At 36.6% G+C, this 72089-nt stretch overlaps 1 long non-coding RNA gene across 1 annotated transcript; it reads right to left on the reverse strand.

The window, feature by feature from the left end:
• Nucleotides 1–8685: 8685 nt before the first annotated feature.
• On the reverse strand, nucleotides 8686–34312 carry LOC139600611 (uncharacterized). Its single transcript, XR_011682617.1, has 3 exons — nucleotides 33736–34312; nucleotides 15418–15746; nucleotides 8686–9134 (listed from the first exon to the last, which is right to left on the reverse strand). It is a non-coding gene; the product is annotated as an uncharacterized lncRNA (long non-coding RNA).
• Nucleotides 34313–72089: the final 37777 nt, after the last annotated feature.

Consider the following 72089-nt stretch of genomic DNA (forward strand, 5'->3'; position numbering starts at 1 on the left):
GAGTTTCTCACTCCTACATGGCCAGAGATAGAGTGGATGATACCTACAATGATGCCTTCCTCTTTTATTGCAAAAATACTGATCTTTTTGTCAGTTACCCACAGAGATCCACTGGCACAATTTTATCATTACAGTGTTTGTCGTGAGACAGAGAAGGGACGGGTTACTGCTGCTTTCTGAAACACTGATCATAGAGACTGGATTGAGACCAAATGCTGAGAGTTTTCTGAAGCTGATTGCCAGACTTCCACACCTAATGCAAGCCATGAAGGTTTTGTCTTCAAAGTATCCCTAAATCTCCTCTGTTTGGAAGGAGCAATAGCTTTCCAGGGAAGTGGAAATCAACACCAAAAATTATTGGCAGTTTCCATTGCTAGGGATCCCCTTGGCTACAGTTACAATGAAAGAGAATTATTTTGGCTTCCCTTGCCAAATACAGGAAAATCCATAACTGAAATCTATGCCAGCAAATTAAATATAAGGCATGTAAGCAAACCCAATGAAACATAAGAGAAAATCAGAGCTATTTGGACAGTAAATAGTTTAAGATTACCATGGAACAAGGCAAACTGGCTCTTCAAAGCCTTTCTCAATAGCTCTCCTGCTTCTGTTGAGTAGGCACTGCATTAAACTTGATCATCATTTGAACTACTTATGAATAATTGATTTAGGAATAACTTCACTGACAAATATCTCACAGTTCAATTTGCTACGGTTTGTGGAACATATTTATATTCATTTATAACAATGCTAATCGACAGCAATCCAGACTTCAGAACCCTTAAAAAATTAACTGAACGTTACAAACTCAAATACTGTCGATCAACATAATTTAATAGAGTATCTTCCATAGATTACCTAACAAAGATCAATCATAATCACAGGACCCTCAACCATTTCTATTCTCTTGTGGTTATTAAAATAGATGGGATTTTCCAGTACGTCTAAAAGATTAATGAATCAGATTTCTGGCAGATCAGAGTGAGATACTAAATTAGGAACAAATAATTCTCCAGAAGAACCCTCACTAGTTGCACGTGCCCCCACATCATCTTTGCCAATAGAGTTCCATTTGGAATATCTTTGTTAATCACAATAACAGAAGCATCTTTCCAGGTAATACTGTTTAACTTTTTGTTGGCTTGATGTGTGTGCATGTGTGTCCCATAGGAAATAATAAAAAATTGGGTTTTTTGTGTGAGAATGCATATGCCTTGTTCTGTTGGACACAATGACACTGAAAATTATAACTCACATGCAAATCCAGAATAAAAAAAGATAAGTAGGAGAAGGGTAACCAATACAAGAAGTGGTAACAGAACATTACATTCTACAGAGTCAAAGGCATAGCTTAGGGTACCTGAACGGACGAAATATAGGTCACTGAATCTTCTTTTCCCACTCGAGTAAGAGATGCAATGTTCAGTTATAGCAAGACTCTTCCTCCTCGCAGACCCTTCCCATGATGATGAAAGTCAATCAGGCAGCTGATATAGAAGGCCTCTAGCACTGAGCATAAATTTTTGCTGCAAAAATATGACTGTGAAATTTCTTTCAATCAAAGAAGCAAATCCCCAAAATTAACTTAATATAAAAAAATCGACTTTGTTTCCACTTCTCTATTTCTATCAAGTCTGCTTTCCTAGATAATTTTTTATGTTTCCTACAGGCCTCTATCACAAAAATCAAAGTGTCAGACCAGAGTAAGCATTAATTTTTGATATAAAGGTGCCAATAAAATATCAGAATTACGTTCTTCATGTCCCTTTTAAGATATTACAAATCCTCTTGGGCTGAGAAAACTAGTCCTGAAACAATCATAACACTGATTTAAGAGGATCATCTTGAAAATGCCAGATTTATACTGATGGTGTGTTCTCTTCCTGTGAAGAGTTTCACCATTTCCTTTGGTGATGTTTGAAATTCTCTAGCTTCCACAGCCTCCAGTAAAGACATGGCATGAAGCTGTCTAAGTATTTATAGAAGTTTTTATCACATTTTCTACACACACAAAGAATGCCCACCATGGCACCTACCTATTCCCTTTCTTACTGCATCCTATTGGCACTCTCATGACCTGGCAGATGGATCCAATTTGGAGATGCTGTCCCAGGAAACCTTCCAAGTGTCTGTGGATGGCTGTAAGAACAGTGCAGCACCAGTGTTGTCCGTACCTGACACCCTCCAGAGAAGAATCTTGGGGTGAGAATGAAAACAGGAGCTGCTCAAATGTGGCCCAAGCAGAAGGGAGGACAAACTCACTGGCAGGCAAGATGTCCTAGGGCAGGCCTGAAGATACCACATAAAGAACACGAGCTCAAATTTTGCAGCCTCTCTCAACAGACCCATTCTTTACACATGAGACTGAAGAAGCAAACCAGAATTGATACACACTGCAGATGACAGGGAAACAAATTTTGTTCATCCATTTGCAGTTGTCCCTCAAAATATTTGCACATTTACTTTGCCTCATGGTCACCAGAGGTTTAGTGTTTGCCGTGATATGCAAAATTGTAGGAGTTTCATACTCCTTTTGAGAAGGTGGGAAAAGTAGAAATGAACAATTCAAGAAGTTATAAGACTTTTGATCAGGAAGTAATATGCACTGGCATGGAACACCAGAAGAAGACTTAGATTGTAGGTTTATCTGTCCCCTTTTATGGTGACCTTGAAAATGCTTAGAGAAAGCTGGAGAGAAAAGCAATTACATTTTTGAAATTACACACCACTATTCTCATTCATCTTGATAACCACTTTTAAGGAATCCAAAAAAGGCTAGAATATTGCTTTTATAAAAGTTGTAAAGACCTTGGTTCTGTAGAGTCAGTTTTAAAATAAATTTAGATGTACAAAGATGAATTTTTATTTCCTTTGTGTTGCTAAATTGCTACTTTGTAATTAAAAAGAAAAAAAAAACAGCAGTCCTCTACTGAGGACCTTGGCAAAAAAAAAAAAAAGAACATGATCTTTTTTTCCTGGTTCTGGAAAGAGATGCAGCAGCTCAACCTGTGTTGTGCAGCCATCCCTACTGTGTCACAAGCATCTGCATTCATCCTTTTCTGTGCATTTATAAGTGTGATTGAAGTGTTGATAAGAAGCTGCATTTATAAAAACAGGATGTTACGCAAACAGTAGGCACAAGATCTTAGTTATTCTTCTTCCTGCTGGTTAAGCTCCCCTGTGTTCATTTAGGCATGATCTGTCTTCGTATCTCTTTTACTCTCATTATTATCTTGCCTTACCAATTAGGTAAGGCACTGAACAGCCTGTTATTCCAGCCTGGGAGGGCTGGGGGTCAGAAGGAGTCATGCTTAATGTTAAGTGGCTGTGAAACATTAAAGCCTGTAAATTCATCAGGACAGTTGGCCTGGCCCACTGCAGGGCAAGGGGTGTAAGTACTTTTCTGCTTGAATTACGCATGGAGCAGCGCTGGCTTTGAAATGCCAGGATCCACGCTGAGCTCGGTGAACGCTCCCCAAGTGCATAGCTCCAGCCTCAGCTCTAATAGCAGGAGCAATAGGGGTTATTTTTGGAAGCTCTTGGCAGACAGATATAGAAAAAGAAACTTCAAAAATCATTCTGCCTTTTTACTGAGGACCCCCTTAGGAGTACTACTGGGAAAAAGTCTGTCGACCTGCCACAGCTAATAGTCACTCAGCAACCTGGCGCAACCAGCGCTCCAGAATCAATGCGTTGCAGCTATTCAGCAGTACCACATCTGATGCTTGAAAGGATGGAAAATATGACATGTGACAGCTGCTTATGAGTGATAGTGGTGGTGAACAAAAAGCCTAACGGGTACTGGAATGTCCCCGCCCCGCACACAGAAAGGACGCAGACGGGAATGATGGTTTTTCCTAGCATGGCTGCACTCTGCAGCAGGCACCTTCCTGTGTGCCAGATTGGCAACTCCAACAGCTCAACAGCAATTATTCACATGCCACCTCTGAAGCAGTGGCTTGCTACCCACAGTACCCCTGGTACATCATGTACCAGACTGCTGACTGCACATCGAGATGTTTTTCACTTCTTGGATGAGAGAATAAGAGACCTACAGACAGAAAAGAGAAAAGGGTCAGAACTCTTGGTCTAGAATTTGTACGAGGAAAGCAAGTAACTATTTATAACCAATATGGACAAGGTTAAAATCTAAGCAAGGCTAGTTAACTTTGGAAAGAAGGATTTTCTGATGCACCAAAAAAACTGGCCGGTGTTTGTTACTAGGGTGTTTTACTACTGGCTTCATTGGGAATTCGGTTGCATATTCTCTTGATCTGCTTGAAATTTAGCCATATTTAAATATTTCTGGAATTACAGGTTATTTCTTGAAATACAATAGTGTCTCATTTTGATACATAGTAAGACATTTCTTTGGCAAAGTCAACTTTGCTTCTGTCTACTATGTGGCTTAGCACCTCAAACTTTTGTCTCCAAATCTGAATAAATACTTATAGTTACACCTCATCTCCATGATCTTCAATCTTCATTGTGGAAGCATAACTAAGATTGGTATTTACAGAAAAAAATATTCACTCGTTCTGAAAGAAAAGCTCCTTTTTAAACATAGCTGAAACTTTTAAAATATATCTCAAAATAATTCTCATAAACTAATAATTTTGGCAAGTTTATATAGAAAAAGGGTCTTCAAAATAAATCAATAATGTTATTACTACTGTGCAGAATGATAGAACACCTCCCTAAAATAAAAAAGAAAAGAAGAAATTTCATCAGGAGAGAACCTAGTTATTAAAGACATTGTAAAAGCAAAGATGACTCTGAATTTGGTATACAAAGATGAGTTTGATCAAAGGTTAGTTTAATCATTTGTCTATACAAGAAGGTGCTGCCCTGAGTTGTCAGTAGCTCTTCTTGACCTATTAAAAGTCCTAAGTGAATATTATTTTGTAGATCTCAATTGGAAAGACTCCCTTAATAACTCATGTATGAGAGCAACTTGTTAATATATATTTTTACTAGTTATTTTTTCCCACAAATAAATATTTTCTGTCATGTTCAATATTTTTAATACTGGAAGATTTTTTATCTTGCTTTAAGATATATAAACTCCCTTTCAAATATTTATATACCACCAAGAAATATTTTCAAGACTGCCTCTGCTTGTGATTTTATCTTCATGCTAAGGGATTCCAAAGGTTAAGATTTTAATCCACTGCAAGGGATTTGCTGAATAAATATCTTGTTTGCAAGACCTGGATTAGGACAACACATTAAACCTACTCCATCTAACTACAACACAGTGAATCTTGTCAAGAAAATAAACTCTTCTGTTTATCCTCACTTATGCACAGAGCTATGAATAACTCTTATAACCAGCTAGTGATCCTGCCTACATTATCTTGTCTGTAAACATGCCCTGCATGCTGAAACAGCTGAAAGGAACATACAGGATTAGGAAAAATCACAGAAGCTGAAAACATGTTTTGACGCAACTATGGGAGAAAAAAATCCTCTGCTCCAGGTGAAAAGCTTTATAGTCTGTCTCATCTCCCCTTATCCTCACATTGCCCAGAATTGCCTTATTTTGTCAAAGAGAAGCTATGATGAAAAGCTCCTTAGGGTGACCCAACTTGAAGGAATGCCTCCCTCTTTAATTTCCCTGAGAGATAAAACAGTATATAGGTTTCTGCTTTCAAATCATTGTTTTTCAAAAGGTACACTTGGAAAGGTTAGGAAAAAAAGTTTGAACTGAGCAAAAACATACACCTCAAAAGATTTGTTGATTGTAAACCACTGCTTAAACTTTGAGTTTCAACATTTGATTTTTAACCTAGGAGATCCCAAACATGTTACAAACCTTATCAGAGACCCTATTTCTCATTAACACATAAATCACTGGGCTGCTTGGTTAAGGACAGCATCTACCATTACCCTGCAGAGGAACAGCTCTTTCCTGACATATAGGAATGCTTCACCATAATTGACCCAGGTGGCCAAGAAGGCCAATGGCATCCTATCAGCAGCAGTGTGGCCAGCAGGACCAGGAAAGTGATTCTCCCCCTGTACTCAGCACTGGTGGGGCCACACTGGAGTGCTGTGTCCAGTTCTGGGCTCCTCAATTCAGGAAGCACGCTGAGAAGGGTCCATAGAAGGGTGGCAAAACTGGCCAAGGGTCTGGAGCACTAATCCTTTGAGGAGCAGCTGATGGAGCTGGTGGTGCTTATCCTGGAGAAAAGGAGACTGGGGAGACCCTATCATCCTCTCCCTGCAAAGAGGTTGTAGCCAGATGAAGGTCGGCCTCTTCTCGCAGGCCGCCAGCAACAGGATGGAAGGACATAGTCTTAGGTTGCAGCAGGAGAGGAAAACATATAAGTAGCTACCTGGAAAGCACGGACTTCAAAAATCGAAAAAATCAGTCTAGAGTTTTTTTCATGTTTTCTCATTCATGTTTTCATGATTGAAATGAATCGAGCTGAGAAGTCCATAGAAAGCTAGAATTACAGCAACAAGAAAATATTTCAGATGAGTCTGCACAATTTAATAACATACCTGTTCAGAAATTTTCTACCTAAGTGTGTAGAGAATTATTTCCTCTAATAGCTTTAAAACTTTGAAAAGTGAACTCTATATTTTTCTATTTCCACCTTTGCACCTGAATTTTAAGGTTTTTTTTTATTATGAAGACAACATACATGGCAGCTATCACCAGTTCTCTTCCCTAACCAAGTATATTTTGTAAGTAGGCTTTTTTAGAATCAAATTCAAAGAAAAAATGTTTTTACAATTGTTTTTCAATTTATAAGTACAAAACAAACCTCACAGCTCTTGTTGCTAATAAAGGCAGCAGCCTCACCCTGCCTTAGGAATTTCATAAGACACTGCATGATACTAAATAAGTTTTTAAGCATTCCTTTTGCAATATACAGTTAGAGGTATGCAGATTTGTCTGGTAACCCAGTATATTTTACTATTTACATTTTATTTCCACAATAGAATGAAAAAGAATGTGTGACCAGCAGAACTAGGTAAAAGGACAATAAAATGATAATTTGATGTAAAAGTTGGGGCATTCCAGTCAGTTAATTTGCTTTTCTACAGAAGGCGTAGCTATCTGAATTTCCATAATATAAAACCGTTTACTCTTCCACTGAGTAGGAATTTATGAAAAAAACATCCCTGTGGCATGGTTTAAGGTCAACTATTACAGTAAAATATTCATTATCATGATACATATGAAATAAACATTTAAATATAAAGCACTTCCATTTCTTTCATCAGCAGTAGTAAAAGCAGCAAATAATTGGTTCAGCAAAGAAGCTTTTACAATTATTTGACAGGATTTTTCATTGTCTCTTCAGAAACATCAACCACTTCTCGATGAGTAAAGATATAAAGAAGTGAACACTGCTTAGTATTCATGGATGCTTCTATAACTAAAATTATAGCATGGATTTATACATAAAATAAAGAACACATTCACTCAAGATATGTCTTTGTTTTATTCTCTCAAATAGTTTCATAGGATCAGCAGCCTCTTCTCATAAAAAAAAAGAATGACCACTCTTAATAAAATGGGGAAAAAATTATATTGATGATGAAAGACACCCAGAGCTCATAAAAATGAATCACTGCATATACTGGTTAACAATGTCTCAATTTAAAACAATATAATTCCTGAAAGTTGTGAGGCAAAATTTCTTTCATGTGAGCAGTATTTATATGGATTTGTCAGTATTACCAGGAGAAAACAAACAAATTTTAATATGCAGTCCTCAAACTCATACGTTAGCATGTGCTATCCAAAAACTGGAATCGTTGCTAACAGCGACAAAAATGTTAATTTATTTCTAATCCTGTACAAGTCTATTTTCTCTAATAGTTACGGAAATGGAAATGAAGTGGTGTCTAAAATGAGCACACTGTACTTTACTTCTTCAAAGACCAAGAATTTCAACTGGGTACTTTTGGATAAGTTGTCCAACATGTTTTGTGCAAGATGTATTTGGGTCATAAAAAATTAACATCCTGAAAGGTATACAATAATACACTGGCTTAGGCCTTATAAATCAAAGTGTTTTAGACTTTTTAAGAACTGAAGAAGTGGGATTCCTTCCCATGGACCACATGATCTTTTGCATGTGTTTATATACGTATTGTGCTTGTTTTTCTATATTCAGTGTATCTGCACTGGCAAATAATCCATCTGATGTTGACAAAAGAGATTTGGAGAAGTCTTTAGAGTGATGTCCTACAACCTCTGTCTTCAGGAGAGATAGGATTTTTCCTCATGCTTCTCATCTATAATGAAAATATATGAATCTGTGGACAGAAATACTACAAATGTATTTCAGCTGTTATATATCTGTGTACATATGCCCATAATTTAAAATGGGGACTATTTTCCTTACATGTATAACTTTTTCCTCTCTCTACAAATTCTACTGCTCAGAGTAGTGAGTCTGAGCAGTACTGTCTGAGTCAGTGAGTCCAATATTCATACTCAATATCAAAACAGAGGAGGGCCACTTTCAATCTAAATGATAGAGGAATGAAATAACAGAATTGAAACAAAAAATTAAATGCATTACAAAGAAAAAATAAATATTCCCAAAATTCCCACAAAGTTTGCTGCCTAAAAGTTTATTGAACAGATAAACAGATTTCTGAATTACTTATATTCTTCTACAGGTACATATACATGCTTTAAATAGTATATATAATGACTATATTCATTTATAATATGTCCATTGTGTCAAAATTTCCAGCTCCCTGAAATAAAGCCACATTTTACTCTTAGATTGTTTCTTCTGGTGGCATTCATTAAAAATAATTCATAAAACACAGATGGAAATGTTCTGATTTAAGGCAGGCCAAGGCAGAAGGTTTCATGTTGTCACTCTGAGAAAACAGGGTAAGAAACTTAGAACACTTGGATGCACAAAATCATTCTTTTGGATCCCTTCACCTATTCTGTCTTCAGTGTCAGCCCAAGAGATGAAATGCATGTTACTGAGCAGCCTTGTAATTCTAGCACCAGTAAGATGACTGCCTTCTTTTCTCTCTTCCAGTTCTCCTGACACTTGTTTTTAGTCTGCATTTTCTGATGGAGCCCAGAGTCTGAAGGCCTTCCTCAAAGATCATCCTTACCATGAGGAAAGATAGACTTTCCCAAGGGGCTGGAAAAAGAAGATGTGTAAGAAATGAGGACACAGATGAAAAGCCACATTTTTGAAGGTTTCTGTTATCTGAACAGGATTGCATTTTACTTGTGACCTTCACTCACAACATCTCTGTGCTGCACCTTCCAGCCATGGCAGTGCCTCAGCAGGCTTTTGCATTGTTCTGACCCAGCTGCCTACACCCTCACAAGACTGCAGTGCTGAATAAAGTCTAATATCTGTGTTCCATTTGTGTGCAAAAACTTCAAAGGCACAAATAAATTCCACTGCTTATTTATGAAACACTTTGGAGCTGTGGCAATGGACAGGAATTGATGCACAACCACAGCATTACTAGTTTGAACTGAAGTGCCAGTGCCAACTTTGTAGAAAAACTGACATGAAGGCAATGAACTGAGAGAGCGAACCTCACCCTAACTTTAAAACATGCCACAATGCTGTTGTTTCTGGCAATCTGAAACAAGTCTCTTGAAGTTGTTTTCCTAGGACCCACATCTGTTCTGTAGTGTTGGAAAGTCACAGTGGGGAGGAGGGGTGGAGAAACAAACATCAGGCAAGGGGGTGTTTTTTTGAAAGGCGCCAATTCCCTCCCTATTTCCATGGCCTTCTATTTCAGACTTTGAAAGTACAAAATGCTCCAGTAATTTGGAAATATTACTGCCTACCTCAAGCCCAAATTGTTGCTTCAAAATGTGGAATTTCTGAATTTCCCCACAGCTTACATCCTTGCGTAAAACTGTTCTGCAACGCTCATTAATTTACTGGTTTCTTTGTCAAGGCAGACGCTTCTAAAGACAACCTGAACTGCCTTATGCCAGAGGATGGAGATATATTAGCATTTCAGGGCCAAAACAATCAATTAATTGGTAATAACTACTAGAATTAATCAGCCTTGTCTATCTGGTTTTGTTACTCAGAAATAAAACACCAGCATGACTTTCCTGCTGTCACTTCTGTTCATTTTTTCTATATATTTTGCTTAATCTTAGACAGCATCATATCTGAATTTATTTAAAAGTCATGCCTCATATTATTTTTCAGTATCTCTGCTATTCCCTGTATCATGACAGCTTATGGAAATTAGGTGTTCTGCTTGCTGGGTGTATTTTCAGGAGGGGAAATTGGAGGTGGGAGTGCTTATTAGGAACACCGGAAGGATCCAGTGATGGTATGGCTTCTACCTTTGCATCTGCAGGAATGCTAAATGTGTGACTATAGACTCTTAACATGCATTTGAAGTAGGACTAAAACAAGGTGGCAAAAGTCACCAATCCTTGCCAGCCCAAAAGCAAATACATTTTTGCTTAGGCCATCAGCAGCCAGTCAGAGGCTTGGTAATAATAACAAAAATTCTCAGGTGAAACCTTGTGAGGGTTTAGGAGAAAATATTATATCTCCGCCTCAAGAACAGAAATATCCTTCAGACAGCTAGAGCAGATACCGGGCTTATACAGTTTCAGCTTTGCTATTGTTACGTACTGCTGATTGTTTATCCACTTCCAGGATGGAAATGCAAGTATCATATCCACAAACACAGACCTGTTGGTGACATTTCACAAATATTCTCAGCCAAAAGGGTCTTCTTTTATAAATAAACTCCAGGCATCCATGTTGAACTTAAACCTAGTTGGCCAAATTCAACTGTCCAGTCCTGACCTTCTATTTCATGAATTTCATTCTTCTAGATATTACTGTTTGAAGATTTTCCATAATTTATAGCATGTTACTCCACACTTTCTTTAGTTTTCAAAGCCAGGTCCTAAATAAAGACCGAAAAACACTTCAAACAACTTAATCCTTCCTAGAAAAGGCTGTTAGCATTCAAAGATGACATTATATCAAAAGCAAAGGTTAAACTCCAGAATGCATTCTTTGAATAAAGTAACAAAAGCTCCATTATAGCCTTTGATCACTTGAGCTCACCTGTAGGAAATGTTACACCTTTTTATTAAACTGTTGAATTGTCTTTGCTGTACAAGCTGGAGACATTCTTGACAGGCTTAAAGTCATTAACACCTCTGAGGAATGCTCAGCAGAGCCTATAATACTCTCTCGTGTCTATGCATGTTAGTATAGTAACTCTGTACTTTCCTAACAGCCCAGGCACTCTTTCCTTTTCTTAGTTCTTTAACAGATATATTGAAATGAGTATATTGGCAAAAAATAGTACATTGGCAAATTATCTGTGACACAAATGTGCACAGCAAAATATCTGACACTATCAAGAAATAAAGACCCTATCACTAAATTAGAAAATTTTTTATTTACCATGAGAGGTTTTTTAAACAAATCACCACTTAATTACTGTAAAGAAAACCAAACAAGTCTGCCTTTCTAATTGGCAGCTGGGCAGTACATTTAGCATTGTCCATTACCAACTGCAGTACACAGTCAATTAAGTTTTCATTCAGAGAACCTGCACTCACATTCTCTACACAAACTGACACACACATACCTGCCATGCTTTTCCTCCCTCTCTGGAGCATTAACTACTTGTATATAAATGTATATGCATGAAAATATGGACTATTAAAATAAAAAAATAAAGATCAACATTATATCTTTAGTTTCTCTTCCTTTAAAGACTGCTGCATTTTTTTTTAGTTTTAGAAGTGCTGCCAAATATAAACGTGTTTTCTCTTAAAAGTAAGTAAATAAACTAGCTTATAAGGATTTTCTAACAATCCAGACTGTTATTTAGTTCTAATATCTTTACCAATGAACAGCTGAAAGCTATTTCCCCCCAGTCTCTGTGGATGCTTTTTTTTCTCCTTTTATTTCTTCAGTTCTTTTGCACAGCTCATCTCTTTATGCTTAAAGATTATTTTTATGAAGAGTAGCAGTCCTACATGGATACACTCTCAAACACACAGAGAACTAGGAGCTCATTCTTTTCTTCCCAAGTTATGCTCCATATACATTATGCCTTACATGTCACAAAGCTGTTGAATATTTCTAATAACACTTTACACTTCAAGTTCTGAGACATCTTCTGCTGAATAAGCACTCACATACATGAAAGCTAACTTCAAGACCATCCCTGTATGCGCATACAAAAAGAATTCTTACATAGAAACAAATGCTATGAAACAGGTGAGGGCAAACAACTACCAAATATAAATTATGACAGATTTTTAAAAAGAGCATGTGTATGTCCTTTAAAAAAGGAAATGCACCTGCTGTCTGTACTGTAGCTGAAGCCTCCCACACAGCCTCATGCAATCAGCAAAAACTAACTTTACATCCTTCTTTCCCACTAGATCTATGATTTTCTTAGAGAACTTCTGACTTACTCTCGCTTCTATTATTGGCCTATTTAGAGATAACTATTCAGTGGAGGCTTACAGTGAGCTTCTGGATCTTAATCCTGCTGTCTCGATTAGTCTCTCTAATGATTACACAGTTTGATTGCCTCAGAGGGAGGTGGAGAAGAATGGGGTAGAGTGAAGGGAGCAGTTTGTGTAGTCCCCATTAGCTCCTGATTACAGGAAAAACAAGATAGTGTCATGTTGTCTGAGTTCAGTGGGGAGGAAGGTAACATGCCTCAGAATAATTCTGTACAATCAAGAGATTAGATGGATTAAATGTAACCAAACCTTTCCTAAAACAGAAGCGATGAGCAATATGTTTTTAAATGGTAAACACTGACTAATTTGTTGACTCATTTGTGAGTGTCTACTAACACAGCAAGAGCACTGGTGAGAATAAAGCAGCTGCCCATACCTGTTTCCATGCTGAATCACATGGAATGGATTTAAGATTCCTGCGCCAATATGACTTCATTCACTGAAGATTTCTGTCCTGCTCCCTTTTCTGACTCAACTGGTCAATAAAAATTCAGTATTTTCTAAAACTATGAATTTTTCTGTACCTTTGGGTGACCAGAACAAATGAGTGAAAACTAGCTCACTTGGAAGAAATTTTCATCAGCAGTTTCTTCTTAGATATGAGCGATTTAGACTTTGTATTTTTCATAATTTGAAAATGGTTTTCATAAAAATTAAATCAGAAAAACAACAACATAAATTTATTTGCTAATTCCCTTTGAAAAATTATACAAAAATAAGCCTAATGCACCTTTCATTTTTCTACTTTTGATGATTTCTTAAATTAACAAATAATGATTTCCTTATTTCATTTTATGAAAATACCTCATTATTTGACGTAATGTGTGGAAATGCTTTATCAAATGTCTTCAGTCTCTGGAGAACAATTTAATCTTTTCTGCAATCATGGTGCTGTCAGATGCAGAAAGCAATATTCACTCTGCACAGAAAAGTCCTTTTTAGTCCTCATAAGAGCCCTACTGTGTGATAATATTCACAGCAGTGAAAACACAGGAGCATATCTATTCTCTCTTAAAAGCTTATAGTGATGGCTTAAACTGAGAACAGCAGCTCCTCCAAATCCAAAAAAAAACCATACCACCCTTATCAAGCAAACTTCATCTGTGCCGCTTATTAATTTTTAAAAGTCATATATCCCGAATGTTAGCCTGCTCCTCCCTTCAAGGCACAACATTCAGAAGAGAGGAGTAACTGCAGTGAAGTATGCAAGCTACACGTCCCAAAATTATTTGGAAAGCAAGTGCAACTCCTTCCTATACGTACAGTAACACCAGAAGAGTGGAGGAGCTGTGGTATGTCCCTTGCTTTCCTCACAACAGCAAAAAAAAGATAAGTATATAAAGTTAATGTTAAATAAGTCTTTATAAGGAATTTATGTAATTGGTTTAAAATTATGTATCATCAAGAGAAATTAGCAAGGCAATCTCTGTAAGGAGAGAAAGACTATATTTTATGAGGTTAGGCAGCATAACTGGAAAATAGAGATTTCTGAAGTCCTTTATCAGATGAAATGCAGGAGCTCTTTGTTTCCAAAAATGTTTTAGTGCATGTAACTCCACTTAGAACCAACTCAAGGATCTAAAAATTAAAGTAACAGCATAGGAAAACTGAAAGTTTACAGCTCATGTAGACACATGGCCTAAAGCTGACAACAAACTCAGACAAAGCCTGGAAAAACTTTTTAATTGCTCTTGGCTTCAGATCCCTGGCCTTCAGTCACCAGGATGTATCTCAGATTAGCATTCCCAAACCTGTTTAATTCATAAATGCTTATCACAGAATCGTAGAACAGCCTGGGTTGGAAGTGACCTGTATAGGTCACCTGGTTCCAACCCTCCTGCCATGGCCAGGGACACCTTTCACAAGACCAGGTTGCTCAAAGCCCCATCCAATCTGGCCTTGAACATTCACACGGATGGGGCATCCATGTCTCCAAGCAACTTACTCCAGTGTTCCATCGCCCTCACAGTAAAGAAACTCTTCATTATGTCAAATCTAAATCCACCATTTTCAGTTTAAAACCAATACCCCTTCTCCTTTTGCTACAGGCCTTACTACATAGCTTGTCTGCTTCTCTCTTCTAAGCCCCTTTAAGTAATGAAAGACCACAATCAGGTCTTTCCTGAGCCTTCTTTTCTCCAGGTCGAGCAACCACAACTCTCTCAGCCTTTCTCTATGAAGTAAGGACAGTTACCTACACAGACTTTCCACCAATGCCTAAACTGGACAGTTCTCAGAACCACTCTTTTCTCATTTGGAGTCAGAATCTGATGTTTACTCACCTTGTAATAGGACAAAAAATGAGTAATGGTGGGGAAAGAGATTTACTGACAATCAGAGAAAAACTCACAGGACTGAGTTTTTCAAATACAGGCACCCTTCTTGCTGGAAGCTCAGCCTCAATCAGAAAAGTATAGGCAGTAGCTGACTTACAGATCTGAAAGGACAGGTTAACATGGGTGTTTTAACAAAAAAAAATTAGTGATTTTCAAATAGTCATCCCAAAATTGCACTTTTTTCAGATCATTTGTTGAGTAACCTTAGTAATCATTAAAGGAATTTAGGGATTCTTTTGACACATTATGCATCACAAGCAGAAGCTAGAAAGTCACAACACTAAAAAAAGAAGTTGGTTGCCCTAGGCATGTTTCAGCTTACTGTCAGCTCAGTCTGTTCTAGTGTTTCACTTGTAATAGCTCCCTTGCTGCACTTATGACTAATAACAATAAAATATTAACAAAATAGTTTTCCTTGGTGGTGACTCTAGAGACAGGAATGAAAGACCTTGTTGTGTCCTCTGCTTTGTTTCTAGCCTGACAAGTAGTTTTGCTCCATTGCTACTGTAACATTTTGATGCCAAAGGGATCAGCAACAGCAGTACTGCTGTATTCACCTCTGGTCTAAGAATAAACAGCCTGCTATGCTCTCCTCACCTTAGAGGGAATTTTTATTCTGTCGTGCCTCTTCCTTCTCAGCTAGAACTTCCTAATACTCTCCAACTTCCTTGAGCATTTCCCACTACTCCCAGATGTTGCTAAAAGACACGATGATGTTTTCCGTCCTTGGGCTGTCTTGCTGCCCATGTTGAACTCCCTTTCATCTCTTCCAGCTCCTTCTGCACTCATTCAGCCCTCAGCTGCAGATCTGAGAGCTCCTCCAATTCCCAGAGCCTCCAGAGTGATGCTTTCTTCAAAAACCAACTCTCTTCCCCCTGTACTGCAGCTATGGATGTGAAATGTTTGCCAGTTCTCAGAAGTCTCTCCTGTAAAATCACCCCAAAACACCCAACAGATTAAATTTGAAATTTATAACAATATATTTTTATTTCACTGTAATTACTTCTTGTTTGTAAACATGCCTACACGTCCCAGGTGAAATTGGGCACTACCCATAGGAATAAACAGCCCTTGAGAATTTGCCATATAAATTTAAATAGACCAAAGATAAGGGAAGCAGATACTATAATTCTGATTATCTCATTTCACTCCAAAGTACAGCTGAATTTGTGCAAAACATGTGGCAATTGCAGCAAAAGGGTTCAGGCTGTACTATGAACTTGATACTTTGTATACTGAATTTTTATTGTTTTCTAGGTTTTTTGTGAAAGCTTCGTGTGCTTCTAGGACTTACAGAATTATGATCTATTTGTTTCAGCACTAGGGCCTTATGAACAAGGGGTCTGTTAAGGGTTTCTCAAACATCTCATTCAAGCTAAACTGTGAAGAAAATTTAGTTTCTTTAAACCAATTAAGGTCTATGTTTTTAATCCCTTTGGTGATGTCACATGAATGTACAATTGTATGTGCAAGTTAGGATGGATTTTTAGAATAAGAGCAAATAAAATTTAAGTGAAAAAACCAAACCAAACTAAACTAAACTAAAATAAATAAATAAAATAATTTGAAAAAGTCAGGCACTAACCAATAATACCAAGGTTGACTTTTGCATTGTCTGCATTGTTTGTAGCCTGTCATTCAAACCAAATGATGCCTTTAAAATGTGTTTTGCAAATGGTGTGACAAGATTGGCAAATACTTGTGGTGTCACAGAGGTTTGCCCTTTGTCCTCATGCTGTGATTCTAACCTCTTTGTGGTAGATCCACAGTTTGTCCTCTCAGACTCTTTCATTCTGGTGCCTTTTTAATGCTCACACCAGTCAACTCCAATTGCAACATCCCTTGGCATTGTAGTGGTGATGCGATTCACATTACCACTGGCACTTCATCTCCTGATAATTGCCTAATTAATTTACTGTGTAATCACCATTGTTTCCAGCAACTTTGTTACATGATTGCTGCCTCATTTCCACAAAGCAGCACATCTTGGTTTTGACAGGGTCGAACCATGTGATGTTTGAAGACTTGTGAACTTCATGACATCTGGAGGCTTGAAAACCCTTTTGTCATAGCTCAGATGTGAAAGCTGAGTCCACTTGAGGTGTGCCATCATCCTTATATGGGCAAAAAAAATCTCTCTCTAACCTCCAAACCAGAATATTTCTGCGATTAATTTACACATTCACAAAAATAAATACATTCTAGATACATAGAAACTTCTATCGGTTAGGAAAATTTCAACAAAAATAGATATGGTAAGTGCTGCATATGTCACAGTATGCTGGGGATTTTATTTTTCTAAGTGTCTCTTTTATACACTGCAGTCTCCATACTTTTCCACATTTTCTGTTCTTTGCTTCTGTTTTCAACCAAATTACTTTTTTCCTAAGGTTTTTGTTCCATTTCTCTAAGCTCTTGCGTTTCATTCACTCATTGAGAAGAATTTTTAAACAAGACTTTCAAGGCATTTCAAGAAGAGTGAAATGTGGTCTTCTCATCCCACAGTCATAGAAAAAACAGGGAAAAAAGCATCCCCAGTGATTCACTACAAACATGGTATCTTATAAATGCTAATTTTTATCTTCATTTTTCTCATGCACAGGAGAATTGCTCATTTTTGTGGCAGCTCTGTTCAGTTTTAGAAAATAGTTAAAGGAATCAGAAACTCGTTGCAGTTCAAACTGATAAATTTTCCCAAATTCTTGGATTGTATAAGCATTTAATAGCCTACAACCTGAACAAACATTGACATAAATGAGGACTATGCCTGCAGATCAGTAGCAGAAGCAGAGTTGGACGGAGTTTTTGGACAATCTGGGAACTAATCAGTTGGAATTAATCCAGCATGACACACTCTTTGCTTCAATTTTTTGGGCTGGAGGCCAGGGACACCTATTTTAAATGAGACTTTTGAACCTCCCTGAGAATGCTGAGCACATTTCACTGGGTACAACTACATATACAAATAGAACGGAGTCTGGACTCGATGAAACCAAAACCACTTTTTCTATTGAAGACTTCTCCAGTGAAACAGGCCAGAAGGGTGATGTTCACTATTGTTTAAATATCTGCCAAACTGCAGCTTTAATATTAATGGCTTATTCAGGTCATGCCATTTCTTAACGGGTTTTTTTGTATCATCCTCTATGATATTTATGCTAATGGCCAAATACTTTCAATGAACCTAATTTCGAGCTTCAGTGAAATAACTTCTACACATCTAATTTAAAAAGTAGAACACTTAATTTAAACAGAATATACATAAAAGGTTTTTTTTTTTTTCTCTTTTGCCTTATACTGCTATTGTTAAGCATGAATCAGATATGAAATCTAAGCTTGTTACTGGGAAAAAATCCATTCACATTCAAAGTTTAATGTTACTCAGCTCTCCATACAATCACTGCAATAACACTTTATCTGCCTATTATGAGTGTCCTTGACAGAATGTTCGCAGAGCTAATCATTTCCAGAAAAAAAAATAGACATGAGGGCAAGAGGATATGTACATATTTTTATATATGTGTGTGTATACAAGTATATATGCTCGTGGAGCTGATTTTTTTCTGCTCTGGACATTTGCAACTTCTTACTTAAGTTATAAGTCTTCCTATAAGTCACTATAACCCAAGCAAGGAAATCAAGGCTTCAGGATTCAGTCAGGTTTATAAATTCTTTCAATTACATAAATAGTTTTGAAATTCTTAAAATAATAACAATTGTATATTAATTCATACAATCAATTGTATATTTATTCATTCACCTTATTGAAGAAAATGTTATCAACTATGATCCCACTCAGTGGTTATTATGGTGAAATCACACACCCAAACAACAAAGTACTTCGGAAAGGTATGGCATGATTCCATTCAACTATTTACAGTTGCTGGCCTAATACACATTCTGGTGCAACTTCTTTTTTAACCTCCTAATGAAACCTAATACTGCGGATTGGAGTCTATCTCCTCAAAACTGCAGCTTACAGGATACCTCTGCGGTGCATTAATCTTTTAACCCCTTGAGGCATACTGAACATCAATTACACAGTGCTGCTGCCCAGAGGTGAGATATGTGAGCTGGAGCTAAAGACAGACTACAGCAGCGGCATCTTACACACAGATCATGAGCAATCCATCTTCTTCAGGGTGTGGGGGCAGGACAACTTTGGAAAGCCATCAAGGCGTAATGCTGTATTTGAGTGTATTTGCGGCTAAAACTAACTTGTCACACAAGGAAGAGCTCGCAAATCATCCTGACCTTCCTGACCCCGTGCAATCTGCGGCTGAGGAGCACAGGCTGTTAAAGAGCCTCACAAGGTCCACACAAAAGAAGCAAAAAAGGACTCTCACAACTACCCTGGATTTCTCAGAGCATCCAGTTTAGGAAGAGGATGGAAAGTAAACACCACAAGCAAAATTGAGAGTTATCATTGGTATTGCTTAAAGACATGACAAAATCCACTTTGATAAAAAATGGGGCTAATCAGCTCAAAAAACACTATATGAGCCCCCTGCTACTGAGATTTCCTAGCAGCTGAAACTACTAAAAAGTGAGTTTTTCCTACATAATAAAGTTCCCATAGAAATTGCAATAACTGTATGCCTGCTCTGTATTTCCTTTTAGGCACTAAGTTTATTCTTAATGCATTTGTCACATTAAGACAGTAAGAGTTTTTATGGCTTTAGGAAGTACAAATCTAAAATATACAAAGTGGTTATGAACTTCAGCTTGCTTTAGGTTACACAGAACTTGTCAGGGCAACCAGTACTTGCTGTTATAGGACTAGATGCGTGTGTCATAAATACATGAATACCTTTTATGAGTAGCTACCTACAGTTTCATCAAGGCTTGCCTGGGTGCTCTGACACATTGCTCTCTACTCAAAAACTCACAAAAGTAGCTGGTTCAAGAAACTTCTAAAACACTGATTAAAGCATGCATTGACTGACTAACTGACTGATAAATTTATACTGAATAATTGATGTTTAAGAGAATAATAGATGCATTTTCCAAAGATTTTTTAATGAGTCATCCTGCAGCTGAAGAAAGGGAATGAGGAGCCAGGAACCAACAGTGGGGTCAGGCTGCAAAACTAAGACCTTATTACTGGCTTTTTATTGTTCTTTTATTTCTGTTTGAGAGAATAGCATGGAAATAGAAGAAGTCTGCATTTGTGTGTGTTCAAAACTGTACATATCTTGATACCTATTGCATAGCTAATGAACTATCAAATCAGTGCACATTACTGGATAATTTCTTTCTTTGGAAATAGTGGGAGTACCTCTTCCTGTGGCAATTTTTTCTTGAGGTTGGTATTTACTGCCTGCTCAATAACATCTCTGAATTTAATCTCTAAACTTCTAATTATTATCTAATTAATTAATTAATGTTTCATCCAACATTGCTATTTACTGTGTTTTAAGAATATTTCCCATTTTAGAGATATCTGTTAATATAAGAAGTGATCTACACTGGCTAAATGTGTAAAGGCATAAATATTTCTCTAGAAATCAGATAGAGAAGCCACTACTGTAGAAGTCAGTCCTGCTGTTTGTCCAGCCATTGTCTGTGACATCCATAAGTCAGTCAAGACTGTCTGCTCCTGCTCACCAACACCCTTCACAGATATAGATTTTTAGAATGCAAAGCAGTTTCCATGGGCCTGTGGACCTGCCCAAAGTTCCTCAGTAGCCCAGGCACAACTAAATTTGTCAGCTTTAAGATAAGGAACAAATAATTTTTTTCATACTTTTTTTCATAGGGTGGTAACATTAATTTTTTTTTACTGCAGCAGAGCAGGTGCCATCTTCTACTCAAGCCCAGTCTCTGCCTAAAGATAGCTGAAGTAATCCCTATTTACCTCTTGTTTCTACTCTTGCCTTCATTTGAAATAATATCAGTATTTTAAATACCTGAACAAGGCATGAAATATTAAGGAATTTGCTTGAACTGTATAACCAAAGAATTAAATGCAGTAAGTAAACACTTACTTTAGGAAAGTCAAACATTACATAGATTATAGCTCTTCCTAGAATTAGCATGTTGCAGCTGCAGAAGCTTGCTGTGATGGTAAATACCTTTGTACAATCACAGCCTTTATACAAGGGGGAAAAAGACTAGATTGAAGTTGAGTATTTTGCACACCCATAAACAGACTTGAACCTGGCAGCAGAAGTGCTGGGCTTGCTGAAGTTTGTGGAGTCACTGATTTTAGTAGGGTTAGGGTCTCATTCCCTCTTTTTTATTTTTAATTATTGGTGGGGTTGGCAGCATCTTTCATTAGTGGAGCAGTTCTTAGCTCTCTTAGATCTTTAACTTCTACATAGATAAAGCTAATCTAAAATAGGCTCCCTCTAGGGTTAATGGATGCAGATAGACATCTCCAGAGGGTGTATCATCCCACCTAGTTTTGATGTATACCAATGAAGAACTGCCCTCAGGAGATGCATGTTTCTCTCTGCTGATTATAGAGAAAATATAAATGACTGGTGCATTTAGGTGTCTAGCTTTCAGATAGCTAACTTTACATTAAACAAATACCACTCTGAATAGAGATATAGATGTAGGTATTTTATAAATTCTTGTGATCTCACTTCCAAAATGAAAATAAAAATTCAGAATAAAGAAATGATGCACGAAAACTGCTTTATAAACGCATGAAAATAAGTTAATGGGTCTCTCCCAACACCATTAAACTTTCTATAACATTCTAGATAATCCTTATTTCTTTGATTGGTCTGAGTAAAGCAGTTTTATGTTATATTATTAGCCACACAACTAGAGTAATAGTCATTGCTTTCATACATGGACACTTAGATACCAGGTTCTGTGTGTGGCTCTCAGAATGTCTCACAAACATTAATGAATTTAACTTCCCTGTGAGCAAAATAGTTCTATTGTGTTTCCTATACAGCTGTTGAAACCACAACAGCACACATGGGATAGATTCTAATGCTTCAGAACTACAAAGTTTCATTTAATGCCCAACTTATGAAACAAAGACTTTTGAAAGTTGCTTTCTGGAGGAAATTATTCTTGGCAGCAGTGCCAAAATTACAACCATCCTTCATTTTTGTGCAACCTGTGATTGGCAATTTTCATATGAGAGAAGATTAAAATCAGACATGCTGAGATACTCGAAAATCTTGTTGAATAAATAAATATTTTTCTATAGCATTTTGGATGAAGATTTACAGATTAATATATGACATAGTCCTATCTATCACAATACACTATACATAGGTATGTTGAGTGTATATCATAGAACTAGTTGGGAAAAAGTTATCACCATCATTTTTGAAATGCTTACCCTTTAAGCACAGAGTTTATTCTGAATTAGAATAAAAATATTTTAAATAATTATTAAATTTATTATTGGAATATTTTTTAAAGTATTGTACCTGTACTTATGGAAAAAAATGCATTTAATTTCATATGTCAAAAAACACCTTAGACCTGTATGCTAATAGGTAATCATGTATTCCATATATTGTATAATCTGCATGTTTACACATATATATGCCAGAGAGGTTCAGAGGTAAAAAGTCAGTAACACTGGAGACTACGTTAAAAATTTCAGAAGATTGTGGTTTATTATTTTGATCATTGAGAAATGTTTTTAATACATTTTTACAAGCATATAACTCACTGTGGGTAGAACATTTCCATATGCTATTTAAAGTTGTTCATAAACTTGTTCCTTGACATATCACTAGTTCCTTGACAAACCACTAGCATTTTGAAAAAGAAAATTAATCATAATAATATTGACTAGGCTAGACTGCTTTATTTATTGAATGAAAACATCATATCATTCTGTCACTTATTAGTGCAATACTTTAGCATTTTTGATCATAAAAAGGATCATTCTCTAATTTATGAAAATAGGAGACTAGGACTTCTCATATATAATCTTTATATATAGATAAATGCACATCTATATGTACATCTATGTACCTGTATGAACACAGAAATTGCAAGGACTTTGCAGTATAATTTATACTTTTAATTATTGGTAAAGAGTACACAACATCTCTTTCATTATTTACTCTGTCAGAACATTCCCATCATTAGGAACAAACTAGCTGTCCCCTGTCCTTAAACAAGCATTACAGGACTTGCTTCTAAAGGCCCCCTGTAGTCCAGAGAGAAATCCATGGGCCTCCAGAGATCACTACACACTGGAGCCATCCAGCTCAGTAGCAAATTCACTGATCCACTAGCTTCTGCCATAATAAAACTGGTGAGCTTTCTTGTTTGTGCACCCAGTTCCCATTTCCAAGAAGAAATTTGAAGAATTTATTTCTGGATAATTTTGCTCAGCATCTCTGCTGCCTCACCTCGCTCAGCCCAAAATACCTCACTCAGGTTTTTTAAGGTGAGCTTTCTCCCCTGTGAGAGAAGGGGGCTGCTCTTTGTATGTGACTGTTCTTGCCTTTCAGTTTATGGGAGAAGAATAGATGACACTGGCTGAAGACTCACAACAAAGAACACTGGGTGTCTGAAGCATGCAAGTAATACAATACAGGACATTTCTCCCTCTCAAGTTTGCAGTCTGTTGCAGCCACAGGGCTTTTCTCAGCAGATGAGCTTACCTGCCTTAGCACTGCTTTTGGATCTTGGTGCCAGAAATACACAGAAAAGCATCTACTAATTATCTGATAAATGTGTTTGTTCATGTCTGAAGTGCAGCTTATCTAATTGCCAGTGCCCTTCCTATCTTCCTCTAAGGGGTGGGTTTAGCTGAGAATTCTCCCAAAGAGCTTGCTTTTCATGTGAGTAATTATGTGCTTTGCTTGCTTCGAAGGGATATTAGCTCATCTGCCAATGACAGCAAAGGAAAAAAAATCTCAAGGAGATTCAGATCTAAAATAATACCGAAGCAAAGAATTTTGGATTTGTGGCTTTAGACTTCATTAAAATTAAAATAAAGTTATCAGTAAGCCTTGCTAGAAACTACTAGAAGATCTGTGTTACTGGAAATGCTGTCTTCAGGGCATAAACTTGTAAGGCCAGGTCACTAATCAGTTTCATACTTGGGAGCCAGGAGATTGGAAAAGTAATAAAAATAATCAAATGAACAAGAAAAAAATAGAGGTTATTAAAAGTGTAAATTCTTGCAAGCTCTTGCAAACTTTGCAAATCTCTTCACAACCACTTACTCATCTGAAACTCCCATGACTTTCTGGGTACTAGCAACTTCAAGGCCCAGATGTCCCTTCCTTTATGTTTTGCAAATCTTTAGGAGCTACTACCAACCTGCAAAAGCTAGAAAATGGTTTAGCTTCTTGCTATGTCTACTGCACTTAGAACAAGAGGAGAAGGACTCAGTCCATTTCATAGGATATATAAGCATTGACTTGCCTGGAATATGGCTGAGCTTATTTAATACAGTAGAAAGTATTAATCTGGATAACAATGATAACTTGTAATATATTTTACATATGATTTAAAATAATGTTTGCATTTCTCATTAGAACAATCCACAATGTGGCTGAAGGAGAATGTTAATACAGTTAGACAGTTATGTAGGTTCATTTGAACATAACCTTCCATCTTGAATATTATTCTGATACAGGCAGATACTACCCCTTCTGCCAGTACATATAATACAGCCTCATCTCAGCAAAACACATTACAATTCAGCATAATTTCACTGAAGGAAAAAAACCAAACCCAAGATTTGGAACATTCACAGAAGACAAGCAATTATAGGAGATCAATGCATCTTTATTTTATTTATCAGGTCACTGTAAGTTTTCTCACACATCCAGAGCGAAAAATGGATGAAATATAAGTGAAACAAAAGTATGGCAGTATCCAGCACATCTTAGTAACAAAGACACAAATTTCTGTTTCTCAGCAGACTAGACTTGTGTAAACTCTCAGATACCCTACTCTGACTATAAATTTACCCTTCTTATACATTATCATCCTCCTTTTGACTCTTTCTTCTGAATATGTTGTGACTGACATGGTTGTCTGTAAACCCCACCGAAGTGGGAAAATCAATTAAATAATTGTCCATTGTTAGAAGTAATGCAAGGAGCTGCTACTCCTATGGGAATACATTTTCAGCAGGACAGCGCAATTTGATGTGGCATTCTTATTTAGAAGATGTTCAAATTAACCATGGAAGTACAGTACTCCTGGCTGAGTGGAAATACCTACAGAGATATTATTTTAACACCTTATCTGTACCACAGCAGATGTCTCACAGCAGCGCTCCATGCAAGCACTGTCTTGTAAGAGGGAAGCCCAATACTGAAACACAGAGAGGTTCTATCTCACAGAGTCTTCAAGCTTTTGAAGAAAAAAAAAAGGGAGACTAAGATACACTAAGTAAAATATTAGTAAAATAGACTACTGGACTGTTACAGCTAATAGCTTTTGTCCCACTTGCACACTCCATTCCAAAACAACATAGGAAGAAACCCAGATGATTTCTGGCAGAAGCACTATGGAGAAAAGTAAAAGCATTGCTGCAGCCATTTCTTTGATGCTCCCACAAACAACTATAAGGAAGTATGAGGATTCAATGGCAAGATGGCGGAGAGAGACATTCAAAGTTCCCTGATACTGTTATGAAACAAGCAAACTCCTGCAAAATACCTTACTCTTTAGAACGAATTTGAAAAAAAAAAAACCCTAAACCAAAGATTGCCAAGTAGCCTGGAGGAAAATTATATAAAAGATTCCTTCCCTCTTCTCTTCTAACCTACTCCACCTCCTGCCTCCTTTATCACTCTAGTTCTTTCCCTTCAGCTAATCATCCCTGAAAAACAAAACAAAAGAAAATAAGGCTTTTTCATCGAGGAGATGGAATGACCCTCAAATACTACCACCAAGTGGTAGTATTCTGTGGTATCCTTCTTGACATTATTTATCTTATTTTCTGTACTAAGGTCATGCCTTATTTAGATAGGGAATTACATTTATTCCACAGTATCTAGAACAGCCTCAGGTTTGCCTGGTTCCTCTTACTATATCAAACAACATATAGCAACTAGAAATGACACTGAACTGTATGACAAAGAAAATTGTGAAACAACACACTTAATTTCTTTCAGCTGAAAGGTTTGTCTTCAACCAGTACAGTTTGGGAGGAACATTGAAGAGAAGGTGAAATACCTGGTATGATTCCCTCTCACTCCTAAGTGCAGTTATTTACTGTATAGTTACACTATTTAAATGAATTGAAGCAAGACCAACTGCACATGGTCAAGAATTTTGACCCTCTATCGAGATCATCTAAATAAGAACAATTTTATTAAGAAAAAAATGGGATTCAAGAAACAGATAAATCCATGAATTTATTTTACCCCAAATCCTGTAATAACTGACATCCTAATTTCCTCTCAAAATTTCAGCACTTAAGTGAAAGAATAACCCAAAAGGTAAGCTTTTTATATATATAAAGTATTTGCAGATTCTTGTTGATGTTATTTTGTGAGTTGTGAAGCAGTACAGAATTTGAGTCAGTGATGTCTGAGCCTTGGTTCAACAGGGCTGACATTTTGGACTTATTTACCAAGATTTTCTTTATTTACATTAGAAGATTTTTTCATGTATAAATTCAATATGTCACTTATTTTGTAAGTCAGTGACTTTGTTGATTATCTGTTTCAGACATTCATTAACCATTAAACAGCTGAAGTAAACACTCATTGCCATGACATTTTGGGTGGGATTCCTTTGTTGGTTTAAATTTAGCAGTCTATATTTAGTGAATGGGCATATAAACTTTTGTCAGTGGAGACAGATGTCTCAAATCAGATGTCTAAACGCAGGCATCTAGAGCTGTTTGGGCTATTTGGGATGTTTGTAAGGCAGATATGACACAGGTCCTATGGGAAAGTTAAATCTTTCTGTGATGGCAGCAAAAAGCAGGTTGGGATACCTTAGCTTGTCTGCAATGACAAGAGAGGCCTTTTTTAGGCAAATGAATCAAACCTCAAATCAGTGCACTGAAGAACCCTTCAGTACTTTTGGCCAACTGACTTGACTCAGTCAATTGAATCAAGGACTTTCTAGTCCTCAGTCCACCCTTAGTGGTGGAGAGCCTTCCAAATTAGAGAGAATTTACAGCAAGTTCACATCATGGTCCACTACAAAAGACATAAATTTTGTGACAAGACCCACTGGGTAAAAATGCAAGATTCCAGGAGCGATTATTCATAACAATTCTCTCCCTTTCAGAAATTGCTGAAATTTTGAAAGCAAAGTAAGATGTCACATGATATTCAATTTCTAGATTATTTGAAGATTTTTAATAATACTTATAACAATGCCAAGTAGTCAGAAAAAGGATGAAATTTTTCCTGCTTCTTTCTGAGAAGTTGGAACATAAATTGAGACTTCATATGTAGCTTACGTGATACTCTGATTGACTTCTCATTCAGATTTTCATAACCCACCATCATGAATGCAAAAAAGAATGATACTTTGGCTGAACAACAATGGCCACCTAAGTTGCAGGTATTTAGAAAAAAAAAATTTAAATCCTTTTGCACATAAGAATCCAAACTTGATTGAATTCTAATAACATTTGGATGTCTAAATACCTTAAACGCCTTCAAAAATCCATGTATAAGAGTGTATTTCTCCTGCAGATGCACTCATTACTGAAGAAAATTGCAAGTATACATTGCACTATCTAGCACCAAAACCAGAACCAGCCTAAACACAGCCTCCTAAAGGTTGTTTGCAATTGATTTCCTGAGTTTCTCAGGAACACTTTGATCCTGCAATGCTCAAGACAACTGAAGTTATGTTACCTAGGCTAATTTACTGAGTCAATGGCACAGTTAGTCTAACATATGTATAGTAAACTCTTAAATTTCAGTAGGTTTCAACTCATAAACTTTAGCATTTTAAAATCACTAAGTACAAGACAGGAAAATACAGTCAATTAAATTATTTCACCCTAGCAACACAAAAAAACTTAGAGTATCCATGCTTTAAAGCAGCTTGAAGCCAGAGGCTTTTTCCTATGATGGTAATTTACAATGTCATATGAATCTGTCAGCTTCTCTAGATTTAAGTTTATATTTGTGAGTTTTAATTTAAGAATTCTCTGGTTTGACATAGATTTAGATTTGACAACACCTAGCACACCTTTTATATATCCTCAAAAATATGTTATAAGGCTGTTTTGAATATTAAAGGTAACTAAGTTTTTCACCACTGAATTCAATAAAAACCTTGTTATTCAAATAAAGGAAGTCAGAATTAGATACTCAGTGAATACCTAATGGATGGTACTAAACCATAGCACTAATGAATGGCATCAATAGGGGTAGTTGTGAACAAATACTTCTTGGGAAAAGACTTTTCAAGTCAGTTAAATGAGTATTCAGTTAAATTATAGTTTCGGATTTCTGAGTTACATTCATTATTCTCATTCAGCCCATAGAAGATACAGTTTCCATTATCCCTTCCAGTTTGACTGGCAAAGTAATAAAGAGCTCAGAAAAGCAGCCATGGTTCATTCTGATATATGTTTGCCTTTTAAGAGTAATTTTGACTCTATTACTTTATTATTGCTTGTTACATCCTGTCTTGAAATTATTGCTACAGACACTGTAAACATGAGCATATGACAACTTTGTTATAAATTCTGTTCTGATTAACAGTCATCAAGCCTGTATTTCATTGAAATGATCTGCATTTGTGAGAAATACACTAAAGGCCAAGCGATTCTTAGCTGCAGTTATTTTTACCAGCACTTTTTACCAGTACTTTGTTGTTTTCAATGCAAGGAAGAAAATTAGGTTATCACCTTGTAATGTTCATATCTACTTTTATAGCAGAATCTGAAGCTGGATCTCAGTCTATTGTGATATATATGGACTGATTTCCGAACACTTTGATAAACTTACCAAGAATATGCATGTGCTGCAATACAAGTTTAGCTCCTTCCAAAGGCTGGACCTAAAAGTTTAATTCTGTACACAACACTGAACTGTACATGCAATACTTTCATTATCTTTTTCTTTTCTGCTGCCTTCAAAGTAAATCTTCCTTACCACTGCAAAAGACACTTCCATATTCACACAGACAAACAGAGACACACATAGCTACCCTTTCTCTTTTCCCTATACTTTCTTTTTCCTTGAACCCCTCTTCCCATCTCTATAACTAGTGCTCCCTTCTAAGGAAAAGTTCAAAGACTGAGAGGTTTGGTACTATTTGGATAAGCATGAAATCTTGTTGCTTATCCCAATTACACAAAACCTCTAAGTCTTTTGAACTTTTTCCTTAGAAGGGAGCACACAAAATTTTATGCTTATTCAGGACACCTGGATTTCAAACCTGAGCTGGAATTTTATGAGGACAGTCTCTCTCTTATGGTTTAGTACACATACTAGAGTGAATAAAGAAATAAGAAGAGAAAAAAAAAGTTTGCCAATCATCCTCCTGTCTCATCTCTTTCTGTAAGATGAAACAGATTAAATTACTTATCCATCACAAGAAAGCTGTCAGGGTTTTTAATTCACAACCTATTGCATATGCATTACTTTTCAGCATGAACATGATATGTTGCTACCTCCTGATGTATTTCAGCACCAAAAGTTTCAGACTCAACAATGCAGAAAAAAAGTAACACAGTGTAAGAAGACTTTTTAAAAATCTTATGATAACAGTAGTAAAACTGTACCTAAATTTGTCAGCATACAGGTTTGCATGTACTTCATATATTTCATTTTTCATATTATTTAAGTTCTGGCATCAAAAACTTACACTCAAATTTCCCCTTTGTCACTTTGCAGGTTGAATAAAATCCTTGAGATTATGATTTGCCTTTTAGTCTTGAACCTGGTCTCCTGCTCCTCTAGCAATAACATCTATAGAGTAGCTGAGCACTTCAGCTTAAGCTTTATTTTCTGTAGTTACCACTGTTGATAAAAGTATGATTTTGAGTTAGAGAACATTATTACAATGCAAGTTCAAATGGTTGGAGTATTGCCCCATAAGAAGGGAGTGACAGAGACAGCAAAGTGTCTGCCCTTCTGGTGGTTCCTGTAACAGGCTTCTTAGCTGAGTTTCTTCCCATGTCCCTGGTTATGACAGTACCATCAGAAACATTTATGTTTCATACCAGTGGTTCTTCCAGAGTGCAGTAGACCCATAGTAAAATAATGAAAGTGGCATTATTTAACATTAAATGTCATAACACTTGACAGGTTCATGTAAATGAGGACCTTACTAGGCAAAAAAAAAAAAAAAAAAAGCTTCATTTTCTTTAAAGTGAATTCAGGACTAAAATAACAACTGATCCAGGCTGGAATCCAGGAACACAGTGTCTGAGACACACATAGACACAAATTAGCTTCTCTTAGTCTCACTGCTTTTTCAGTCAGGAAAGTGTAATTCTCCTATTTTGGTATGAATTGCATAATCCTCAGAAAAACCTTCTCTATTTTACCCTTTCTTCAGCTGTTACAAAGACAGAAGAGACAGAGGGGAAGGAATGGGAGGGAGGGAGAGTGACGAGGGCTTGGCTGAGTGGCAGCACAGAAGAGGACCAGCAGTTCGGGTCCCCACCTTCTCTCCCTCTCTGTCAGAAACACAGCAGAGGTGCTTTCAGACCTAAATAGAGAAAGTCAATGTGTTCCTCCCCTGTTGTCACAGCAAACATAGCAGGTCCTCCTGATATGGCTTCCACCTTTCTCATCTTCTTGCCTTGTCAGAAGGTTGCCGTCATTTAGAAAGGTACACTGCATTTTGAAAGGATTAGGGTATAAAATACAATTCAGTCCTTTACGAAAGAGAGAAGGGGAAGGGGAAGGGGAAAAGCAAAGTGTCAGGTGCTAGAGAGTGACTGGACGAGGACAATGTGCACAAGTAAATATAGCAGATTGACTGAACCCCTATTCCTGTGAAGTAGGGGTATAAAAAAATGATGCATGACAAATACTGCCAGGGCAAAGCAGAAGGAGAAAAATGTAGTTTATGACAGTGTGCAAAGGCAAAGGATTAGGTGACACCAGCAAGGGGAAGGTCACACCCTCAAAAAAGCACTAGTTCTACAATTTAATACAGACATGGAAAGCTTTGTCTTTACTATTAACTGCACTTTAGCTACATACTTTTACAGTAATGGCAACAAAGGTTGCTTATCATTGTACTACTGAAGCCTGACAAGGTGGAGCTTCTCCCTTTTTAGCTTTTCCCTTAAAGTTCATGCCAGAAAATCCCCCCAAATAATCAGATTGCCCACATCTTTCCCCCAATAAATATATGTCCCTGCACGTAGGATTTGCAGCTTTTCTTCTATTCGATTCCAAGACAGGTTTCATCCTCAACATTTATTATTTTTATGTGTGCTTTGTTGTTTTTTCAGTTTTAAGCTTTTTTGTTGTTGTTGTTTGATACATTTAATTAACAAAACAAAGAAAAAACAATTTTTCTTAACACTTTCTAATTTTTGCTCCTTCTGGATGACAGCAAACACCATTATAATTCTTAAAAACATGACTGTAAAGCCTGGCACTACCAAAACCACTCAATTTGTTAATTGCTGAGAGAAACTTTACTTAATGTCATAATTGCTGCCCTCAATCAAGAGTTTCAAAAGATTTTTTGTTCCTAAATGTCTGTTATGGAAAGGATATTACCTGACTCAGAAATTACAGCAGGATGTTGGCAAGCTCTAAGTTCTCTGGCCAGGACTTCAGCAGTCCAGCTAAATTCTTTTCTACACTGTCAGCATCTACTTGGCCACAGCCCAATCCCATTTATCCTGGAACAGCCATGACCAGTCTGGACAAAAGGGTATAAAGTAGTGAGGTAACAACTCCAAGTTCATGTTGCTCCCTAAATTGCTGTAGTCTGTCCTGAACATGATTTGAATCGATTATGTGAAGCATGTGGATAAAAGCTCACGGTACTGAGCAAGTGTATAACACTCCACAGTTCTAAGAATTAAAGAAGTCATAGTATAGGCATCCAAATTCATGGCTATTTAACTATTGAAGTTGAAATAACTACTAAATTTAATTCATGGCTATTTAACTATTGAAGTTGAAATAACTACTAAATTTAAAAGATACTATGAGATGGCAGTATTAATTAAGAAAACTATAACTGTTATCATAGAAATTGTTTATGATAAAAAATATGTGATATTATTACCTAAAAATGTTAGTAGGAGAACATGAATACAATCCATCATACAGGGATACCTAAATCTGAAAGCAGATTTCATAATACTCATTGGAAAGTTACAGGTATTCCATCCTTTTTACCCATTTTATGTAACTCATGACATAAGACAGAGAAAGTTACTACTCATTATAATGGAAGTACAGAATCTTAATCTGCATAATCAAACTTAATTAAAGACTAAGAAGTAATGCATATGAACAGACCTGTAATTTTGGCCTTCCCTGATCTCCAAGTTAGACAGGACACTTCTATTCATCTCCAGAATGTGTATTTTCATCAAGGTTTTATAAGGCTAGCTGGCTTTCAAAGGAGAAGTTTTAATAAAAAAGATTATTCAAATAACAACAATTGCGCACAATCTGGATTAGTAATTTTTTTATCCTGGTTAAGTATGCCCCACACTTGGTTTTGGCACTTTGGAATAAGATTACACACCAACTGAGTTTTCTTGGTTCAGTTGCTCTTATTTTTTGTCATGTTTTCATTCCTCTCCATGATTCAAAGGCCAATAATATACAAGCAGGTACTACAGTGATAGACCATTTTCTATTAAGTAGCTGTAGAAATCTTTAGACAAAGATTTTTGCCAAAATCTTCTTACATTGAAACTCTTAGCTATTAGATATATTAAACCTTACACTTTGGATAATTTTATATCACATTCTTCATCATTACCTATGAGCTATCTGTTACCTCTCCCTACCAAAACCATTAAGTTGTGCTTTAAACAAAATCAGCTCCTTCAAGCTGAGAATGACAGCCAGTCAGTGCATAACACGTTTCATGATAAGTCAAGAAAACTTTGTCAAAGGCACCCAGACTCCACTTTTTTACAAAATGAGGTTTATAATGAGGTTGTAATCCTCAAGCAGAGCTGTGCAGTATCTCAGTCTATGAGGCTTTATCCTAAAACTCGTACTGAGAATTTCAAAACAAATTTGAAAAGTCTGCAGAATTAAAGGTCTGTAAACTGACATGCAATGGATATGCTTAGCATACATCAAATATATGTCAGCAATAAGGACTGCCATTCAAGAAAGAAATTTTGCTGGACGTTGCAGGTTGTCATCTTTAGGGCTGCAGTTCTGATGCAGACAGCTCATCTATTATGCTCCACAAGTCTTCAGTTTGTGGATATCTTAGTACAGAACTATCCAATTAATTGCTTGGAGCTGTAGTAATGTTATGCATGACAAGCAGGAAAATTGCTCTGATTAGGCAAAAGTGCAGAGTCAGACCTCAGAACAATGCAGTTGTATTTCCTTGTGAATACACAGGACAGAAAAAGTACGACAGCTCTTCTTTTTGAGTGGATGTGAAATAAGTACTTGATGCTTTCATTAAAAATCAAATAAATAGCATTTTTATATCATTGCTGTCACAGAGGGCCACCAGACCCCTTTTACTGAAGGAGAAACATCTGTCTTTGAATGGCATGCTTGGAACAACACTTTCTCTTTCTATTGGAACATCAACAGAAATTCTCTCTACTGGAAGTACATGAAGAGACGCAAGCATACCTCATCTAGAATCACTGCAAATATATTGCCATTTCTTTCTCTCCTACTCCTGAGCAAATTTTATCTTTTCCTAGGAATCCTTCCGAATATGTTTGTGGCAGAGACACCACATCCTGACCACTTCAGGAGAACACAAATTTCAGTCTATCTGTAAAAAGGGGATTAAAACTGAGACAAGTGAATAATTAAATATAATAGAGAAATTAAATTAAATCAGAAAAGTGTTTACCTTAAGACAAAAAAGCAGAGGAAGATCAGACATTCCATAAGCCAAAAAAACCAGAGAAAAACAAGATATCTTGTGTTCTAGTTTTACAAGCAACAGGTTCTAGCAGCAAGGCAGATGTCAACCTGGAACTGAAAAAAAGTTAAAATAAAAAATTAGTAAACAGAATACAAGAGAAATATCATTACTAACTGGTGAATCTCAGAAAGCATTAGGAAAAAATAACACACAAGTAATTAAATGCAATTCCCTACATTTTGTAAATCCTTTGAGGTAAAGGACATTGACCTCAGGCCACGAAATGAGCAGGGAAATTGCCTAAATAAGCTGAAAAGTCTTAGTCAAAGCAGTAACATCCAGGATTATTGTAATCATTTTTCACAGTCTGAGTAAACCAATAATTTATTTATATTATATTAAATTATATTTTATAGTTTCATGCACCATGGTTTGATAGGTGTGTCAATATATGCATGTACATTAGAAATGTATGGCTGCATTCTTATGTCTTTCTGGAACAGACCTGTGTGATAAACAATATATATATATGTAAAACACTATGCATATAAACTGTATATATAATCAAGAAATATGAAGAACATGAGAAGTAACATGAGCTAACCTTGAAGTTATATACACCCTGAGCAGGATGTTACACCAGGCAATTTCCAAAGTTCCCTGCAACCTTAACTATTCCCTGGTTTTAAGGTGGGCTGGTTTTGTTTGTTTGTTTGTTTTAATAATCTACAAGCAAATATCTTGCCTTGTGAAGCACCTTATGGTTCTCCAGTAGCGATCAGTTCTGAGAACCAGTAGCTGAGGGAAGTTGGTGTGACAGGGTCCCATGTGATCATACAGTTGTGGGGCTGATGGCAGCAATGATTTTCCCAACACCCAGAGACCAAAGCTTGAACCCAAAAGCCTGCTCTCTTATGCCCTAATACAGATTTCTTAGATATAATTTTTTATAGAATATTAACTTTTGCAATCGCTGTAGGACAAAATAGTCTGAAAGGATAGAAAAAAAAAGGTTAAATTGCAGACATGAGGTTTCTTAAGAAATATAATACAAATATTATAAAGTTCATGTGCAGAGTATTGGGGTTACAAAATAGTTTACAGATATGTGGAAGAGGCAAGAGTGTTTTTCTGGAAAATCTTGAAAAAAGCAGGAGAAATCAGAGTACAGACGGAAATAATAATAGCTATAGTACTTATAGAGAGTTACAAAAATTAAAGATAATAAATGGAAAGAACTGGAAACCGATCTCCAAAAACTGCCCTTCAGTTATTTGAGTTTCAAATAATTGTTCAGATAAGAGTTTATTATAAAGTGCTGAAAATTATGGAGACTATGCACCAGGGTTTTCAAAGAAGTGGCAACAGGAGCTAAATAATACATCGATGCTCATTTGTGCCATAAACAGCCACACAACTCTATTCATGCTGAGATAAACTAAGTGAAGTGCTGGGTTTGCATTAAATATTTGGTCTGTAACTATATCTGAACCCTGTATTGATCACTTTCCCCTTTCCCTGTGATAAGCAACACTCCAGGTGGACACAGAAGAACTGTCAGAAGTAGCATGCAAAGAGCAGGCACATCTTTTGCTAGAGGCCTCTGTTAGGACCAAAGGCAGCTCAGAAACACTGAAGAGAGCCGACAGCAGGTAATCCTGACCCTCTGCTGAAGTCACATTAACTACTTTTGGGTTTGCAAGACAGAGGATGAGAAAGCACCAAGACAGGTAGCCTGGGGACAGGCTTCAGGTTATTAAGACAGCTACGGGGTTAGCCAGGAGGGATACAAACTTCGGTGAATTTTCCTGAGGGGAAGGGGGAAAATGGGAGTTCAGACCAACCAAGTAGCGTGCCCGGTAGCTCAGTTATACGATGGCAGCCTTCAGCTAGCCAGAGGCGTCCATGAAAACTGCACAGAATCAGTTCTGAAATCCAACAGTAATGTCCATTTGTTGTAGAAATTAATTCCCCAAAGAAGAGAGCAAAGGAAAAAAATCAAACATAGCAAATTTTTCTGACATTACAAAATGAAGTGCAAGTCTATAACCTTCTCAATATGCTATCTCTGTTACAGTAAGAACTTCATTTCTGATGACAGCCAAATCCCCAAATATTAGTACCATGAAGCATTATTAGATATTGAGCCACTGAAGAAATACTGTAGCAGAATAAATAGCAATGCTGTTCTATTTCTTTGAACTTGATTTTTGAAACAAAGCGTGAGTCTTTCTGTAAGCTACACAGGTGTGACAGAGAAGCAGTATGACTGAACAACAGAATAAAATGTTTCTCTATCAAATACATTAAACCACTTAATGCAGATGAATATGTACTGCTTGCCTGCTTCCCAGTAGCATTGGCTTGCAAATTATTTGCAAGAGGATGTTAAATTCTCTTTTTGGTATAGATCCAGCAAAACCACTGCCAGATCACACCTCCTGGGAAATGTGGGACTTGGCATGGAATTTGGCACAAGACTTTACAAATGTCAGCTTCCCTGTAAAAACAACAGGTCTGTTGTCATGAAAACATCAGTTTTGGGTTATTTCTTTTCTTAATATTACTAGCCAATACAAATAGAGAAGGGATGAGATGTCAGCCATGTGCAGGCATGTACTCAGAACTGGATTTTTGTAACTGAATTCCCCAGAATAGAAATATGAATTTTGGATTTTGAAATGCATGTCCAACATCTTGTTGATCAGTACATTTTGTACTTAAAAGTATCTCTGCTCTGTACTTCAGAATGCCTATCATTATGATGCCTATCATTAACTGACAATTAGCAAACAGCATGAGCTAGGTATTCATGTGTAACCCAGAACTTCTGAGATACCACACCACTTATAGAATTTCTTTACAGAAATTTGTACCAAGGTTATGGGATTTTATTAATTAATGTTTCCCAAGAATATAAATCACTAGAGAAAAGGATGAATTTTATCAAGATTATCATGGCAATAAATTCAGTAGTCTTTGATGTTATTTTACCAGCCTGGCATGCAATGAGTTGCATTATAGTTTTACTGAACCAATACAGCTAAGCTCCTGGCACTACCAAAACTTTAAATGGTTAATTAGTAAATGATTTTAATATAGTACCTAATCTGGGGGAAAGGAGGGAATACCTGCTCCAGGAAAATGCAAGCCATCTTTTGGAAGATGGCTATTAAATTTGAGGAGCCAGAACAAACTTTTGGGCTGAATGGACTTCATAATCCATGCAGCACTTCAACAGATCTTGGTCACTTCTGTATCTATCAACCTGCCAAGACATAAACATTCAGCCCTCTGAGTCACACATTATATTAGCAATCTCCTCTTGACATTGACAGCAATTATACCTGTACCTTAAAAAAAAAACACTGCTAAAGATCATAAAATTAGAATTTTCCCAAGACATCATATTTTCTAAAATTCCCTTTTTTGAAATAAAATTTATTTGAATGTATGTTTTTATGTCTAGCCTTTGTCTAGAACAGTTACCCAGGAAGAAGGACACAGAACAAACCTCAGAAGTAAGAGCTTCAGTATGGGATCGGTGTCAAAGTAGGTCAATTTTTAGGACTAACAGCCTTGACAGTGTCCCTTTAATATGTTGATCTGTTTCTGTAAAGCACATTAAGAAAAGTTTAGCGTGAAAGAGGCTACAAATGTGTTTGATATGATATGGCAATAAGTGTACATTTTGAGCATACTAAAGCTGCCAAAGTACATTTTAAACTGCTTTTCTTTACTAGCTAAGGGTCCAGTTCATTGAAAAATAAAATCCAGACTTCTGTACACTAGAAGCTGTAGAAAATCTGGTTTTCTGTAACATCTATAACTCACTGTATATATTTTCAAGGTGGAATCTACATCTTTCTTTGAGAGATTATGGATATTTTTTGTCACTTTGAACCCCTGAGAAACCTTGAGACTGTGAAGTTGTCCATACAGAGGCAGGCAAAATCGCTTGCCTTGAGACTTTAAAAGTTCTGAGTATTTTGTTTTCAAGAACACTTCTCAATCACTTCATTTATGGATTTATGTTACTTCTGATTCACTTGTTATTCACTTTTTACACATGTGAATCTACTTGATGAAAATTTGATGTCGTAATATATATGTAGATATATATATATATATATATGCATCATATTTTCAGATTTAAGGGAATTGATGAGGAAAACACACTTGATAAGGAAGAGTGAGAACTTATATCCAAAGAGAACTCACTAGTTATTCTTGTCTGTTTTGATTAAAAGATGTTAATTCAGTGGCTAATGCATATAGAAAATGGCATGTACAGATAGTCCAGGAGGCCATTCTTTGTAAAAAAGGGTAAAGTCTCAAACTTTATAATGAACTTAGTAAGGAAAACCCCTTAATGTTTGGCTCTATAACAGAAGCAATTGCTGATGTTTTATGTTTACATCATTCTGACTTCTTCATTGTTCTCACTGTTGCCCACTATGAAAATAAGCTTGAACTATATTCAGTAGTTTTGCTTTATTGCTTTGTTTTTAAGTACATTACTCTGTAGTTTTCACCACTTTCGTATCATTTGCAGTAAAGGATACCATCACCCCAAGCTGTGTGGCAGCATCGTTTATTACATGGCCTGATGCATTTGAAAAAGCCGACTGGTTTTCAAGCACACAAACCTTTCTTCAGGCCTGCAAATGAAAGCAGCCAAAGTTTAACAAGCAACAAAGTTTAACAATACCTTTTATACACACATACAAGCCTGTAATGAACACAAAGAAATAAATGTATTTGAATAGCACTGTGTTCTAACCATTTTCTAGGAAGATATCTGGAGTTGCTTCCAAATTATTTTTAGAAGAGGAAACATTTAAGGAAAGGCATTAAAACATGTAAAGTAAAGCAAAGTAATCCACTCTTAGAAGAGGCTTAAAACTAAAATTCCATCACAAAGCAACTACTAAGGCTAAATAAAATGAAGAGTGACATTCAACAAAATATCAAAGAATGAAAAGACATAAAATATACATTAATACAAAAATATATTTTCAAGGAATATACGCACAACTGTTAATTAATGGCAAATGAGGATCAAATAATTTTCTTGTGCTGAGCCACAACTACCAAAGTGTAAAACATGACTCATTGTGCAATATCAATATAAAAAAAGTCAGATCAACGAGTAGGCACTCGTTATTTTCAAGCAAATGAACTCTGAAGACTTCATCTTCCACCATAATTTACTTATACCAGCTTTGATTCATGGTAACATAGTGTTCTCTTTGAAATGGAGTGGGGGAGGGGGAGGGGGAGATTTTCCCATTTTATAGTTTTATGGTAGCATTTCATCTCTTTGTATTCAGCACAACTGGGTAGGAAGCAGACAACAATATTTTAGCTGTCAACAACAAATATTTAAGTTAATTTTTCTTCCTAAAATTATAACCATTAGAAACACATCCCTGGACTGTTTTTTTTTTTCCCTGAAACATGCCTCCTACATTTGGTGTTACACTTACATTGCTGATGGAATCTAAAAAAACCCATATTTTTGAAGAAAAAAAAAAAATTAAAAGCTAGTTCTTATGCTAGCTTCCTAACCAATCTACAGAGCAACCCTCTGAAATTCTTCTTATCTGCAGAAACAATGGTGGCTGGGCTAGTTGTCACAAATTCTTATTTCACAATACAACATTTTACAGTTTCTCATTTACCTCTCCTTCTTTTTAAGATTCTTTTCTCTTGGAAAAGTAAGTTTTACCGAGCCTTTTTTCCTTTATATACTTTTCTTGGTTTTCCACATTTGTTTCAGATGGCATACCCACTATTTCATTGCTCCTTTCTGCAAATACAATGTATATAAAGAAACTTTTCATTTAGAATGGTCAACTGGGAATATAAATTATTAAAGAGAGTTATTTCTCTAGAATTTCTTCAGCAACATCTTAATTAGCAACAAAGGTGAAGAATGGGTAAGTCAAGATTTTGTCCTGCAGGACATCTGAAAACAGCTGCCTGATCACCTGATACTTTTTTCATATCAGACACCAGAACACAAAAATATTATTAGACAAAGTTCTTCACTACTCTGATTCAATGCAGATAAGCAGAAAAACATGTGCCTCATCCTTGAAACAAAAAAATCCTTCTGCATTTAAACAAAAATCTTTCTGTGTTGAATAGATAATATATGATAAGAAACATTTATAAGCAACAAGCCCTTAAGTTTGGGGTCTTTTTGTTAAATGTTGCCTAGATGCCTTTCACAAAATAAAACAAAACAAAACAGAACAAAATGCTCTGAAGCAAAATGATGAAGTAGTCTCTCAGCCACTGCTGGCATGTAAGAGGCAGTCCTGCAGCAGAGAGTGCAGAGAAAGAAATTACAAAGCTACAGCAACAGCCTGCTGCATGCACCTCTTCCCTACAGCTTTGCCAAAATCATCCATCAGCCCTGCCTACCCAGAGAGCCCGGCTGTGCACATGGCTGTGTCCAAGGACTGGCAAACTGCAATCACAACAGAGTCAGAGGAGTGGGAGAGACAGTTTGGCTGGACACTGTGTCACAACAATACACCTGCCAAAGCTGAAACACAGCCACTGTTCCTGCAATGCTGACAGGCAGTGCTGACAGCCTTTGAGTCAACTGGGAGGAAGAAGCCACAGCCAAGTGTTGTTTCATTAGCAATGCCAAGGAGGTATCTGAAGTACCTCTACTTTCCTTTTCTTTGGTAGCAACCACATAATGAGGGAAGTAAAGTTTTGTGCAGACATAGTAAAAGAGTTACAGAGATGCAAATTGCTGAGGTATACTCAGGGAGGCTTCAGCTCATATCAGGGCAGCCTTGTTCTAGGGACCACAGACCTCATCCCCTCACACAGGAAATTCTATGTTCACACTTTGAAGATTAAGTGCAAAACAAACAAGTCTTGTTGGATAAACCCTTTGTGATGAAACCCTGTCAATTGGTGCAAAACCAGCTTTGCATCTTTAGCAGCCACAAGTGAGAATCACAAAGTGCATCTAGCCAAATATTGCCAATTAAGTGACAATCACCAGAACTTTAAAAGAACTTTTTTCTTCTGTTTCTGTAAATCATCTTATATCATTTAGTATAAAGGTAACCCATTCAGATTATTTACAGTTAATAGCAAATAGCAGGTTGGAGCAGATTGGAGAGACTATGTACACTATGTACACATTTGCTACCTGCCAGTCCCATACAAAATATGGGAAATAAATGTAGTTTTTTGTAGAATATTGCATGTTCTCCACTAAAAGCATACCACTGAGCCTGGGCAAACAAGACAAACAATCCATTCTTAAGGGTGCAGCACTGCAGAATTTCAAGTGCAGAAAGAACAGCATAATGTGAAAAGCAAGTTTCTAAAAGGTACTACTATCTCAGAACACAATATTTGTGCACAAAGAACTACAAATAGAAAAGAACAGGGTGGTCATGTAACAATCTTCAATGAAATTAAAAAAAAAAATCACAGTGAATGACAGCAGCAGCAAAGGAGTGGAATATTCAAGACTAAGAATGAAAGAAATCTCTTTACCAAATTTATATGAAGACAAAGTATTTAGGATTAGACAAGATAAGAGATCAAAAAGCTGAAATTATGTTTGTTTAACTGGGTTTATGAAAGGGCATATTAAGAAGTGAGCTGCACAAACAAATTAAGTTTATGTAGTTTTGACATATCCAACAAATAGTAGTGAAAACCACAACTACAATCAGGAAACAGCAGCAGGTAACCAGCTCCAGCAAGGGAGTGGTTCAGGAGATGAGAAAGATGATACAGATTGCTTGACAAAAAGGGATTGGAAAGAGCAAAGCCTTGAAGTATTGTACCTTTTGATAATTCAGATTTCAGCCTTGTCATGGTACACTATAATCAAAATGCAGGTATCAACATGACACAGAAACAGAAAGCAAGCTTGAAGTTATTTTCATGTAAGACAGGGAGTTGCCATGTAAATTGCTGAGAACTATTTGGCCTCCAGAACTTACCTGGCCTCCTTTCACTCCAGGAGTGAACAAGACAAATCAGGCTCCCACCAGGTGTCTGGAGTCAAGGCTGCAAATATTTGGTAATTTCTTGTTTTCACAACACTCTTACTACTTGAACCCCTCTCCACCCCACCCTGGCATTCCACACTGACCCACTCTGCAGATGATGCTCTACTTATCTGAAAAATGAGATTTTTTTTCTAGGATAAAAATCAGCCTATCTCCCCAGTTACTGTTCAAAAGTATTGCTGAAGAGACCCCAGTGTGTGCAAATTCTACACTTACTCCCACTACTTCGTGCACTATGGTTTTAAGAACAGCTCTGTATTGCCCTATAATAGTACAAAACATTATAGTTAAAGTTTACATATATTTTCAAGTGCAGATTCATTCAGTTGGCAATTCCTAATATTTTTTGTGATCTCAGATGAAATTATTCTAGCTGTTAAGTGATCTTTTTGCATGGTTTTACAACAATCTCTTTCAATTTATTTTTACACACATATTTAGGAGAATATTCATCTAGCTGCTTTGAGGTTCAAAATGCTAATTTTGAGTTTCATTCTTTAATTGAGATTTCCAAAAACTTATAACTGCTTAGCTTCCAGGCAAAGCCAAATTAAGAATTATTTTATTGCATAATATAATATATACCATTCAGTTCAAATATTTTAATCTGAGTAACAGAAGAAGAACTAAAATAATTTTTAAAATATGTAAAAAATAATGCTGCCATTTATATAGCTGATTTAGTAAAAAACATTCTGGAATAATTTCATAGCTTTAAGTGCATGCACTTCAATTTTCTTCCATTTTGTTTATTTTGTAGGTACAATCAAGGCTCATGAATGTTAGCATTGAACAAAAAGTCTTCCTTACAATATTTTTATAGGCTAACAGTAATTTAAGGACTGCAAGTAGCTAAGTTTATGGTCTTGCTTTAATTTATGCTTTTAATTACAATCAACACAATCTCAGTCCGAAGTATAAAACCTAAACTAAGACTTGAAAAAGCTGCAGATGGTAAGGACAGAAAAGAAAAGGATAAAACAAAGATTTTCATTATTCTTTTCACCAAAATCTAATTATTGAAATGGTTTGGGGTTTTATCTGGCCCATCTCTTTTCTCCAGATGTGAATTCTTCTATTTCAAAGATACTTTTTCAATTTGTGTTGTAGGAAAACAAAAGCAGTTGAGTTTTCTCCTATGTGGTGTTTTTGGAATTTTCATTTCAAGGAAGAGATCAAGTGGTCTAACTTTTAACTTATGCCTAAATCAAGATTCTTCATCCCCAAAAATTCAATATATTCTCAGTCTGAATTTTGCTTATAAGAGGCAAAAAAGACCCAGCTTGGTCTGACAAAAATTAGAAGCGCAAAGCACAAATTGAAACAAACAAACAAAAGCAGGGTTACAAAGTTATCCTATAAGATTGGAAGGGATAGCACCTGTAACCTACTAATGTTTATGATATTTTGAGTCATCTAACAGCTCACCCTCTGTTTTGTTTTGGTTTTCTTTCCTGTTGAACACAACATGTAATTGGCCAGAATTGTGTCTGGACCAATTTTATGATGCCTTTAAATTTTGCAACCATTTTTCTTTTTCTACATTTGGTATGTAATAAAAATTTTGTCCATCTGTCCCACAGTTCAACATAACAATGCTTCAGGATTGCTACAGAAAACACTTTTATAAGCTGAGATCATGGAGATGTCTGCAACACTACTGTCTGTGCTATCATTAAGCCATTAATTATTAAAAATGCCCTGAAAACTATAACCCTGCTTTGAGCTTCTGGATATTTTATTAATACTTTCAGCAGAAATTAGACAATTATCTTTATTACTTTAATATCAGAATTTGCAACTGATATTTTCTAATAAAAGCACATACTTAAGCTTTGGAAAAAGGAGGCTAGAGGCAGGGGTGAAGGGAGATACAATGATAAGCGTTTACTGCATTCCTTCCATAAGACAAGACATAAAATTTCTTATAAATTAGCAGCACTTCATATGAAAATGAAAAAGACACAAATAAATAAAACTGAGAATCAAAAAACTGTTTCTTTCCGCTTCACACATGATACACGAGTTATCTATCAGCAGCATTATCTGATGTTTTAAGATCTCTGATTTATTTTATATTTATGTAAAGAGATTTCAACTTTCCCCTTGGAAATGGTTTACTCTTTTAAAAATTAAATACAATTTAAAATAATTTTGTTTCACAATAGCCTCTGGGGGTTAAAATTAATCCTGGAATTGCAGAAGCAGGTGGAAACAGGTATGGAAGAACTATTAATTATCAGTGATACAGTTTCACTGCTCAAGAGAACTGCAAGAAATCACACTAAAAGTTCTAGAGGAGAGTTGTAGGATTTTTTTCTCTTCTGATATTTGTTTGACTCTTAATTATTTTGATTATTTTTTTCTTCTCAGATCTCCTACAGTTGTTTGCTACATGACCAAGATCACTAAATAGTAAATTATTTTTTCATCAGCCATATGGTCACCTCAGAGATTTAGGAATCTAGTTTAGGCCCCTTGTGTGCCAGTAAGAGTTTACTGGTAATGTCAAGAACTCCACTCTGAACAGAAGTGGACACGTAGCAGAGGAAATCTAAATCTGAGGTGACGCGATGCCACAGACAGTTTGTGTATGGATCCCATCTCAGGTGCTCAAATTCTGCCCTGGGTCATATATATAAGGTCTGACATATCATGGAAAAATGGAAATTCACTACTTGGCTGATGTAATGTCGGGTTCGGCTGTCTATCTCTGCCCTGACATGGGTAGGGTGGTTCTTGGGTGGCACGCGTTTCAAAGGATGAGTCTGGACTCTTCAGCTTTTCGGTCTTCAGATTGTTTATTGTTTCTTATCTACAAAATTTTCCCAACAGAGGTCTGATCTGCAAGGCAGCCAAGGGCACTCTGACCACCCACGAGGCGGTCTTGTCTTTTTATACTAAAATCTACGTACATGATATTTACCTTTATTTTCCAATACTTTTCACCCATGTTAGCAAGTGCACCTTCACCATAAACCAATCCCCAAGTGCCAACATCACCACAGGAGATGGAAGACAAGAAGAAGAAAGAAGAAGGACGAGACACGCCCTGATCCCTCCATCTTGTCTCCATAATCCCCCTGTACCAAAAACCTTGAAGTTTATATTTCACCCTATAAATGTGTCCCTTTTACACCCTTCACTCTAAAGTGATTCTCATGTCCTCAAACTGCTGTCACTTCTGTGGATGGATCAAAATCAAGCCACCAAACACTCTTGGCAACATTCCAGGATTTCCGAGACCCCCAAGGGTTCTCCTGGCATCTCTGGACATCGGGAACGATATGCTGAGTTCCCACAATGTAAGGAAAGGAGGGAACTTCGAAATCATATTAAAATTTACATCAATGTAAAATGGTGAGCAGAAAAAAAAAAGCCTTTCCCATAGGTAAGCTTCCATGTCTTGGTATAAAGAAGTTAATCATATAACACTACCTGTGAAAAGGGGAATTGACTTCAACAGTCTTTGAGGCGGCAAAGTTGAAATCAGAGCTCACCAATTTTCAGCATCTTGGGACTAATCACAAAAACTTTCCTCTAAAATCAGGACCCAGCTATGACAAACTATACTGCAGGCGAGTTTGAAGTCAAAAGGTTGGGTGATTACCTGAAATCACTAAGCTAGAAATTAACTGAAAGGTTGGATTTCTGTCTGAATCTGACATGGAAGGAAGTGGTTAGGAATGACCTCTGGAAAAAAAAAATCTCATCACTACCTTTTCTCTATCTGATCAGGTTTGCAAATAAGGATGTAGAGTTTATATAAACCTGTTCATTTTGAAAAATTCACCACTTATGTTGCTCTCTATTAGAAGCCAGAGGACAAACAATTTTTAGACTGCTCATGATTGCTCTCACTGATTCTCAGCTAGACTGAAAATATGAAGTTAACAAATGAAATAAGGTTTTGCTCTACTAAAGTCAATAAGAAAATAGGCTTTAGTTTATTCCAAGTGGTTCATAAATGTGCAAAAAGATGTCTCTAAAAAAACCATAAAACAAAGAGAAACAAACAAGCAAAGAAAAAATTTTAAATGTCACCATTTCTCCATTTTATTTCACTGAGACACTGGGAAAAGTGTACACTTCTTTTTTTTTTTAAATTTTAGAAATTCAGGAAATAATTTGTATAAAAAACACTTTCTCATTTTAGATAGCATTCATAAGTTTAAATGAAATACCCATTACACTCAGTTAATGACACCCCACAAAGAAATGTATCAGGCAAGACAGTAATGTCAAAATTAAAACTGATGAGAATTTTCAGTTGTACAATTTAGAGCACTAAGTATGAGAAAGAGACCTTTTCTAAATTTTTTGTACAAGCTCACAATCTTCCTGAAATGTTTATCAAACAGATTACCAAATTTGGGGAGTGGAATTACTATATTCATGTCATTAATACAATCACTAGTAATATAGAAATAGCAATAGTATAGTCTCTACTAGTAGTACAGAGCAATTAAAGTTTATTTCAGTAGGATTATCATGGCCAAGTGAAGTCATAAGATTTTTCAGTTTCAGCTGTGGCTGACCACAGATTGACTTTTACAAGGTCTACTTGTCATCCCATATCACACTTAAAAAAATAAATAAATAAATGAAACCAGAAGTAGGTTTCTATCTCCTTTTCAAAACTTTGAAAGCAAAAATATATTCATGCTATGTGTATGCTGACAGCTGAAACATCAACAGTCAAGAAACAGTAAACAAAGGAAAAGCAGAATATCTTCAGTTAAGTTTCAGTTAGCTCTAGAGCTGCAGTCATCTAAATGTACTGTCAAAATTAGGAGAGAGACCCTATTTCAAAAAGCAGGCAAACAAAGAGAAATCCCAAAATGACAAGGCCATAGGTGAAACTCAAGGTGCTTTTTACATGAAGTTCAGAAATGCTCCACTGAAGTGCGCTGATCTGGCAGCTGACTTCATTGTTCATGCATATGAACCATCACCCTGGTGAAAGGCTCTTATAATTGCATATGCTAATTCAGTTAGTTGGGCACCAAGTTTCAGTCAGAACACTGTCAAGCTGGAAAGAGCAACCTGCAACACTTTTTCCATTCCTGAAGGAGCATACCTGAAAAGGGTAAAGTCCTTTGTCTCTACATACACTGGAAATTATAATCAAGACATCATCAGTCTTTCTCACATCATAACAGCCCTAGAAGATGTATTTTAAGAGTGCAACTTACAACCATCTGCTGCTTGCTTTTTACTAACCATTTTGTGATTGCATCTCCCATGGCCTGTATGTGAATCTCCAACCTAAGCCAACAAATTACTGTGAATCCATGATCACATGTGATTCCACCTCTCACATCCTCTGTTCAGGACTTTCTTGTTACAGAGGAGTACTATCTGTGTAGGCTGAAAATAAGTATGTGCAAGAGAACTTGTCTGACCTAACTTCATCTGAATTTTTGGCATCTAGTTGGAGACAGTGCTCTACATTCTCTTACATGACAGTGGTAGATTTCCCCCAGGTCTCTTTGATCCTTTCCTGAAACAAATCATATTCTATCTCCTGATTACAGAAGGAGCTTAATGAACTTAAAGTTAACACAGGAATCTAAAGTGTGTTAGATAAGTCCCACCTATGCATGGTTTAGTTTTCTTATTCAAATGCTGGGTCTTATTCAGTTTCCCAAGGCTGTTGCACAGTAGATTTGATATCCTGAGCATGATGCTCCAGGGCTTCTAAGTCAAATTCTTTGAGGAGAGAAGAAAGAGGAACAGAAGTACTTCCTTCATTCACACCATAGATACAAATAAAAACAAGGGCAGATGATCTTATCATTTTAACAAGTGAGAACAAACCTCAACTATGCTAGAGCGACTAAAAAAAAAACCCAATCTTTCCTTTTGATACAGAAATAAGCTGTAGGCAAGTTGAAATTTTTGAGATTGTTCTCACTGACAAAAAGCTTTTCAAGATCTATAAAATGCTCCAATGAGGTAGAGGCTGATCAGACAATGCCTACTCCAGATCTCTGAAAGGGGAACATAAAATCTAACCTCAAACAAGATGCATCTGTGTCACACTTGTGTAATACCAGCTCTCACAAAACAGAATGAAAACAAAGCCTTGCTTTGCTTTCTTTCTGGATGTTATGGTTGTTGCCTCTCTTGTTTTCCTCCTCTTCCATATTGAAGAATCTGCACTGTATTTAGTATGTAAGTAGACTGTAAATTTCCTATTTGTTAATTTAAATTTAGTATTCAATTACAATTAAAAAGAACTCCAAAAGAAATATTACAAACTTACAGCAAAAGGCATTTTAATGACCTTTTAGCAATCAATCATTAATTGAAATTCATCCTTGAATTCAAAGGATGAAGACAGGTAGATGGACCTATGTCACCCATGGATCCAAGAGCAATTCTCACACTGTTTTCTTTTCCCCTTTATTTAACCAGAGAAGTTATATTAGAAAAAAGGAAAAAAAAAAAAAGATTTGTAGTAAGTAGACCATAAAATTTACCCTCTTTTAATGAACATGAAAACTGCACAATGAAAAGCAATCACATATAAATATATTCAGGGGCAATGGAATGCTATAAAATGTTGTATTTCAGTGCACTAGGTGGTAACAAATGCAACATTGCTATAAAGGTGTCTTTTTGCTACAGAAAGATTACCAATAACTTTCAAGCCTTATATCTACCCTCCTGAGATCTGAGAAAATAAACTAGACTACTCTTGGTTCCTATTGCTTTACAATATCACTTTCTACTGAGTTAACAACAGTAAGTTTATCTTTGCAGTTCTCTTTCCATTTAAAATTATAAGGTCTGAGTTACCCATAGTTTTGAAAAATTAATTACCTTACATCCTCAGACATCCAGAAACATTTGCACAACTCATCAGCTCAAATGCTCCAATGCTAAAATCCTAAAAAAACCTGTGCCTTCATTACTTGCTTATTCCCAAGCAAGGATGAGAAATGACAAGCCAGGAAATAATATGTAAAGGCAGATCTACAAGCAATGGTCACCCAAGTAAGGGTTGGATAGATGCGTGTTCGGTCTATTTTTTCACAAAAATCAAGGAAGAAATACAATTTCATAAACAAATAAGTTAGTCATCAAACAATGTTGGAAGCAATTTCTGGAAAAGCAATTCCTCTCTTCTTTGGGACTTCACTTAAGCTCCAATTTTTCATTACCAATTCTTAAAAATAGGGGTGCAAATTTCTAATGGGAAAGCTGAGTATCCATCTAGAGCATGCCAGGATTCATGCCAAAAATAAATGCATAAAAAAACCACAACTGACAGAGCGTGAGCTGTTGCACATTCATCTCAGTTTCATTTCATCTAATGCTGCATATAGTTCAACTTTGGCTAGGTTACTTTAGGATGGGAGGAGAGAGGGGAGAAAAATAAAGTATCTTCCATGGTTTCAAAGCTGGCTGCATCCCTCTTCCCTCCCTGATTTCTCTGAATCTACCTTGCCCTCTTGGAAGATATAATTCTCTAATTTATCCACTTAAAATAGAATACTGCACAACACGTTCTTGTCTCCCTCCTTTGCTTGTGCTCTGACCTGACTGGATGCAAGAAGTCAGATGCAGAAGTTGGGGATCCATTAGCAGAGCTCTGAGCCTCATTTTGTAAGTCCCATGAGAAACTAGACTCCTGGCTTATGTCCACCTGGGCAGATGCTTCAGCTCCACCTCAGTCTACAATATCCTGTGCATCAGCTGCTCTTGGACAACCTGTTAAGCTGATATTGGCACCTATGATACGTCTGTTGAGAAATCCATGATCAGATCAATCATCTTACTGTTTAGCAATGCTTTGACATATGAAAAAAAAATTATAAAATATTTGAAAGTGACCTACTGTAACTCAAGCCTTTCTATTTTCACAGTGGCCAGAGCAAGCTACTCCAGGTGACTCGGACCCCATTCCTCCACAAAACTTTCCCCATCATAAACTGCTGCAGCCTCAGTAGTCATTAGAAATTAAAGTCTAAGATTTAACCTCAGAAATAAGTCTCTTCCTGGACTAGAGCAGAGCTGGCAGTTCAGTCAACTAGTTAATGTCATCGAAGAGCAGCCCAGCTTAAACAACTGTTTCCCTCTAAGCAAAACAGTTGTTTCCTCAGTTGGTGTCTCTGCTGATGCCAGTGGATAGAGGTAAAGACTAAAGGTAAAGACTAAAATGCCTTCCTGAGCTATTAGCAGACAATCTGCCTGACAGGAAACATGGTCATCTTTCCTTCCCTCTCATTTTTATCTTCCTGACAAACCTTCCTCTTGAAAGGAAATCAGTGTTTGCACACACCAGCTGAACCACACAGAACAGGTGCTGTGATGCAGCTCTGTCACAGCACCATTTGGAGCCAAAAGCTGGAGCTGCCTCATGTCTCAGCACTGATTCCCTCATTTCCCACCTAGGGTTTAGGGGAGTCAATACCTAAACCATGGCTCTGAGCCCACCTGCCAATGTCATGATTAACATTACTCATAGAAATACATTTTAGTGAAAGAATTGTCCTACTCTATCCCATAACTAACTTCACATGTAAATTGTCTTTATGGCCTAAGCTCTTAACCAGTCAATTATGTTCAAGTATTTCAATGCTTCTGAGGAGCATTAGCTGGTCTGGTGGCTTCAGCTACCATCCAAACTGACAGCAAAGTTGTTATGGAACGACAAGAAAGACAGAACAAGCTCACTAAGGTAACACTGTAAGCACTTCAGCTACACATCAAAGCAACCATCTGATATCTCAAATTAACACTGGATTTCCATATCCATCAAATTTCACCAGATGCTGCTTCATGAAAGAGATTTTACTCTGGTGGGGGAAGGAATGCCTACAACTTGCTAAGTCTTCTCATGAGAATATTCTCTCCCAAAGGTGAGACATTGCAAAACAACAGAAAAGACACACTAGTCCATTATCACCTATGATCAGCCCACTGTGCGCTGATGATCCAGCTTGAAGCCAACAGCAACAATGCTTTGCCCATTACTGAGGCCTGGACAGGATGACTCATTAGGGGTGGGGTTATCACAGAATAATCACACCCTTGGGTATTGGGTACACAACCACATCTCAAGTCTTGTAACACCCCAGAGGTGTGATTATCTGCTGTCATGCTTTAATTCTTAATTAAAACAAGAGCTGCAGCTCAGATAAGATCTGTGAGAGGATTATGGTCATTCTTGGTTAGACAAGGGGGAACATGCATCTTTGGAATTAAAATTCAGGTGCTTGGGTGAACTCTGTAATGATGAGTGGTGCTTGAATCCACCTCATCTTAGTTTTCCTTTTAATATGATTTAACCAGGAGGGAGCACACCCAAAAAGCTGCAACTTCCAGGAACCAAACACTGAATAACACAGTAAAGTGCACAGTGTTGCCATCATTTAAACATTTTTGCACTTTAATCACTTAGCATTTTAGCTTAAATAAAACTCAAAGTGTGCTTCTAATGATGCTAGAAGACTAATTCTTGTTACTTAGCAGTAGTACAAGTCACAGCAGCCATAAAAATACTGGAGGAATGTTTTGATGAAGTGCATACTAAACTACTCAACTTACGCATATAAAGATGGATATACAGCCTGGGGAAAAAATGAATATAAAACACTTCTGTGATTTTTTTAAAAAATCTTATTTTTAACAAATATTAACCCAACTTAAGCTCTCTTTTAAAGGTTACATTTGCATTTACAAAGAACTTTCAAGCAATTTAACTACTATGAATTTTAACAAGGCGCTTCCTGTTCTGACTGCTTGCGTATTTTTAAATTTTATGAGACTCTTCTGGCAGAGTTTTGTAGCCGTTAAGATGAAAGCCTGGATGCATGCATACTTGAAAAGTGGAGGAGGAGGAAAAAGAAGAATAAAAAGAAGAAAGGAAAATAATCAATTTGGTATCAAATTTATTCCAAAGCCGAAAAGTGCATTTTTTTCTGATTGTGAAAGAAGACATGCAGGGAGGTCGAAGGTCAAGCAAAGAGGAGACAGTATTGTGTAGGAACTGTCACGCATCACCACCTATTTTGACATGCACAGGGCCGTTTGTTGTCTGTCGAACATGCAAATTAAGTGCCTGCTGTCATAGCTAGCCGATATCTGAAAGTGGAAAATGAGACCACCTGTAACCAGTGAATGGAGTGATGGACAAGCATTCAGAGCTCGTCATTTCCAACGCCATTCACACCACCTCCGAATTGCATATGACATGTAAAAATCTTTTCTTAATATTCACAACCGGGAAGTTTGGGGAATTATGGAGGCTTCAACTGCTGCATCTAATGGGTTCTCCAAGCAGACAGCTGTGACTGTGAGCTGGCTTGATAATTAGGTGTCCAGGAAGATTTTATGCTATGAATCAGTTAAAAGGGAGAAAAGAAAAAGAAAATAATGGCAAGCAAAACTCGCTGGAATGGAAATTATATTAACCCTTGCATGTCTTCCTCAGCACTTGGCTTTTACAATTCCCGTGAAGCAAGATTTGCAGAAACCAGACACATAATAATTTGTCTTCTGTCTCTGAGCAGCACTGTCCTCCTACTCAGAAAAATTGCACTCCAATTCTGTTTGATGCTTTGTTTTCCTGAAGAGAACTTAGAAGCATAAAATCTAAATATGCCAATCCCTCTTCTATTTGAAAGCAAAGGCAATACTTTATTTGAATTTCTAGTGAATTTGTTGCATAGGATTTTAAGAAATAGATTCGTTGTGCTAAAGTCATGTCCTGTCATGTGCCTGTCCATACAAAAATCAAACAGTTTAGCTAGCTCGTCTGTAATCCTTTGCATGCTATCCCTACTTTTGTATGCATATCTGTCTTTGTGCATGGGATGCCATAAACACTGCAGGCAGTGTAACGCCAAGAAAAGATGTGATCTTCCTGATTCTCACTTCTGCTTGATAAATAAATAAAGCTGCTCCAAAACACTTAGGATAGGAGAGTTTAGATGTGCCCAGCTGCATGATAAGCTCACAAAACCTGTTATTTTATTCAAGGCCTAACTAATTAATGCTAGTGTTCATTCCTAAATAAAAAATTAAGCTCTTCAGGTTTTCAACTTCTGTGCCACATTCTGAAAGCCATTCTGGCTGTGTTTCCAGACATAAAGAACACATGCATATAAGGTACAGTCAGAATTCAGGAGGGTTATTCAACACAAAACCAGAATTTAGCTACAGAACATTATCCACCAGTACTTCCCAATATATCTAGAGTATCTGGGGAGGCTGTCTGAAGCCCTGCAAAGATTGTAGTCCTGCTCTATACTCCTCACAAGTGAAGCCAAGCACTCAGAACAGAAGCAGGCAAGTTACTAGTATATTAAACTATCTTTTATGAGTCAGGCAACAGAAAACCTGCATTTAAATTGGGTTAATTTTTTAAAAAGCTTTTTTATTTCTATTGTGCCAAATTGTAAAATACAGTAGCTGTTCCAACATTGCCCACAACCTGCTCTCACTGCTGGTCTGGTTTACGTCTCCAGTGATTCTATTTTCTTTCCTGTGGAAGTGAGAGTTTAGAAAAGCTGAAAAAATACCTGCTGACCCCTCTGACTGGAGAGGAGAGGGAATATTACAAAATGGAGGAATGAAAAGAACTAGTGAATAGATACCCAGGGGAAAAGGAGCAGAAGAGACACTTATTTTAGACCTGCAAGTTTTCTTAGAAGCACTCCTTCTCTTAAGCTTCCATATCCTCTATGAAGGAATAGAAAGCTATAAGAATCCCAAGGACTCCCATTTTCCAGACCCAAGCCAGCAGGCCCCATTTGATTATTTACATCTTTAAGACTGCTGGGAATGGACATTCAGGAGAGCCTGAATCAGGCACCATTCAGCCAGTACTACATTGCTGGGCACAGCTGAGAAGCATGTAAAGGCATACCTAAACAAAACACCAAAATATTATCACTCTCTTCTTCTGTTTCTCCCACATGTTAGTTCTCTGCCGGGCAGAAAGAAATGAAAAAGGAAAGAAAATGGCCACACTGTCTGTTTTGTCCTTGCATACTTTCCTCAGAGTCAGCTTGTTTCTCTGTGCTTGAAACCAAGATCCACACAGTACATGAAGACAGAAGCACAACAATGGCATCTTACTAATCATGTTCTAATCTAAAGACAAAAGAAAATCTAAATCACTGACAGTTAAAACCATCCAGTGTGTGCATTTCACAGAATAAACTGTTTGGCCACTACATTGGATTAAAAATTCCTTCTTCAGAACACCTTCCAATTACTATCCATGTACAACACACCCACGTGCCCCAGCAGTGCCTTTGCAACTGCTAGACTGTCAGTGTGAACAGGATTGAAAATATCCCTTGTCTTTGAACATATTGCAGCCTTTTATTTTTTTTTTTTACTCTATATAAAATGGATAATATTCTTCTATATAGAAGAATAGCTCACTGAGCTTCTAACAGGTCCCTGAGCTAGTCCCCTCCTGCAACATCTGTGCTGACACAAGCAGGAAGGAAGCATGTTGCTATGCAAAACCTATACCCTGTAGCTTCAAGCAGGACTTAAACTGGCATTGTTGATGAAGGACTTTGTAGCTGGGACCTACAACCAGGGCCACAGGGTTTATCTGTCTGCTGGGTAGCTAGTTTGGAGTTTGAGATCTTGGAGGTTCCACACCTCAGACTGGCCCTAGGCTGTCAGTTCACCTCCAGCAGCATGGCTATACCAGAGCCCTGGTATATGACTGCTTCTGAGGGATAGTCACCAGTAACACCAATTTTATTTATGCATATTTTATTTTTATTTTGTTGATGTGATAGGATTTAAAACAAGCTTTGTTTTCTACATATGGGCTATTAAAATGTGACTATCACCTTCAACATCTGGCAATGTATTTCTCTAGATGGCTTGCTACAAATTTCAAGGCCTAATAATTTTCAGAGGTCAAAAATAGGCTGTCAGGTAATATGAAGTTGTTACATCCATTACACAGAAAGTTAGGGAGGGATCAAGGTCATCAGAAAGGTCTTATGAAGGGTGAGGAGAAAAAATGGCCATCATGCCTTCAGTACAAACCAAGGAAAGACTTGTTCGTCACAGTTGTACCACATTGCCATGAGACTACCAAGTTAAATTCAGGCTAGATATTTCCTAAATTTTATTTTCCCTGAAAATGTTTTAAGCAGGTCACAAGGTAGTACTAAAGGCTGTCCCAGCACAGGTCTGAGTAGCAGAGACATGGGGGAGGTTAAAGGGAATCCTGTTTTCTAGCACATTACCAGGAACCTGAAACAATCATGTTTGAAATGTCTCCTTGCAGTACTTTAGGCCATGTGTTGCCACTCTCTCCTTGCAGTAAGCAACATGCCAAGCAGAACACTTGATTTGCCTGTCATCACAGGTAACAATGGCAGAGTATTTGTGGAAGAGAGATCTCATGACCAAAATTTTGTCATTTATCACACAAATCACACAAGGAGTGTGATTTACCCATTCTGGTAAATCACACTCTTTGAAGCAGATCCAGGAAAACAGTCCATGGGGTAAGCTATTAACACTGTCAACCTTTTTGTGACTTAGACATGCCCAGGGTGATGTAAGCCACCAAAAACTCATTGCTTCTGAAAATTCATCTACTATTTTCATTCCTTCAATAAGTATTTTGCCACCTAATCTGACATTTGGGTTTCTGCAAATCTTCTAGAAGAGGTTTTATTTGTTTTTCCTAATCATTTTCATGAGCCTACCTTGAACAGTAATCTTGTTGGCAGCAACACAATCTAAGGACCCAGAAGTTCTCTTTATTCTGGAGAGACTTATATGTTGGGCAGACAAATAAGGCCCCTCACTTCTGTATGATATTTTTTAAATAGAAATCTGCTCATTCTATAAAAAGAATCTGTCACCAAGAAGCTGTGTGACTGAAAAGTCACAGTCGCTGAAAACTGAACTTTATTGAACAAGGTTCAGCTTTAAATAAATCAAGCCAGTAGTTCTTTCTATGTGAATTTGCCCAAATATATGACCCATATACTATTCAAACATGAGTACATTTACCCTTAATACTAAAAGCTGAGTGTGACTTTAAAATGATGTAGGTACACTGAATTTTCCCTCTTCACAAAACCAATTTTCACTCTAATTCAGTAAATAAAACAATAAAAAATTGCAGAAGATTTCTAGTAAAATTTTCAAGGTACATTAACTGCATATTATATTGTTATCAATATATGCTTAACCATTTTCTGTATTATGGAAAATTACCTGAACGGGAAGAATAATTTGCTTGCTCTGGTATACACAGTAATTAAAATATTCAGTTAGGCTAAATATTTAAAAGCAGCACCAGAAAATTTTATCCCTGTATTAATATGCACATGGTACTTTTCCTGATTATATTCTTCAGTTTCCAAGTTAATATACTGAAGCTTTCTACCAAAAGAATTTGCAACAATAGATTGTGATGTTAATAAGGAAAAAGAAAAGTACAAACATGCCTTTCCACTCACTTTCTAGGTAAGCTTCATTTTCCATATACTTTTTTAATTGATGGTTTTATAAGTATTTTTCCATGTGACTTTATCCAGCTATTTTAGAAATACCCTCTTACCCTAACCTCTCGGTACAGATTTCTGAAATACATACAAGGGGAAGTTAGAAGAAAACACTGCATGACTCTAAAACATGCTCTTAGAGGAAGAAAACAGCAACAAACTAAACAGCACACAACAAAACAAGTGAGCACTACGCATTGTGATGAAGTCCTCAAACTGGAGTTTTATGATGGCAGCTTAAAGTTTCTTACATGCCCTTGTGTTGCAGCTCAGAATAAGCCAAGGACAGCTGCACCAATTCTCCACAATTAGTCAAGGTCAGACAGTGGAAAGGGAGGACACTCACTATTTGTCAAGAGAACAATGGCAGGAGGCTCAGCCTTTCTCCACCAGGGATGACTGTTCGCTACACACATTCAATCCATGGCAAAATTATGCCTAGCCCTTTTTCTGTAGAGTAGAGAGGGGCAACCTTTCCAGACAATCGAAGTGTAAGAGCTAACAAGGCAGAGCAACAGCACAAAAGCAAGCTTGTTTTAAGTACTGAAAGCATATGTTCTTGACACAAATTAATGTTTTGACACTTGCGGAGACAAAGGTATTAATTTCTACAAGCTTTGAGCAAAAAATACTAAACCCACAAAAATCTGTTCCCTCACACTATTATTGGGGTTGCACATTAAAAAAAAAAAAAAAAAAAAAAGGCATTCTGACAAGTTACCAGCAATTATTTTCCTTACTCTGAGAGGTTCTGTGTGTCTTGGGTTTTTTTGACATGTCTTTTTCATAAACCTAAAAACACATTCAGAAAAAGTTTAATTTTGGGCAAAGACACTTCCCTCAACATTGGTAGGCAACCAGAGATGGAAAACAAGAAAAACAATTCAAAATATCTGCCATTAGCAGAAGGAGCAAAAAAAGAAAAAAACCCCACATTTTTAACAATGAGATTTTGTTTCCCTGTTTAATTAGGTGCACTCAGAGCTGTATTTTGAGTTTTCTTATGACACAGCACAAATACAGAAAAGATAAAAAGTAGTTATAAATAATGGATACAAAGGAGTAGCTTTGATACAGAACCCTAACAGTACTGCACTGGAATAAATAGATTTAATTGTGTAAATTCTGTCACTTGTATGGACAAGTGTGAGGATGCAGCATAGGCTGAAATTATCATGTGAAACTTTATGAAGACCACCTTTTTTAACAGCACACTATACATTTAGATATATTAAAATTATTCATATTCACTGCAAGCAGCATTTAAGAAAGGTTATGGCAGTTCTGAAAGCGAACATATTTTAAGGTTTTTATCACATTTGCATTCATCAAAGCCAAACAATTTTTAGACACTTAAGGTGAGAATTCTTACAATTAAGAAGTTTGAAAGCATTACTTAAAGTGCATGTAATTTAAAAACATCAAAGAGCAAACATGCTGTTTCTGGATACCACCTGAAAACTAAATCACATTAGCTTTAGAAGAAAGGAATTTCTCCTTCAGGTAGTTTTTGCAGCTACTAAGGTGCAGAAGACACACCTGTAGTTGCACACTGCCATAAAAGAGGGAAAGATGGAAATCTATGAACAGTTCTATCAAATCCTTCCTCCCCAATCAAAGGAATTAGGTCAGTCCCATCCATACTGACTTCTTTCTCTGTCGCTGTCCTGCAGTCACATCAGAATGTTGGAAAACATCTTTTTTTTTCATGTTCACCATCTATTTGGTGGTTTTTTTACTTCAAAAAACTTTTCCCCTGTGATCAGAAGCAGCATCAGCCCTGCAGTTAAGGAACCATCTGCCCCAGCAGAAAAACTGATTCTGGAAAGTGTCAATAAGGGAAGGAAATGGGAAAGATTTTACCTTAACTTCACGTTCCAAATATCCTACTTTCATAATAAATCTCTACTGAATCATGTCTGAAAAACAGGTTTTTAGTATATTAATTTTAGAACATCCCTTTTCACCTGGCGCAATTTAGAGAAATACTTTAAATTAGCATAAATTTAGTTCTTTGTATATGTAAGACTGAGATTTCACTGTAGGAACAGTGCCTCTTAATTGAGACAAGAAATTGGTGCACTACCTTCTAATTCTAAATCCTTAATGGCACTTGGCTATTGCATTGTTTACAAAGCAAGGCATCCTTGACTGGTTTCTTTATCACATTTCCGATGTCAACTGAATAAATTAGAACAGGAAAACGTCAGAGTACAATATACCTTTTCAAGCCATTTGGCTTAGTGAAGCAGGATAGATTCAGGCAAAAATACCTCTTTTCCAGTCTGGTGGCTTTCCAGGAAGTTTCTTCATGTTTAGCAGTCCCTTCCCATCCTCTCTTTCTTTAGAAAGCAGCCCTGGGAGGCAAATGACATTAGTAAATGGAAGTAACCACTTAGGTCACTTTCAAGCTGCTTGCCATACACCTTCTCTACTGATATGTACAGGCACTACTTCCTGTGATAAGAATTTATACCTGAAATTTGTCCTTTCCCCTGATCCAAAGCAGAAGCTCTTCGCCATCCTGCCCTCAGTGGCTCTCATCCATTTGCTAGAAGGTGAGGACAGGCCCCACGTGTGAAAACGGTGCTGATCAATGGAAAATAGACAATGTCATATAACACTGAGCAAGGAAATGATTAGAAAAAGGAAGAAATAATTTGTTAAGTTATTCCACTCTTTTCACTAAATCTATCATAAATCAAATAGACCAAAAACCCCACTTGGGAATTATTGGATCTGAGAAAGAACTTATTCAAATGAATTCATCTAGCTAAGGGCAACTGTTATTTAACTGCATATTTTGAATTTTTCAGTATGAAAAACTAGATATTTCTATTCCACACTGACTTTTCACATATTTGGATGGCTGAATTTTGAAACCTCAGAGCACATTAGGAAATAATATTTTGTGGCATTATTGAGAGGATTTTTTTCCCAAATGTGTCTACTGCCATATCTGGTATCAGTACCTGACTGGTTTGCAAATTTTTTTGCACATAGTCCAAAAATGGATAAGTATTGCTTGAAATTTTTATCAGGTATAAACTAGGAAAGTGACAGCATTTTACATAAAAGGAAAGGAAGAATAAAAAAATCTATATGAATGCTGAATAGCAAGTAGCTTAGAAGATATTTTTATATTATTTTAAAGCCACTATGTCACCTTCTCTCCAAAGATGATTAAAATTCAACTAGATGTTTCAAATTTAAGCAAAATCTTTTAATCTTGTTCTTTCTGAACACTGTGGCCTTTAGAACATGACAAAAATATCTATTCAAATACACATGTTCCTCAGAAAGAGTTAATAAATGCTTTTTACATTATTGCAGACTGTCTAAAATTCCTTGGTTCATAGCATAATTTAACCATATACATGTATTCTGCTTAAAACTAGGTCTAAATTTTATGGATGTACAGTTTATCCACCTAGTAAATAAGAGTATAGCAGCGCCAGGTAGTCTATAAAATAGAAGTCATCAGTGGTAAATAAAATGCTATAAACAACACTCAGAACGGTATCCTACCTGTCATTTTGATAGTGCATTTATGCATTTGACAGGGACTGTCTTTTCCTAAAGAGGTTAATAGAGTCGCATTTATGTATCACCGAAGTTGAACTGATCTGTACAGACTGTCAGGAGAAGGGTAGATGGATAGGTAAATTAGAAAATACTAAAATAACTTTCTCACTGCTATAATAATGAGGGAAAAGAGGAAGAACTAGGACTCTGAGAATCATTAACTCCCTTCTGATACTGTTCATAGTGTACTAACTTAGGTCCCTATCTATCCAGAGAGCCTGAAATACAGGAAAGTCACCTAAAAAGACCTGAGCAAATTATAAATGGATGCATAGTTATACTCCAAACACATTCCTAATGCACATTTCTATGAACTGTAAACATCTCTGATTGCTGAATTCATTTGTTCTAAATTCTATGCTGTGATGAAAAACCTCTGACAAATTGGCTTGGAAAAGGGCAAATTAATCTAATATCAAGGCATTATGGACAGATCAAATAAAATATATTCATTTAAAACTAATAAATCTATGCTTAGCTTAACAATATTCATTACTAAGAGAAAATACTTATGCAGGCAAAAGGCAAAAAGGCAGTCCACACAAAATTACATCATAAAACAAATTATCATTGGAAGAATTAGTGTTCTTTAATGATGACAAGAGTGTTCATATAAAATCCAGAAAGTAAAATCTAGATATTCTCTGCAATTTGATACTAATCAAGGTCAGAAATTCCACTGTGAGCTACTCCAATTATAGATAATGCTCCAACAGTTACAGTATAGACTGTGCAGTTATGTAGTAAAAAGATGAAAATAAACTTTTTTTCATTATTTTCAGAATTCAATTCCTATGTATTACTGGATATTAGCAAGAATTTCTGCTACTATAGATCCTATGTTTTGCAGAAACACACTTTTAATAATTTCACTCCTATCTGTTAGGTTCCTTGAATACTTGCCAGAAAAGAAGAACATAAAATAAGTGCATCCATCAAAGTATCTAATTTAAAATCCAATAGTTAAAAAACCCGAATTTTGAATCTGCATTTACAGGCTATTGCCTCCAACATCTGCTAAAACCAATGACTAAGATAAGACCTCGAGTTCTGGTATTTGATAAAGGGCCTTGACTTTCAGAGGACAAGTGCTCACCACTTTCTGAATCATTAAGTAGAAAATTAAGGGCTGTGTTCCTCCATCCTGGCAGAAGCATACCATATGATTTAGGTGATGAGTCACTGAGCTGGAATTTCCATGATCAAATATTCACAATGAGATCCTTGAGAATGAGCTACAGACCAAGACAAGAATTATCCACACAAGTTATCGGGTGAATAGTTTTGAATAATGAGCAAATATGAGAGTCTTTGCTTATACAATCTGTGAAGAAGAAAATATCAACTGTAGAATAAATTATAAAATTAAAATTATGCATCTGTCTTTAAAACATATTTGCCACATTATAGTGAACTGTAACCCTGACTGTAAAGGGACTGCCCTTTTTATTTCTAAGTGCAAAGTTTTCACAATAGCCATGCACTGCAAGAATAAATGTCTCAGTGGAAGTGATGGTGCAAGTTTGTTGTGGAGCAAAAAAATATATTGCTTCTTTGATCAAAGGTCAGGCCTAGAGTAGCAATGCAAACACACAGAGTCTGGGCATAAATGAGAAGTATTTCATAAATCTAGCAGAAGTGAAAGCTGTCACTAGTTTCTTTTTATGAGCTTGTTTGATGAGAGTAGCCTGAGGTACCAATTAAAGGGAGTTACTTTATGACATTATTAGTGCAAAGCGTGTTCAAAGGTGAGCCTATTTGTCATGCCTGATTAGCACCAAGTATGGGAAAAAATTAAAATGGTAACAAACCAAGTAAAATCTGTTTTTAAAAATATCGAGTCAAATTGATTTGACTTTCACTTGTTCAAATGCAAATTTGAGTTGCTCAGAGCTTTGCTTTCTTTTGCAGACTTTTTGTAATTAGGATTCAGAATACAATTTCCTATCAACCCACAGGTACCATGACAAATACTAATACTATAGTTCAGCTAATTTTACTGAGTATTTGTGTGGGAGGTTTTGATTTACTGGGCTTTCTAATCATGCTGTTATTTCTCATTCTAAACCACTTGACTGATTTTCTTACCAGCCCTTGACTGGAAAAAAAAAAGAGCATATAAACCAAAATTGTCAGCAATTAAACTAGGTGGCAACTAGGCTTGCTAACTACATTTTGCACAAATCTCAAAATTTCCTTTAAAAACTCCAAGGCTCTTGCAATCTCTTCTACAGAGTCTAGAAGAACATGTTTCATCCCAGTCAGGAAACCATGTGAAACTTTGACACTAAAGCTCCTATAAAGATAAGCTTTTCTAGACTATAATAGTCAGTGGGACTTTCCCTTTTCCCCACTTCCTTAAAAAAGAAGTTTTATTAACAATCCCCCAAAATTCTTGATTTTGAAATCTTAAATTAATCAAAAGTCAATGGTTTCAGTAATTTTCCCTCTCCTTAACAATCCATAAATCTTTCTTCCCATCCTAGTGTGGATCAAAGAAAAAGTTACAGTCAAACTCAGTCATATTTGAGAAAGCTCATAGGGATAAGGTGTACCTGTTGATTTATATATTAACCCTCGACTTATATATCATTAAGTGCAATCTAAAATGAATTGTGTTAAAACATCACCCTTTACTCATAAAATTTCTTAGAGTGATATCTGGACTTTAAACTGTGAAATCAACTCCTCTTGCCCTCTGTCCTAAATAGGACTCAACAGAAGCTAAAAAAACCCAGCATCAAACTTTCATAGTTATCTGCTTTCCTCCACAATATTAAAAACAACTTTTCATTTTATTGTGAATCCTAAATACGTGCCTACATTGTAGAATTCTGTAAGGAGAACAGCCTTTATGAGACAGTGACATTCTATGTGAAAAAAAAAAGTGCTTGAACCTACTCCAATATTAAAAGAGTGGCTGTATCTAATTCATCTTAATTAATCAGGACGATGCAGGTGCAGTATATGCATGCCACATACCAGGAATCTGCTCTCAATTGGTGCACAGTGCACAGTCCCCTGTAGATGTGCAGAACAAGTACACAACGTGTGCGACTTGCTGGCACCCCCTTTTATAGAGGGATCTCAACAAATTGACATTTGCTCAATAACATTTTGTGCCTGCCCAATAATTAGAATTGAAAAGTTTGTTCTCTATTTCTACACCCTTCTAAAAATGCAAAAGTTGTTTTCATTAAAACTACCACAAAAACAGACTCCTGTCACTGAACTGTATATGCAGCTCATGTTCTTTCATAGTTTCCAAGGGAAGAAATTACAGCATAATGCAAATCATATTCTCAGCCAAGTTTTTTCCCTAAAAAACTTCTGGACATTAAATGTGTCTTTAAATATTCACTTTTGTTCCCCAAAACGAAAATAAGTTGGGATTTCAGAGTAAGACAAGAGAATTCCATTCAACCGCATTAAAAATAACAAAAAAATCATAAGCCAAATAAACAAAACCCCAGTCATCAAAAAGAAACATTTCTCTCTTGACAGAGAATAAATAAACAATGTTTATTTTAGATTTAGCATGTCCAACCACATTTCTTAAATGTACACCTATGCATTTTCATGGGAGCTTTTCCTAAGTGTCTGACAGTCATTAAACAAGTAAACCTGCAGCAATTCCTTCTCTTTTTCCTTACCCTTTCCTTGTCATGAATAAGCTGATCTGATACATTTAGAAGTAGCGTCACTTCTGATCTTCGTCCCTTGTTTATGTCTCTTCTTGACCTTATTTATAATGTGTTCGGTACTATGCATTTGTCTTCTTACTTTGCAATACAGGAGTTGAAAACTTCTGCCTTTTTACTAAAAATATGGAAGTCAGAAGAAGTGCTGAGAAAAAACCACACTTTTCAGCTTCAGAACATTAATCACAAATGACTTTTGGCTCCAATGTGGGTGTGAAAAAAGCTTATTACAATAATAGGTACTTCTTACTCTAATAAGAAAGAAAAAATGAAATACAGAGTAAAGCTTGGGGGCCAGGTGAAGACAATGTACAGACAAGAAAAAATTAGTAGGGAATTGTGGGAGGCCTATGAAATACCAAGTAAATATTATGGAATTTTTCCACTTAATTAGGTTAGGGCATGAATGCAAGATTATGAAAAGCAGGTAATTAAAGTATCTTGTAGAAAATTATCTCTTCTAATAGAAAGGTCAACCAAAAAGGCAATAAAGTAGGAGGAGGGAATCCCACCTAAACAATCTTATTAATTAATACTAACAGTAAAAAGTTTTTTCTTTCCTAGAATGATTGCAAAGGCCAACAGCCTTACAGATTGAGAGAAGCAGCATTTTCCTTCAAAGACTTCCTCTTATTATTGTTTATGGAAGATTTACCAGCTATTGACCAGCTACTTCACAGAAAATCAAACTAAGGAAATTGATATTGCATTATGGCCTGAAACTGTGGAATTTGTTGCCATTCTTGCAGGAAGAAGCCAAGCTGGGGTCTGTCTCTGGCTATTAGCAGCTCTGCCTTCAATGCTTGACACTTCTGCTATACTATTACAGCATTTTAGCCCATCTCCAATACTCTGACATTAGCATTCTTGTCCAGTGACTCAAAGTGTCCTTTTGGTAAGATATTTACAAATCTTGGTATGGCAAAAATATTCTCCATTGGAAACATTTATTCAGATAGAAAATAAGATCCAAAGAATGAAAAGTAGATTGAGATAGAAGTTCTTCCAGAAATACTGAAGTAGCTTGTTGGGGAAAAAAATAATAATAATAAAAAAATAATAATCAGAGTTTTGAGGAGATCAATAGCAACCAAAAGGGGTTGGGAGGCATTAAGTGTGAAATGTTGGAATGAGATTAGTCTGTCACGGACTGGGCAACATTTTGCCCTTTCTGCCTAACCTAAATAAATACTCCAGTATTATTTCCCTGTCCAGAAGATACTATGAACATTTGTTGTTCTGTGCTACACTCAAGTATGAAAACAAGTCTTCTATTTCTGGGTCAATAACCTGTAGAGTTAGAAGGGACTTTTCTTCCCCTTCATTATCTGTGTTGAGGTCAGGACAGGTTAGAATCATCAGGCACCACCTACTGCTCAAGTCAGGGTATGAAGAAATGTGAAGCTTCTTGTGAGCTGTGGTGAATGCTCAACATCATTGCCCATGACAGTGTAATATTTCTTGATCAACAGCAAGCATCACAACCAGCATTAAGAGTTTGTAGAGAAGGAATTATCACCATTGTCATCTGACTTACAGGAATACCCAGTACAGAATAACACTGTGATCATTTGGAGGTCTCCTAACTCATCAGTTCCCTAATATTGCTGATACATTTGGAATCCATGATATCCCAGTCACTCTTATCACTGGCTCAACAAATGAAGGAAGGTGCCAGAGAAACAAATATTGTAGTAATGTTCCCACTGTGCTGTGGACTGGATACTCAGGGAAAAATACAGAATTCTGAGTGCATCACTTGCAGATTTCCCAGCACACAAAGAAACTTGATTCTACACTCAGTAATATTTTCTGTGTCTCAAAACCTGTGCACATTGCCACCCACATGCCAGCACAGAGAAAGGACTAATGCAGACTGCATACTTAAAAAAAATGTTCTTCTGAACTGTTATGTGCAAGACACACTGAAGCAGTAAGAATTATTATTCCCCTTCTTAAACACTCTGTTTAACCACATAAATGGACAATCAAGTAAACAATGTCCTTAACTAGAAAACATTTCACTGCCCTAGGGAGTTAGTCTACTCAAAAGTAATTCCCAGACACCTAGCTCTCCCTCCATGATTCCTTCATCTGTGTTTCTGCACTTCAAAAAGCCAAAACTTCTCTGATGATTTATCTTAAAATGCTAAATTGAAGTACTTGGGAATGAGCATTAGATAAAACTCCACACTCTTATCTTGAAATTTATTTAAAAAAAAAAGCTACCACCCAAAAATTACCCAGCAATGACTGCTGGCATTACAACACAGAAAAGAATGTACAGCTACTTTTTGACTTGCTGTTGTTATACTCATTTCTTTCAGATATTTTCCTTTCTAGAAGACCTGCCTCTTTCTTATCAGTGGCAAAATATCACAAAATTCTTGCTCAATGCCTGTTAACATCCACTTTGAACTCTTTTATAATTTTTTTTCCACCAGACTTTGCTTTCCATGTTTAGATTTGCCAGTCTCAAAGACTGACAACCCATCGTCATGGAGAAATCATGAGATACAAAACATAAAGGAAGCTCAAAATAGTCTGTGAACTTTCACCAGAGTTTTTTTTGCCTTTTTTTTTTTTATTTAAAAGGGCAGCTTCTGAATATATTGTAATCTTAGAGGATTATCCAACAGAATTTTACTAGGAATCCCTTAATATGCTTATGGCAGTGTTGATAGTAAAGGTGACAGAAGTCTTGCTTAATTTATTGTGCAGTAGTTGGCCCTAGTCATTGTATTTATGACTTCAGTTGAACTGCAATTCAAATTTAATTGTTCCCATTACATTGCAAACTCTGTTTGTATACTTAATGTTAGAGGACTAAAATTCACAGCTAAAGGGATATATTTAGAAAAAGAAGCAGTCTTATTGTGAAAAGCATGTATTATCTTCTGAAACTTAATTAAGTTAGAAAATGTTTTCAGACGTTGGAGAATATAATTGACAAGCTCATCTCATGTGGTGAAAGTCCAGAATCTTTAGGAGAAACAAAAAACTATTTTACAACAAAACATTGGACCATCTTCTGTCCTTTACAGCACAGGTTTATAGAGGAAAACACGGAAGTATCCCAACTTTCCATTGGCACATATGCCATTTTGCTGTTTAAAAGCTGGGATATTGAGTAATAGTTTAACAAAAATTCAAATGCTTCCAAACATATTCATAAAATAACTCATTTTTTTTAGTACAGGACAATTTTTACACTGACATAAAGTTATCTGTATGTATTTAAATAAAAACAATAGTGAATGTAGCACAATGGAAGAGACATTTAACCTGTGAATTGCAAGGTTAGTTTTGTAGCTGTGCCCTGTCTAACCAGTACAGCACATGATTTATGGTCTCCAGCAGAGCTTCATCATCATTGTTCTCACCTTTATTTCCATCATAGTTAATTAAAGGGAAGGTCATTGTCACCTTATGTTTTAAACCTTCTTAACATAATATATCACCCTGGGTACGCTTTAATAAGGAGAACTGTGAAGGAATGCTGTCATAGGAAAAAAAACTTTGGAGCATAATCTATCCTGTTAACAATTACAATTTAGATTTACACATAATGAAAGTTAATAAGCAGACAGAATGAAGGCTACATCTTGATACTCATTCAAATCTTGATTAATTGGCTGTGTGATCTCATGGAATAAACAGTAGTATGCTTTTCTTGACTTCAGGCATGTGTATGTAGAGTGAGTTTCTAAAGCAAAGATCTTCCCTTGAAATGATTTTAGCATACAAAACACTGTGCCAGTCAGAAAGAAAAAAAAAAAAGAAGAGACAAAAAAGCAAAGCACGTATTTTAAATATTACCAAAGAAACCTCTTGTGACGTTAGATGTGCAAAATAAACCACCTTTAAATTTAAGATTGGCTCAGACAGATTACAAAATATTCAGACAATGAATACAATGGATCTTAACACAGTTTCAGTAGGTGTTAGCTTCTTTAAAATGCCTAAGGGAAAAATTCAAACTGACTTATAATTATCTCATAAAGAAAACCAACTCTCTAAAACACACATAGATCTAGGGGGGAAAATAATTTAAATATATATTTAAATCTTAACTCCAGAAGAGCTCAAAATATCTTCTCTGCTTAATCTATACTAAAAATTTGATAACTAGTATGCTGTTTATATAATTGGCCAAAATGTGGGCTAGTACATGGAAACTGGAACTTCACAGCACTACTGTACTAGTCAGTCATAGAAAAATGAAATGCTGAATTCATGGCTTCCCAAACTTATGTTCATTCTAGAAGACAAAGCTGATTTTTATTGTAGTGTTAGTGGACTGTATTACAAGCTCGAAAAGAAGCAATGCACAAAAGTACAGTCCTTGTCATTTGCATGTATAGTGCCTCCTGTCCTCATGCTGTAAACACAGCAGACTTGAACTTGCCTTTAAGGACACACCTTGCCTAGCTGGAGGCAAGTTTGTACCTCAGCCAGCTGGGCTGTCCAGGTGAATCATGGACCACAGAACCAATCTGTCTACTGACAGCTAAAAATTTGGATCCAGACATGAAAATCTTGCTTATCTGGAATTGCTAATTTTGACTTCCTTACTATACAAACCAAAACTTCTCCATCAGTGGAGAAAGCAACTTGTCTCTATGGGATCGAAACCATACCGATCCAGGAACTCCTCATCATAGCTGCAGCGCTTCCACTACTGCATCCAGTATGCATCTCTGACATGCTAACATGCTTTTAGATGGTGGTTCTAAGATTTGAACAGTGCCTCGGTAGCTTGAGGAGTCAGAAAACAAATTCATGGTTGGCCTGAGACATTTTTATCAATCTCTTCCAAAGACTTAGTTGGAAAGATCAGAAGAACAGCTAACAAATGGTCACTCGGACAATTTGCCTTTGACACCAGCAATACTTTTGAAAATACATCTCTCCAGACCCCAGAAATAGGATACTAACACTCTTTGGAGACAACAAAAGTACATTATCTCCCTATTTGTCTTGACTTGTCTTCTGGCAACATTATTGAAAGCTCTAGATGTCTGAGATAGAGACCTGTGAGAAGTTCCATGGAAAAGTCACAGATCAGGTATAGACAGTATGAAAGAAAGGCACTATACACTCAGCACCATGCTGAGAAAATTGTGGCACTTCAAGACAAACATTAGCATCTTCATGCAACAACAAAATCATTCATGCAGGTGCAGAATGTTACTGTGTAATTGTGTGGGAGGGTGGGTTAAATACTGCACACTGTATTCATAGAAGTACCCTTCACTCTTAAACTGTGATGCAAAACTCTGCTTAAACATCAACAAATAATTTTGTCCAATAGCATTAATAATTTACTGCAACAGTGTTGATCTTTACATCACATCCTGTGCTCATACATAGCCAGCTCCTCAGGAACTCCAGACACAGCATTCTTCTTTCTATAGAGTAGCCAAAAAGCAAAGCAGGGAACTGAGCAGGGATAAATTCAGCTCTTAAGATTCCTCATAACCAATTGTTTGACTTAGTCTATTCTGAAGCTCTCAGCAATATTTATTAGAGCAGCTCATTTTGCTTCAGGACAGAAGTATGCCTCAAAGCCCAAAACTAATGTTAGTACTTTAAATATCCAACCAGAAAAATGCAGCAAAAGAGACCTCTCACCATATGCATTCATAAAAGGAAGAACCCTGGCCACAAACCATAATCCACACTACACTGGAACTGCTGGAAACCTGAAAAAACAACCAGATGTTGTTCATGTTTCAGGCCTTCCAATTCTACTTAATTTCTGTCTGTTGTTGTAGAAAAGGAGATGTTTAGCAAAAGAATATCTTTTGCATAAACAGTGTATTGCTATACCTAATGCCAATGAAAAAACCTGTATTTCTATTACACATTTGGCAAGTCTTCCAACTTCCCATTAAAGAAGGTGTGTGCAACTCACTGAGCCAGCTCTGACTGACAAACAAAGATAAACCTGGCCCCTACTTTAGAAACTCCTGCTGACTAACATGTTGAACATAGAACTTACACCTTCTTATCAAATCTGAACTAATTAGCTAATTACTAGCTGCATGAAGCTTCTTGGGTCTTCATCCACACATCAAAGATCCATAATTAATGCAACCTTCACAGTTCCTAGTGACTTTGCACTCCTCTTTGAGCAATACATTCACTGCTCCTGCATTTTCAGGGGTTCTCCATTATCCTCCTTTCCTCCTCCCACTTGACTTGGCACTAATAGGAAAGAAAGAAAAGATGACCTATATTTTCTTTGTGCAATGACCTGCACTGCCTGTCCCTTCCACAAAAACTGAGGCACTGGAGGTGTGAGGCAGTAAGATGAAGGATCTTTCCAGGCATGGAGGCTGCCACTTTTCTCTTCTGACGGTACTGAAAGCAGAGTCCAAAATCAGAGTTATGCAACATGTCAACTCTGACAGACATCCTGCCTGCTGAGAGGACATTATGTTAGCAAACACAGAATCTGCCTCTGAAGGAGAAGCGGTCTTATGAGGAGCAGCTGTGGGAACTGGGGTTGTTTAGCCTGGAGAAAAGGAAGTTCAGGGGAGACCTTATTGTTCTCTACAACCACCTGAAAGGAGGGTGTAGCCAAATGGGTGTCAGTCTCTTCTCACAGATAAAAAGTGACAGATGAGAGGAAATAGCTTTGCCAGGAGATATTTGGATATTTGGAAAAAATTTAGATTGGATATTTGGAAAAAAGTCTCCAGGGAAAGTCTTGTTCAAGCATTGAAAGAGGCTGCCCAGGGAAGTGGTGGAGTCCCAGTCCCTGGCTGTGTTCAGAATACATGTGGATATAGCACTGAGAACACGGTTTAGTGGTGAACATGATGATGATGATGGTGGTGGTTGGACACCATAATCTTAGAGGTGTTTTCCAATCTTAATGATCCTAGGATTCTACACAGCCATGTAAATTCTTGTTTTCAGCTCATCTGAATTTTGCTGGCACAAATTTGTTCTCATGTGGCAAAAAAATGTCTCCTTTTTAAGCAGCTTTGAACAAGTTTACAAAGTTCACTGCCTACACACTTGACAAAATTTTAGTACTTCCACTAACCTGCAATATCCAATCCACCCTGATACTGATTATCCAGTAACAGCTCCAGCTTGTCTTCATAATGACTCTTGAATGGTTTCTCAATGCAAAATATGTAAATGAGAATCCCTTGGGATCCTCCCTCATACTGCAACTGTCCTCTACTCAGGTGAGCAATCCCCTTAGTAGTATCACCCCTCTTCTGACACCTGGCAATAATTCCAGCTACATTAGAAAGGAAGTTCCTTAGAAAGGAACAAGCAATTGAGAATGTAGTAATGCAGCAGTTTGAGCCTTTAGAAGCAGCAGTGGGACAGATATGAGGAGGTCTTAACTGCTCCTCCAACCATCCAAGCCTCTTTTACCTCCTCCAGAACTTAGACAACAACTAAATATATGAGGTATCTTAAGGAAGACCTTCTGTCTGGGTGGTCATCAGCAGCAAGAATGGGATAAAATAGAAACCAAGTAAGAAAGGTGAGTCCTAATGTGCCCTAATTTATAGTGGAGAAAAGCATGAGTTTTTTGGCCTCAGGGACTTGGAGTCTTTACTTGACACTGGTATTTAAAGTGACAGATGATTACCTAGAGATGGAAATAATGTGACATTAAAATATTCCCCAAGAAATAGAACATTTGATAACCTAGCTCAAGAAACTCACTCCAAAATAATATTAAAATAAATTAATAATAATAATAGTGATCATAAAAGTCAGGCTGGCTTGTGGGGCAGCATGGACAGTCTGGTTAAGTAAAGCTAGTGAAATGACCCTATGTTTAAGAGCAAGATCCACTCCTAATGCCTAACAAAGCTGCTTAAGGATTGGGTAAGTGAAATCAGTAATGAGACTCACATGGGAACCACACTGAATGAACTTCACTTACTGACATGTCTCCATATCCCTGCTATGAAAGAGCTCATGATCAATGCTGTATCAGTAGCTGCATATCAGTCTACAGAGACCCTATCTCACATTATAAATACCCATACCTTCTCACTTAACAACCAAAAAAAGCACACTCACAACTTACTGATGACCTTCACAGGTAGCAAACAAATCTTTGTACACCCTAAAAATTATGGTAGTTTTCTTCCCCCAGCCTCTCACCCTCAAAGCACATGTTTTTCTATTTTTTCTCAAGACTTAGGAAATTCACACTGTTTGAAAGTACAGCCAGAGAGTTCTTCAACACAGACAAAATATCACCTGTCAAAAAGCCCCCACATTTTATATATTTTTATGGTTTAAAATATGACAACAATGCCATCTATTAATAGTCTGAGGCTGTCTTTACAATGTATTTAATTTATCCTGATTGTTACATTACAGAAATTTAGCTGGTCTCACAATTGTCTGCCAATTCAGTATGCCCCTCTCCAATGTGATGGATTTGCTGAAGAAAAAAAGTTAAAAATTGTGAAACAAGTTCAATTCTCATCATTACACCA

This window comes from Agelaius tricolor, unplaced genomic scaffold (genome assembly GCF_023055355.1).
Source record: "Agelaius tricolor isolate 1412-34295 unplaced genomic scaffold, bAgeTri1.0.p SCAF_2, whole genome shotgun sequence".
Taxonomy (NCBI): domain Eukaryota; kingdom Metazoa; phylum Chordata; class Aves; order Passeriformes; family Icteridae; genus Agelaius; species Agelaius tricolor.